The sequence below is a fragment of the Salmo trutta genome, chromosome 10 (genome assembly GCF_901001165.1).
Source record: "Salmo trutta chromosome 10, fSalTru1.1, whole genome shotgun sequence".
In the NCBI taxonomy this organism is placed as follows: Eukaryota; Metazoa; Chordata; class Actinopteri; order Salmoniformes; family Salmonidae; genus Salmo; species Salmo trutta.
The window spans coordinates 4,583,537-4,651,221 of NC_042966.1; the positions used below are offsets into that span (position 1 = coordinate 4,583,537).

The 67,685-nt window shown below is 43.6% G+C and overlaps 1 protein-coding gene across 1 annotated transcript; it reads right to left on the minus strand.

The window, feature by feature from the left end:
- Positions 1–815: 815 nt before the first annotated feature.
- Positions 816–48,153, minus strand: LOC115200981 (proline-rich protein 12). Its single transcript, XM_029764151.1, has 15 exons — positions 47,214–48,153; positions 35,312–35,466; positions 34,776–34,940; positions 30,180–34,507; positions 29,266–29,496; positions 28,399–29,068; positions 25,681–26,129; positions 25,401–25,517; positions 24,470–24,600; positions 21,807–22,267; positions 19,304–19,423; positions 13,008–13,105; positions 6,825–6,956; positions 3,262–3,357; positions 816–2,340 (listed from the first exon to the last, which is right to left on the minus strand). Exons 1-15 carry the CDS (start codon positions 47,294–47,296, stop codon positions 2,206–2,208), a joined length of 7,371 nt encoding a protein of 2,456 aa, XP_029620011.1. The 5' UTR covers positions 47,297–48,153; the 3' UTR covers positions 816–2,205.
- Positions 48,154–67,685: the final 19,532 nt, after the last annotated feature.

Consider the following 67,685-nt stretch of genomic DNA (forward strand, 5'->3'; position numbering starts at 1 on the left):
GTAGTTATTACAGGGAAAGAATACCATGCTATTGTTTGAGGAGAGTGCACAGTTTTGAACATGAAACGTTATTAATGAACAAATTAGGCACATTTGGACAGTCTTGATACAAAAGTTTGAACAGAAATGCAATGGTTCATTGGATCAGTCCGAAACGTTGCACATATACTGCTGCCATCTAGTGGCCAAAATCTAAATTGCACCTGGGCTGGAATAATACATTGACCTATATCTTGCATTTCAAAGATGGTACAAAACAAATTAGTTTTTTTCATTGTATTATCTTTTACCAGATCTAATGTGTGATATTCTCCTACATGCCTTTCACATTTCCACAAACTTCAAAGTGTTTCCTTTCAAATTCTACCAAGAATATGCATATCCTTGCTTCAGGGCCTGAGCTACAGGCAGTTAGATTTGGGTATGTCATTTTAGGTGAAAATTGGAAAAAAGGGTCCGATCCTTAAAAGGTTTTTAATAACATTGACTTGGACGATAGCACCCAAAGACGCATTACAAAGAACAAAAAAAAAAAACTTGCGACCTAGCCAGAAAAGACTGAAATTTTAATTTACCCACCCCATGACAGATGGGCTTCTTTGTTGGACATGCACAATCAGGACATGCGCAAGCAGATAGCACATGTCATGTTTCGCTTAACAGGTTGTACCAGGAAAGTCGCCGTATGTTATACCTGGTTTAAATGCCCCATGAGCAAAAATGCTGTCTTTAGTTTCTTTTTCCAGCTTCTACGTCACCACTTCCCTTCTGTAATCTAATCTATTTCATATACATTAATTGACTTCAACAACAAATTGTTCTTTGCCGTTTTTATTTGTGTTTCAAATACAGGAGAGTTATTTAAAGGTAGACTCAGCGATATGATGTGGATGCAGAAAGTAAACAGCATAGTGGGTCAATTTCCGCAACAACTAAAAGGATTGAAGCGCGAGGCTCAACTTCTCCACTGTTTTGGTCCCGTGGCTACCAGGCTGCAACAGTGTGAAGCGAACCCGTTCACATGCTCAGATACTGTGTATGACAGAGAGAAGTCTTGCATCTCGCTCATCTCAATATCTGTGGTGCTGCTCATGGCAAAACATTTCGCTGAGTATCTAATGTATAAACAAAGATTTGTCAAGAACTGTACAATATTTACAGACTTTCTTTCCAAGGAAAAAATGAATTTCTTCCCAAAATATGTCATAGCAATATGCAAAACATCAAACATAAAAATGAAAATGACCATTTTCTCTTTAAATATTACTCATTTATAACCATTCCTGTAAGGGAACTTGATAATGTTTCTTTCTCTTTGCAGCTGCATGATTCTGATAAACTAAAGCACTACAATGTCGGTTTCAAATATACCCTTTCTCTACTTTTACAGACAAAGTTGATGCCACGTTTCCGTCTCATCCACCCATCTTTTGTGTCAAAGAAAAAGACAAGACAGCTCGGATATGTGGGTGTACGTACAATTGAACATTTAACCTGTGAAAAAATGTTAATGCTAAGGCGGCATCCCAGCACTTGTGAGAGTTTGTTAAAATCCTCCTCATATAAATAATTTAAATGGGTTTATATATTATCACATAGCTCACCGGTGCCGCTGCTTACTGTCGCATAGAACGAGTGAGAGAATTAACACCGTTATGTTGCATCCTTTCCACAGACAAGCCATATATTCAAACCGCTCACTGCACTCTAATGCAATGTTTAAAAACAAATCATTTATGTAAAAATGGACAGTAATAGATTCTCTGAAACGTTTTTGTATGATGCACAGTTTTATGATGTCTGTGAGACAATCCACGTGACCAGGTGCAATAGATCCTCCTTCTGCCTTCGGTGTATTTTCTCACCTTGGTCTTTGCCTCCTGATTGGTCAGTGTCATCTCTTGACCAATCAGGAACAACACCAGCTCCTGTGGGGTCATCATCCATTCTCAAGGTCAAGTCAATTAATTGCTATATTTTAGTCATTGAACTAAGGAGAGGTCACTCTCCAAGGTCACACCTACCGACCCTCTAGTTCCTAGAGTGGCCTTTCAAGTTGTCCGTCGGACCCACACGACTCCAGGTGGGATGGGACCTCTTACCTCGTTTCCCCTTGTTCGCCCACCTCACCGTTCCTGGGACCTAGTTTCTGTGCCTTTTGTTCTTTCGCTTTTCTTTCTGTCTTCCATCCCCTCTGTCTGTCGCTCAGGCCTTGGCGCTGAGTGTGAGCAGCTCGATGAAGGAGTTGAAGAGGGTGTCCAGCCAGCCCTGGTTGGCCATACACTGCTGCACCACCTCCTCCTGCCCAGGGTCCTCAGCTGCCTGCTCTATAGTGTTGGTCTGCCAGGGAAACACAAATATAAGCACAATATACAGTATATTTAGACTATGGTAATATGTCTATTTGAAAAATAGAAGTACATGTCTCAAGGCTATGGTGTGTCTACACAAGGAATAAACATCATCTATGCTGGGTAAACACAATATTAATATAAACTAGGGCTGTCAAAGTTTATGCGTTAACGCGTTACAGCTTGTGACTAGTTCATGTTGAAGAACATGGATAAGTAGCCCAGGCCTGGCTGATCTGTTGTCTTCTGTGGAACTCACAACATATTTGGACAGGTTGATATGCTCCTTGTTTCAGAAATTGGGAGAACACTCATTTAGAATGCCTGAAGCTTTAACAGTACTTGAGTGTGTGTGTGACTATGTGCAAGTCTTAAACTTCAAGAACATTGATAAGAGGGAGTAAGCCTACTTAAAACATTCAGAAACAAAATGCTCTCATACAGATAATTGTGTGTTTCTGTCCCTTACAATCAAAGCATAGTATGCCTGTAACTCAATGCCCTGCTTTTTAGAGCCAAATTTGAGCAATTTCAAAAATTGCAATTAAATCGTGATTAACTACTGAAAAATCATGCAATTATTTATTTTAATTGTTTGACAGCATTAATATATACACAATATTTAGAATTCCTATCAACCATTGTTGATTAGCAAAAATGAATTTAATTTAATCTATGTCAGCAGGGGATTTCAACCACAATATATCTGGTGTGTTTAAGCAAGGATAAAGGAATAAAACACATTTGGGTAATATCTCTGCTGGGTAAATTGAAACAATATTTAAATAAATCATAGTAGGGAGACACAAATAACTGTTCTTGATACAATATTTCAATATCAACAAGAGAAATATATATGAAATAGGTGTATCTATTACAATAATATAAAATACAGGGCGGATGTCCTTACCTCTTTCTTGCAGTGTAAGAAAGTATGATATTTATAATGATGCAGTGAGTGGTAGAGGCTGTAGATCCGACATGATTCTGTTGACAGTTTAAGGTCCTGGGGGAAAACAGATTAAAAACAATATATGGAGAGAATAAAATCCACCTATATAATCAAGGTTCAACAGTGCGACATGAGAATGCACATGACACACACACAAATACCTACAAACAAACTATCAACTTATGGGAAAGATGGGCAACGCAACCTAGCAACTGTTGAACTGATTGTTGGTAATGCCTTTAACATAAAACACAGTCACTGTAAATACCCACACACTGCAAATACCCACAAACAAACACACCCGCCCCCTCAAAAACACATATACACAAAATACTTTATTTGAATCCACAAATGACATTACAGCCGAAGAATTGAAACAGTTCAACGGACACAGACAGTGCCTTCAGAAATGATCCACACCCCTCACCTTATTCCACATTGTTGCGTTACAGACGGAATTCAAAATTGATTAAATATATTTTTTTCCTCTCACGCATTTACACACAATACCCCATAATGACAAAGTAAAAACATGTTTTTATTATTTTGTGCAAATGTATTGAAAATTAAATACACATCTCAAACACCCCTGACTCCATACATGTTAGAATCACTGTTGGCAGGGATTACAGCTGTGAGTATTTCTGGTTAAGTCTCTAAGAGCATTGCACACCTGGATTGTACAATATTTGCACATTATTCTTTTTAACATTTTTCAAGCTCAGTCAAGCTGGGTGTTGATCATTGCTAGACAGCCATGTTCAAGTCTTGCCATAGATTTTCAAGCCGATTGAAGTCAAAACTGTATCTCGGCCACTCAGGAACATTCAATGTCGTCTTGGTAAGCAACTCCAGTGTATATTTGGCCATGCGTTTAAGGTTATTGTCCTGCTGAAAGGTGAATTTGTCTTCCAGTGTCTGTAGGAAAGCAGACAACCAGGTTTTCCCTCTAGGATTTTGCCTGTGCTTAGCTCTATTCCGTTTCTTTTTATTTAAAAAAAAAAACTCCATAGTCCTTGCCGATGACAAGCATACCCCATAACATGATGAATCCACCACCATGTTTGAAAATATGATGAGAGGTACTCAGTGATGTGTTGGTGTTGGATTTGCCTCAAACATAAGGCCTTGTATCCACATTTTCTGCCTTATTTAGTGCCTTGTTGCAAACAGGATCCATGTTTTGGAATATTTGTATTTTGTACAGGTTTCCTTTTCACTCTGTCATTTAGGTTAGTATTGTGGAGTAACTACAATGTTGTTGATCCATCCTCAGTTCTCCTGTTAGAGCCATTCAACTCTAACTGTTTTAAAAGTCAGCATTGGCATCATGGTGAAATTCCTGAGCGATTTCCTTCAGCTCCGGCAATTGAGTTAGGAAGGACGCCTGTATCTTTGTAGTGACTGGGTGTATTGATACACCATCCAAAGTGTAATTAATAACTTCACCATGCTCAAAGGGATATTCAATATCTGCTTTTTTTTATTTCTATCAATAAGTGCCCATCTTAGCAAGGCATTGGAAAACCTCGCCTGTCTTTGTTTGAAATTCACTGCTCGACTGATGGACTTCATAGATAATTGTATATGTGTGGGGTACAGAGATGAGGTAGTTATTAAAAAAATCATGTTAGACAGTATTATTGCACACAGAATGAGTCCATCCAACTTATGTGATTTGTGCACATTTTTACTCATGAACTTATTTAGGCTTGCCATAACAAAGGGATTGAATACTTATTGACTGAAGACATTTCAGCTTTTTATTTTGAATTAATTTGTAAAACATAACTCCATTTTGACATTATGGGGGTATTGTGTGTAGGCCATGACACAAAATATCAAATGAATCCATTTTAAATTCAGGCTGTAACAACAAAATCTTGAAGTCCAGGGTTGAGAATACTTTCTGAAGTCAATGTATATGGACACTCAGGGATACAAAAAGCACCTTCTCCATACAGCTAAGCTGCCCATGACAGCTGACACAGAGCAGTAACTAGCTAGCTGCTTTGCCTGTCTTATGCAGGCCTGCAATCTGAAGGCCATGTACTGTCAAGCCTATGTACACGGCCGAGGCTCCCAAATATCAGTACCACAACTTTGCACTGGTAACTGGTGTACAAATGACCTCGACTAACTTGTACATTGACTCGGTAGTGGTACCACCTATATATAGCCTCGTTCTTGTGTTACTTTAGTTTATTTGCTAAATATTTTCTTAACTCGTTCTTGAACTGCATTGTCGGTGAAGGGCTTGTAAGTAAGCATTTCATTTACATTACATTTAAGTCATTTAGCAGACGCTCTTATCCAGAGCGACTTACAAATTGGTGCATTCACCTTATGATATCCAGTGGAACAACCACTTTACAATAGTGCATCTAAATCTTTTAGGGGGGGGGGGGGGTTAGAAGGATTACTTTATCCTATCCCAGGTATTCCTTAAAGAGGTGGGATTTCAGGTGTCTCCGGAAGGTGATGATTGACTCCGCTGTCCTGGCGTCGTGAGGGAGCTTGTTCCACCATTGGGGTGCCAGAGCAGCAAACATTTCACGGCGCATGTGACAAATAAAGTTTGATTTGAACGTTTAAACAAAATTGGGATCCTTAACGTTAAGAAGAATCCCTAACCCAATTCTTATTTTTTTAAATGTACGTAGATGCAGAAAGTAAACAGCATAGTGGGTCAATTTTCGCAATTACTAAAAAGGTTGGCGCTCGAGGCTCAACTTCTTCGCTGTTTTGGTCCCGTGGCTACCACGCTGTGAAAAACGTGAAGCGAACCTGCACACATACTGTGTGTGACTGAAATGTTGTATCTCACTCATCTCAATATCCTAGCCTATTCATTGATGATAGGCCCCGCTTTACAGAAGTTGAGAGACATTGTGAGATAGAAACTGTGAGATACAGCTATTGATTGCCAATAGACAGGCCTAGCGCACGGTTCTGAATGTCTGCCTGGTGGCCGACCTGACTCTATCGTGACCCTCCCCTCTCCGTCTCTCGCTAGCTCGCTATGAAAGATGCGAGTGTTTACGTTCTCGAAAGTACAGCATCTAAATTTGTCTCCTCTGTTAAACAAATACTGAATCTTGACACTTGTGAGTAGATGTCGGAAGGCAACGTGCAAGGAGTCGAGGAATCAATTATTTTGGAGACGATTCCACCACTACGTCATCGTCGGTAAGAGTTGGAAAAAGGCAAGCGACAGCATCAAAGTCCTGTGTGGCAATACTTTTATGAATTTCTATCGTTTTAACGGGAAACCGATAAAGCAGTTTAAACATGAAATAAATGTTTTCCATTTGTCACATCCCTACTGGTAACCAAGGCATGATGGGGTGGTAATTCAGCAACTTGGCAGCAAAGGTCTGCTCCATATAGGAATCAAAAGAGCAACCCACCTCCAAAATGAGCATCTCCCTCTGCTGCCCCCCCCCCCCCCCCCCAACAACATCATCTGGCATATTTGGTATGCAAAACCACCCACATCAGAACTACCTACAAACACACACCTGTGGTTTGGGTAGGCTCTTCTTGACTCTGTTAAGGGTCTTGCGGTTGTAGCCCTCCCCACTGAGCCGCATCAACACAGCTCCTGAGTCCAGGGGGTCCGCCGTCATATGAGGATACATGTGCAGGGTCTCCTAAACATGTGGAGAGAAAATGGGAGGAAACCAAACACACACATAGTCAAAAGTTTGGACATAAAGAAAAACTCTTGAATGAGTTGTTTTTTGTACTATTTTCTACACTAGAATAAGTGAAGACATCAAAACGACACATAGAATTATGTAGTAACGAAAAAAGGTGTTAAACAAATCAAAATATATTTTACATTTCAGATTCTTCAAATTAGCCACCATTTGCCTTGACAGCTTTGCACACTCTTGGCATTCTCTCAACCACCTTCTTGAGGAATGCTTTTCCAATAGTCTTAAAGGACTTCCCACATATGCTGAGCACTTGTTGGCTGCTTTTCCTTCACTCTGCGGTCCAACTCATCCCAACCCATCTCAATTGGGTTGAGGTTGGATGATTGATGGCGTGCTACATCAGATGACATGGTCTTCACACTCTCCTTGGTCAAATAGCCCTTACACAGCCTGGAGGTGTGTTTCGGGTCATTGTCCTGCTGAAAAACAAATGATAGTGGGACTAAGCTCAAACCAGATGGGATGGCATACCGCTGCAGAATGCTGTGGTAGCCATGCTGGTTAAGTGTGCCTTGAACTCTAAATAAATCACAAACAGTGTCACCAGCAAAGCACCCCCACACCATCACACCACCTCCATGCTTCACGGTGGGAACAATTGATGCGGATATCATCCGTTCACCTACTCTGCGTCTCACAAAGACACGGCGGTTGGAACCAAAAATCTCAAATTTGGACTCAGACCAAAAAGGACACATTTCCACGGGTCTAATGTCCATTGCTCGTGTTTCTTGGCCCAAGCAAGTATCTTCTTCTTATTGGTGTCCTTTAGTAGTGGTTTCTTTGCAGGAATTCAACCATGAAGGCCTGATTCACACAGAATCCTCTGAACAGTTGATGTTGAGATGTGTCTGTCACTTGAACTTTGTGAAGTATTTATTTGGCCTGCAATTTTTGAGGCTGGTAACTCCAATGAACTTATCCTCTGCAGCAGAGGTAACTCTGGGTCTTCCTTTCCTGTAGCTGTCCTCATGAGAGACAGTTTCATCATAGCGCTTGTTGGCTTTTGCGACTGCACTTGAAGAAACTTTCAAAGTTCTTGAAATGTTCCGTATTGACTGACCTATAAATGTGCTGGTCCATCATTAAAGCGGTCAATCATGTAATGTGTTGGTGCATCATTAAAGTAATGAAGGAAATGAATTCCACAAATTAACTTAACAAGGCGCACCTGTTAATTTAAATGCATTCCAGGTGACTACCTCATTAAGCTGGTTGAGAGAATGGCAAGAGTGTGCAAAGCTGTCATCAAGGCAAAGGGTGGCTACTTTGAATATATATACAGTTGAAGTCGGAAATTTACATACACTTAGGTTGGAGTCATTAAAACTCATTTTTCAACCACTTGTTAACAAACTATAGTTTTGGCAAGACGGTTAGGACATCTACTTTGTCCATGACAAGTAATTTTTCCAACAATTGTTTACAGACAGATTATTTGACTTATAATTCACTGTATCACAATTCCAGTGGGTCAGACGTTTACATGCAATAAATTGACTGTGCCTTTAAACAGCTTGGAAAATTCCAGAAAATTATGTCATGGCTTTAGAAGCTTCTGATAGGCTAATTGACATCATTTGAGTCAATTGGAGGTGTACCTGTGGATGTATTTCAAAGGCTACCTTCAAACTTAGTGCCTTTTTGCTTGACATCATGGGAAAATAAAAATAAAATCAGCCAAGACCTCAGAATAAATATTGTAGACCTCTACAAGTATGGTTCATCCTTGGGAGCAATTTCCAAACGCCTGAAGGTACCACGTTCATCTGTACAAACAATAGTACGCAAGTATAAACACCATGGGACCACGTAGCCGTCATACCACTCAGGAAGGAGACACCTGTCTCCTAGAGATGAACGTACTTTGGTGCGAAAAGTGCAAATCAATCCCAGAACAGCAGCAAAGGACCTTGTGAAGATGCTTGAGGAAACAGGCACAAAAGTATCTATGTCCACAGTAAAACGAGTCCTATAAATCGACATATCCTGAAAGGCCGCTCAGTAAGGAAGAAGCCACTGCTCCAAAACCGCCACAAAAAAGCCAGACTACGGTTTGCAACTGCACATGGGGACAAAGATCGTACTTTTTGGAGAAATGTCCTCTGATCTGATGAAACAAAAATAGAACTGTTTGGCCATAATGGCCATCATTATGTTTGGAGGGAAAAGGGGGAGGCTTGCAAGCCGAAGAACACCATCCCAACCATGAAGCACGGGGGTGGCAGCATCATGTTGTGTGGGTGCTTTGCTGCAGGAGGGACTGGTGCACTTCATAAAATAGATGGCATCATGAGGCAGGACAATGTGTATATATTGAAGCAACATGTCAATACATCAGTCAGGAAGTTAAAGCTTAGTCGCAAATGGGTCTTTCAAATGGACAATGACCCCAAGCATACTTCCAATGTTGTGGCAAAATGGCTTAAGGACAACAATGTCAAGGTATTGGAGTGGCCATCACAAAGCCTCGACCTCAATCCCATAGAAAATGTGTGGGCAGAACTGAAAAAGCGTGTGTGAGCAAGGAGGCCTACAAACCTGACTCAGCTACACCAGCTCTGTCAGGAGGAATGGGCCAAAATTCACCCAACTTATTGTGGGAAGCTTGTGGAAGGCTACCCGAAATGTTTGACCCAAGTTAAACAATTAAAAAGGCAATGCTACCAAATACTAATTGAGTGTATGTAAACTTCTGACCCACTGGGAATGTGATGAAAGAAATAAAAAGGTGAAATAAATCATTCTCTCTACTATTATTCTGACATTTCACATTCTTAAAATAAAGTGGTGATCCTAACTGACCTAAAACAGGGAATGTTTACTAGGATTAAATGTCAGGAATTGTGAAAAACTGAGTTTAAATGTATTTGGCTTAGGTGTATGTAAACTTCCGACTTCAACTGTATATAACAACAATACATTACCAAACAAACTCGTTAATCCCAACCCTCTGCCACGCTTCTGACTTCAACTGTATACAGATATATTTTTAATCACTCACTCGTTCAAGGGTTTTATATTTTTACTGTTTTCTACATTGTAGAATAAATTATGAAGCCATTAAAACTATGAAATAACATACATGGCATCATGTAGTAACTAAAAAAGTGTTAAACAAATCCAAATATATTTTAGATTCTTCAAAGAGTGTGCGTGCGTGTATTCATGCACACTACCGTTCAAAGTTAGGGGTCATTTAGAAATGTCCATGCTGATAATGGGCCTCCGTACGCCTAGATATTCCATTAAAAAAAAAATCAGCCGTTTCCAGCTACAATATTAATTTCAAAATTAACAATGTCTACACCGTATTTCGGATCAATTTCATGTTATTTTAATGGACAAAAAAAGTGCTTTCCTTTCAAAAACAAGGACATTTCTAAGTGACCCCAAACTTTTCAAAACGGTAGTGTGTGTGTGTGAGAGAGAGGAGACACACATACACAAACTGAAATAAAATATAAAACCAACATGTAATGTGCTGATCCCATGTTTCATGAGCTGAAATAAAAGATCCCAGAAATGTTCCATATGCACAAATTTGTTTACATCCCTGTTAGTGAGTATTTCTCCTTTGCCAAGAAAATCCATCCACCTGACAGGTGTGGCATATCAAGAAGCTGATTAAACAGCATGATCATTATACAGGTGCACCTTGTGCTGGGGACAAAAGGCCACTCCAAAACTTGCAGTTTTGTCACACAACACACAACTCCACACTTCTCAAGTGGAGGGAGCGTGCAATTGGGCATTCTGACTGCAGGATTGTCAACCAGAGTTGTTAACAGAAAATGGTTAATTTCTCTACCATAAGCCACCTCTGATTTCGTTTTAGAGAATTTAGCAGTATATCCAACTGGCCTCACAACCACAGGACACGTGTCTGGCTTCGTGTGGGCGAACGGTTTACTGATGTCAACGTTGTGAACAGAGTGCCCTATAGTGGCGGTGGGGTTATGGTACGGGCAGGCATGAGCTACGGACAACAACCACAATTGCATTATATATATATATATATAATGCAATTGTGGTTGTTGTCCGTAGCTTATGCCTGCCCATACCATAACCCCACCATAGGGCACTCTGTTCACACACACACACACACACACACACACACACACACACACGGAAATTTGAATGCAGAGATACTGTGAGATCTGAGGCCCATTTTTTTAAAGGTATCTGTGACAAACAGATGCATATCTGTATTCCCAGACATGTACAGTGCTTTGCAAAAGTATTCATCCCCCTTGTTGTTTTTCCTATTTTGTTGCGTTACAGCCTGTAATTGAAATGGATTTTTATTTGGATTTCATGTTACGGACATACACAAAATAGTCCAAATTGGTGAAGTGAAATGGAAAAAAATTACTTGTTTCAGAAAATTTCCTGAAATAAAAAACAGAAAAGTGGTGCATGCATATGTATTCACCCCCTTTGCTATGAAGCCCCTAAATAAGATCTGGTGCAACCAATAAGCTTCAGAAGTCACACAATTAGTTAAATAAAGTCCACCTGGGTGCAATCTATGTGTCACATGATCTGTCACATGATCTCAGTATATATACACACACACAACTGTTCTGAAAGGCCCCAGAGTCTGCAACACTACTCAGCAAGGGGAACCACCAAGTAAGCGGTACCATGAAGACCAAGGAGCTCTCCAAACAGGTCAGAGACAAAGTTGTGGAAAAGTAGAGATCAGGGTTGGGTTATATAAAAATATCAAAAAGTTTGAACATCCCATCGAGCACCATTAAATCCATGATTAACATTTTTTTAAGAATATGGCACCACAACAAACCTGCCAAGAGGGGGCCGCCCACCAAAACTCACAGATCAGGCAAGAAGGGCATTAATCAGAGAGGCAACAGAGACCAAAAATAACCCTGAACGAACCGCAAAGCTCCACAGCGGAGATTGGAGTATCTGTCCATAGGACCACTTTAAGCCGTACACTCCAGAGCTGGGCTTTACGGAAGAGTGGCCAGAAAAAAGCCATTGCTTAAAGAAAAAAAATAAGAAAACATGTTTGGTGTTTGCCAAAAGTCATGTGGGAGACTCCCCAAACATATAGAAGAAGGTACTCTGGAGATGAGACTAAAATGGAGCTTTTTGGCCAACAAGGAAAACGCTATGTCTGGTGCAAACCCAACACCTCTGGTGTTCTCACCCCGAGAACACCATCCCCACAGTGAAGCGTGGTGGTGGCAGCATCATGCTGTGGGGATGTTTTTCCATCGACAAGGACTGGGAAACTGGTCAGAATTGAAGGAATGATGGATGGCGCTAAATACAGGAAATTCTTTAGGGAATCCTGTTTCAGCCTTCCAGAGATTTGAGACTGGTCGGAGGTTCACATTCCAGCAGGACAATGACCCTAAGCATACTGCTAAAGCAACACTCGAGTGGTTTAAGGGGAAACATTTAAATGTCTTGGAATGGCCAAATCAAAGCCCAGACCTCAATCCAATTGAGAATCTGTGGTATTACTTAAAGATTGTTGTACACCAGCGGAACCCATCCAACTTGAAGGAGCTGGAGCAGTTTTGCCATGAAGAATGGGCAAAAATCCCAGTGGCTAGATGTGCCAAGCTTAGAGACATAACCCAAAAGACTTGTAATTGCAGCAACATGTGACTCTTCAAAGTATTGACTTTGGGAGGTGCACAGTTATGCACGCTCAAGTTCAGTTTTTTTGTCTTATTTCTTGTTTGTTTCACAATAAAAAATGTTTTGCTTCTTCAAAATGGTAGGCATGTTGTGTAAATCAAATTATTTTAATTCCAGGTTGTAAGGCAACAAAATAAGAAAAATGCCAAGCCACTGTAAAAACCATAGATTAGGGCCAATTCTTTTTTTTTTTTTTTTTTTTAATTGACTGATTTTCTTATATGAACTGTAACTCAGTAAAATTTATGTTGCTTTTATATTTTTGTTCAGAATATATACATTGACAGTATATTCAGAGCAGGTTACCTGGTGTTGAGTACTCATGTTAACTCTCCTCATCAGTCTCCTCTTCTGTTCCACAATGATGCCATCAATCTTCCTCATTCCAGGGAGGTACAGCTCATCTGAGGGAACCAATGGAAATGGAGAGGAAAGCCTGATTAAATGGATATGTTTCAAACGACTGTCAATCATTCAAAACCTGGGGAGGCTAACCAGGGGCATATTCAGTTAATGAAATGTTATGCTACATTGCGGAATGGTTTGTACTGAACCAAATGCTTTCCCACAATGCTGTGCACTGTTCAACTTTCCTCAAGGTATGTTTGCTCCTGTTTGGTGTGTGTGGCGGGGTGTGGCCTGATCAATATGGGTGTAGGGTTGCACATTTTGGGGAATATTCAGAGGTGGAAACTTTCCGTGGGAATTAATGGGAATATATCCAAATTAATATTAACACCATTTAAATGTAGATGTTTTTTGCATTGGATATATTACCATATCATATGGAGACAGAAACATAAACCTTTTCCCTTCTCATAAGTAGACAATTGCAAATGATTAAATCCTTCCAATAGAAAAAAAGAAACCCATTTAGCTACGAATTGAACTTTAATTAAATGAGTTGACTCTTCACATGGAATGACTTCACTGAACAACAAAAGGGAATATTGAATGATCCCCAATGATCCATCGCATCTCCCAAAAACATTTTCAACATACATCTGTAAAATGATAGTCTAGAAACGAAAGCTTTGGTTGTCTTCCTCTCAGGCTTCCATGTCTTCTCCCTGGGCCACCTCAATGTCCAACTGCCACTTTCCAACCTTGTTGAGGATGGCTCGTTCTCAGGCTCAAAAAAGACTCAAATTTGCCTGGGTGGCCACCAATATTTCAACCCTTGTATTGGTCAGCCTGTTGCACGCTTTGGTGTGTGTTCCCAAACAAGGACCAGTTGCGATCTGAGGCAGCTGATGTTGGTGGGATTTGGAGGATGATGGATGCAACAGGGGAAAGAGCCTCAGATCCACAAAGTCCCTTCCACCAGGTGGCTGATCAGATATATTGGCACGACTGCCATATTGCATCTCCATCCCAAAGCCCTTGCTTGGAAATGTACTTCGCCAGAGAGCCTTGCCCTCATCCAGGCCAAGGTGGCGAGACACGGTAGTGATGACACCATTAGCCCTGTTGATCTCTGCACCAGACAGGATGCTCTTGCCAGCATAATTGGGGTCCAACATGTATGCATTGTTTATGGGCTTTAGGCAGAATTCACGCTTTTTGATGTATTTCAGAACTGCAGTTTCCTCTGCTTAGACCAACAGTGAAGTGGGCAGGGCAGTACGGATATCTTCTCTTACATCTGCAAGCAGAGTCTGAACATCAGACAGGATGGCATTGTCTCCCTCAATCCGTGCAATGGCTACTGCTATAGGTTTCAGGAGTTTCAGGCTGCTTACCACTCTCTCCCAAAATACATCATCCAGGAGGATCCTCTTGATGGGGCTGTCCATATCGGCAGACTGTGATATGGCCATTTCTTGGAGACTCCTTCCCCTCCAGGAGACTGTCAAACATGATGACAACACCACCCCAATGGGTGTTGCTGGGCAGCTTCAATGTGGTGCTCATATTCTTCCCACTTTGCTTGGTGAGGTAGATTGCTGCTATAACTTGATGACCCTTCACATACCTAACCATTTCATTGGCTCTCTTGTAGAGTGTATCCATTGTTTTCAGTGCCATGACGTCCTTGAGGAGCAGATTCAACGCATGAGCAGCCCAGCCAATGGGTGTGATGTGAGGGTAGGACTCCTCCACTTTAGACCAAGCAGCCTTCATGTTCACTGCATTGTCTGTCACCAGTGCGAATACCTTCTGTTGTTCAAGGTTATCGATGACTGCCTTTAAATCATCTGCAATGTAGAGACCAGTGTGTCCGTTGTCCCTTGTGTCTGTGCTCTTGTCGAATACTGGTTGAAGGGTTGAGATGATGTAGTTAATTATTCCTTGCCCACGAACATTCAACCACCCATCAGATGATTGCAATGATTGCAAATGAGTAGATAAAGCATGTCTGGTTGGAGGAGTGTATGCTGGGCGAAGAACATTCACAAATCTCTTACAATACACATTGCCTGTGAGCAGAGGTGAACCAGTTGCATACACAGCTCGAGCAAGACATCTATCAGCATTTCTCTGACTACGTTCCTCCATTGAGTCAAAAAAAACATCTGATTCCAGGAGGGCCATGAGCTGTTGCTATCGATAAGGTGTCCGATTCATCATTTTCTCCTCAAATAGAAGTAGAGGAACTTTTGTCAAGGTTGCTTGTTGTGAGCGCTGAGGGAACTTTATGCACTTGGCCAGATGATTCTGCATCTTTGTTGCATTCTTCACATATGATTTGGCACAGTATTTGCACATGTACACAGCATTTCCTTCTACATTAGCTGCAGTGAAATGTCTCCACAGATCAGATTGTGCCCGTGGCATTTTCCTGTGAAGATTAGAAAACAATGTTTAAAAAAACAAATACAATTCCATGTACAGATAAAAAGTTAAAGTTAGATTAAACAACTCCTTTGTAAGATAAATGTTTTAAAATTAAACATGTATGGAAACAGGTGAATTAACACTCAGTTAGCAGGCTCAAGCAAGCTAAAACCCACATGGTAGCAAAAACTAACTAGTAGCAATTGTTAACAAGTTAGAAATGACTTAAACACTTTGCTGTAGGCTACTATTTACTAGTTAACAAATCATATAAAATATAAAATATATTCACCTCACCCAGTATTGTAATCATAACTTACCAGAAAGCATGTAGTCCTTGGCTCAGACAGTGTAGTAGTGTGGGCTCAATAGCATCTCATTAGTGTGCAAGATCTTGAGAATCAGCTGTACATGATGGAAGAATGCACTGCACATGTGATGGAAGAATGCACTGTGCATGCAGGGGGTTGCAATTCCATTGAATTGGGGATAGTTTAACCAAAATATTCCACAAGACCTAGAATTGCCTTATGTGTATCCCACAAAAAAGGTTCTGTTATAATTTAAGCAAAATTCCCAAAATTCCCAGGCTTAACTTCCCATGGAAAATTTCCAACCCTTCGCAACCCTATATGGGTTTGACCATTTCAAATCTCAAAACCAAACACAACATTCAACTGGTCGTTCAAAACAGCACGAAACAATCAAGGGAAAAGGTCAGAAACTATCCCTAACACATACTGTACCTTATTCACACTGTATGGCCAACCCAAATCACACTGTGCTGACTTAGATACTTTCTTTTCGCCTTGTCCTTTATAGAATGGTTCCAGCAGCTACGGTGAATGAGTAACCAGGCTAGCCCAGTTCAGCTCGGCCCTATAGTGTGAATCAGGCTACAGCGTCCCTTTATATCAATTACATCTAACTCATAACAAGAATGACTTAGGGCCAAATCCTCAACTTGGGATACGCATGAGGCAACTTGTACTTGACAAAAATCCTTGACATATTGCAAGATTAATGTCCATTCCTTCAGTGTTGAACCTTTCTCTGCCCCAATGGGCATAGGAAAGTTAGGATTTATTCAAAGGGTGGGGGGTAAGTTAGACTTTCTGCCCCTGTTAGGGACAAATCCTAACTTTAACTCTCTGGATGCCACTGGGATGTAGTCAATGAAGTGAAAAATTCTGAATGTTTTCAGTTAGAAATGTTATGAATAGATCAGACATGACAGATCATCATATCTGAACATTGTCACTTTGAGCGCTCCTGAACAGGGCTGTCCGTGTTCATTAGGACACGCCATGATCAGTTCCAAATAGTCCCTACCCATTTCAGTCCATTTTCTTCCATTTGGAGCCTAATGAACATGACCTAGGCTAGGGCTACACGATATAGGCCCAAATAATCAAATTGCTATTTCTTTTACCAAATCTAGCGGTCTGATTTGCGATATAGATCAAAACACGAGTCTACTGTTGGAATCATAGAAGTAGAATGGCATTTACGAAGCAAAGTGGAAAGCAGCATTGTTCTTGTTTGGAACAATCGGTTATTAACTGCATTTGACCTAACAGAGCAGCATGCAAACTTATTTTGAATCGAACAGTGGGGAGGAGGAACTGCGCTGCTTGAGTGCGCTGCAAGGCTTTGTGTGCGTGGGAAGCAGCTGCAACAGGAGACAGGGAAAGAGACGACAGAGTAAACTATGACGATATTGACAAAAATCCATATCACAATAAAATCATTTTTTTTGCGATACTGATAAATTCTATTTTTGGAAGGTGCACAGTTACTCTCCGCCTTTTTTTACATCATCTCAAAGAAATGTCCATAATATATTAGCCTAAGTCATTTGGTTACCAGGTGGATCCAGCAAAAGGCTGCAAAGGAAAGTAGGGCATAATAAACATTTTCCACAACTCAACTTCATTCAGAAAAGTGTCACTCACATTAAATTGAGATATGGACAATTGACAAGGGCAAAGTTTCCAGTGCTTATGTCAAAATCCTTCTGGGTAACTTTACCTTTCATTGTAAACAAAAAATACATTTTCCAAACACCTGATTACAATCTCAACTTCATTAGTTCTTTAGTTTCAACCATTTGAAATGAGTAGCTAAATAACAAAAATATAAAAGTATTTGAATAATAGGTTGAATGTATCTTAAATAATAAATATCAGCAACAAAAAGTGCTGTTCAGCTTCTCTTCTCTTAAATACACTGAACAAAAATATAAAACACAACTTGTTAAGTGTTTTATGAGCTGAAATAAAAAAGATTGCACATATTTTCCAAACTCACAACAACAAAAATGTGAGCGCAAATTTGTTTACATCCCTGTTAGCGAGCATTTCTCCTTTGCCAAGATAATCCAATCACCTGAAAGGTGTGGCATATCAAGAAGCTGATTAAACACCACGATCATTACACAGGTGCACCTTGTGCTGGGAACAATGAAAGGCCACTAAAATGTGCAGTTTGGTCACACAACACAATGTCACAGATGTCTCAAGTTGAGGGAGTGTGCAATTGGCATGCTGACTGCAGGAATGTCCACCAAAGCCGTTGCCAGATAATTTAATGTTAATTTCACTACCATAAGCCGCCTCGTTTAAGAGAATTGGCAGTACGTCCAACCGGCCTCACAACCGCAGACCACGTGTAACCAAGCCAGCACAGGACCTCCACCCAGACAGCTGATGAAAATGTGGGATTGCAGAACCGAATAATTTCTGCACACACTGTCAGAAATCGTCTCAGGGAAGCGTATCTGCTTGCTCATCGTCCTCACCAGGGTCTTGACATGAGTGCAGTTCGGCGCCATAACCGACTTTAGTGGGCAAATGCTCACCTTTGATGGCCACAGGCACGCCGGAGAAGTGTGCTCTTCATGGATGGGTCCCGGTTTTAACTGTACCGGGGAGATGGCAGACAGCGTGTATGGTGTTGTGTGGGTGAACAGTTTGCTGATGTCAACGTTCTGAACAGAGTGCCCCATGTAGGCGGTGGGGTTATGGTTTGGGCAGGCATAAGCTATGGACAACGAACAAATTGTATTTTATCGATGCCAATTTGAACGCGCAGAGATACCGTGATGAGATCCTGAGGACCATTGTCATGCCATTCATCCACCAGTCATTCATTTTACGAAATTAAAATGAAAGACAGATTATCCTGCAAATTCAGCAGGATATGGTGGGAAATAGGCTAGTAGAAGTGCCATCATTCTTTAATTAATTATATTGTTAATGTTGTCTTTGGTGTGCTTATCAATGAACAAACCCCTTTTCCCCCACTCTTAATTTAAAAAATAATAATATTGAAAGGTCATACAAAAGTTTTACAGCGCATGAAGTTTCAAATGCATGTATTTTAATGACTATTTTTAACAAAAGAACACCTGACTAATAAAATATTTTAAAATCAGTCATCTTCCTCAAATAGAAGAAGAGGATGATGGCCCATTTTTTGCGAGAGTGATGGAATCTAATTTGATTGGTCATCAACTCAAACCTTAAACACTTCATTCAGGATGAAGAGTTAGCAGGTTAAAGCTAAAGCATTCGTTGCCATAGAAATGTACCTGGCTGAAAGGTGAGCCACCTTCGTGTCAACGATTATCCCAAGTTAAACAAGGAATTGACCAAAGTTAGCACGGTAACTTCTCTATTCAGCTTCGTGGTTCACCCCTCAGGGCTGTGTGTGTAGTGTGTGGAGTGTGGGTTCTGCGTTGTGCTCTCACCGTTTGTGTCCTCCAGGGTTTGGATCATGTCGAGGTCCAGGGCCGTGTGTGTGTGTGTGTATTGAGCGCTCACCTTCTGTATCCTCCAGGGCTTGGATCATGTCGGGGTCCAGGGCCGTGCTGACCAGCATCTCCACATAGCTCCTGAACATCTCCCGCATGGCTCGGTTGTTCACCCTGCCTTGCATTGTCACTGCATAGAGGTCACACACACACACACACACACACACACACGGTTGTCACAATACCTGTAGCACAATATTCAGACGTATCATGGCAAGGAAATTGAGGAAAAAAGGCATAATGGTTTCTTATGTTGTAACCCAGAGTCACATGTTTCATCTCCAAGCAATAGCACACAATGTAACATAACACTCCTAAATGACCAAAGAGCTTAGTCTGCGTTGTGTTTTCCTTTTTGCCATGGAAAATGTTGTACCATATTATCGTGACAACCCGACACACACAGCTCTACCTATTTGCCAAATACATTCCTGAAAGCTTTTCTTTTCGTCTTCCCTCCTATTCACTGCCTGGCGCACCAAAACAAAGTGAGCCATTCTATTCCATTTATTATAGGGCAGATACAGACACACTACCCATCACAGAATCCCTCCACCCAGTTGGACTGCACAAATACTGATACATATAGGCTAAACATACAATGCCTTCAGAAAGTATTCACACCCCTTAACCTTTTCCATATTTTGTTGTGTTGCAGCCTGAATTTAAAATTGATTAAATTGAGATTTTGTCACTGGCCTACAGACAATACCCCATGAACTGGAATGATGTGTTTTGAAAAAAAATGTAAAGCTGAAATGTCTTGAGTCAATAAGTATTCGATCCCTTTTGTTATGGCAAGCCTCACCCAGTCACTACAAAGATACAGGCGTCCTTCCTAACTCAGTTGCCGGAGACGAAGGAAACCGCTCAGGGATTTCACCATGAAGCCAATGCAATAGTGTTTAACATAAATGTTGAATGACTAACTCATATCTGAACCCCGCACATACAGATAATTGTAAGGTTTCTTAGTCGAGCAGTGAATTTCAAAACAGACAACCACAAAGACCAGGGAGGTTATCCAATGCCTCACAAAGAAGGGCACCTATTGGTAGATGGGTAAAATTTGTATAAGCAGACAATTAATATCCCTTTGAGCACAGTGAAGTAACTAATTACACTTTGGATGGTGTAACAATACACCCAGTCACTACAAAGACATAGGCGTCCTTCCTATCTCAGTTGCTGAAGAGGAAGGAAACCGCTCCGGGATTTCAGCATGAAGCCAATGGTGACTTTAAAACAGCTACACAGTTGAATGGCTATGATAAGAGAAAACTGAGGATAGATCAACAACATTGTAGTTATTACTCCACAATACTAACCTAAATGACAGAGTGAAAAGAAGGAAGCTTGTACAGAACAAAAATATTCAAAAACACGGATCCTGTTTGCAACAAGGCACTAAAATAATATTGCAAAAAATGTGGCAAAGAAATTCACTTTTTGTCCTGAATACAAATTGTTGTTTGGGGCAAATCCAATACAACGCATTACTGAGTACCTCTCTCCATAATTCCAAGCATAGTGGTGGCTGCATCATGTTATGGGTATGCTTGTAATCGTTAAGGACTGGAGAGTTTTTCAGGATAAAAATAAATAAAACGGAATGTAGGCAAAATCCTAGAGCAAAACCTGGTTCAGTCTGCTTTCCACCAGACACTGGGAGATGAATTCTCCTTTCTGCAGGACAATAACCTAAAACACAAGGCCAAATCTAAACTGGAGCTGCTTAAGGCCAAATTCTCGCTTACCAAGAAACCAGTGAATGTTCCTGAGTGGCCGAGTTACAGTTTTGACTTCAATCTGCTTGAAAATCTACGGCAACACCTGAAAATAGTTGTCCAGCAGGGATCAACAACCAATTTGACAGAGCATGAAGAATTTTGAAAAGAATAATGGTCAAATGTTGCACAATCAAGATGTGGAAAGCTCTAAGAGACTTACCCAGAAAGATTATCAGCTTTAATCACTGCCAAAAGGTGCTAATACAAAGTATTGACTAAAGTGTGTGAATACTTATGTAAATCAGATATTTCTGCATTTCATTTTCAATGAAATTTGCAAACATTTCTAAAAATATATGTTTTCACTTTTTCATAATGAGGTATTGTGAGGAGATAGATGGGTGAGAAAAATATAAATGTAATCCATTTTGAATTCAGGCTTTAAAAACAAAATGTGGAATAAGTCAAAGGGTATGAATACTTTGAAGGCACTGCGTTCCAATTGGCACCGTAATCCCTTTATAGTGCTATACTTTTATACGAGAGCTCCAAAGGGCTCTGTTCAAAAGTAGTGCACTATATAGTGTAACTAGCAATAATCAGTACAAAACTGCTTCACAAAATAACAAAGTATTACAGGCTACATTCCCGGACAGTTTATGACTAGTCTCAATGGAAATAGCTTTTTAATCTGAGAATCTCTATTGAGAATGCGTTTTAGTCCTGGACTAGGCTTAATCTGTGTCTAAGAAACTGTCCCTACAGGCAAAAAACGCTTCTTACTCTCATCCTCGCTGGCTGCCTCCTCAGATGAGTCGGAATCAGACGACGAGGGGACCCCCTTCAGCCACTTCCTCTTTTTCGGAAGAGGTTCCGCCTTGACCTTGGCTGGCTTCGACTTGGGAGGGCGCTCTACCTTCTTCGCTTTCTCCACTCCCCCTTTCTTCTCCTTCTCCTTCCCTCGTTCTGTCGTTGCCACTGTGGCGGTCCGTTTCTCGGGCTTCTGAGACGGCAGCACCCTCTTCTCTTTCTCTCTCTGCTTCTCTTTCTCCCACTCCTCTTTCACTACTGCAGCCGCCTTCTCCTTTTCTCGCTGTTCGTTCTTTGCCCTTGTTCTCTCCCTTGGCTCACGCTGCACCGGCGCTCGCGCCGGCGCCACTCGCTGCTCCCTCTCCTCCTTCTCAGCTCGAGGCGGGGTCTGGGTGGTGAGAGGCGGGGACGCCATTTTGGGGAGGGCCAGTTGCCTGGTGAAGAAGAGTAGAGATTTGAATAAAGAGAAAGCAACCATATTTCAGATGCCCAGTTCTATAACCACCCACTTCCAACCAAATAGATGACTACTAACCCTAATTTTGTGGGGGTCATGCCCTCTCACCCCCCTAGCTGGCAACTTTTTTCAGTATGCTGGCTACTTCAGATTTTTGGGAACACACTGGATGGCTAGATGGAAGTACAAACACCATGTTAGCTCTTTAGGCTAGTATTTTCCTCTTAAGCCTTGTCCTTGGACATTCAACAGGACAGCACGCTCTGAATCATATATTAAAAAAAGGTACAAGTAATATGTCTGGAAGGTTTATCTTTCGCTGTCCTATGAACTGTTCAATGGCAAGGTAGAAGAAAACCTTTGAGAAGTGAAGGCATATACAATGTACAGCTGAAGTCGGAAGTTTACATATACTTCGGTTGGAGACATTAAAACTCGTTTTTCAACCACTCCACAAATGTCTTGTTAAACTATAGTTTTGGCAAGTTGGTTAGGACATCTACTTTGTGCATGACACAAGTAATTTTTCCAACAGTTGTTTACAGGCAGATTATGTCACTGTATCACACTTCCAGTGGGTCAGCACTTTACATACACTTGACTGTGCCTTTAAACAGCTTGGTAAATTCCTGAAAATGATGTCATGGCTTTAGAAGCTTCTGATAGGCTAATTGACATCATTTGAGTCAATTGGAGGTACACCTGTGGATGCATTTCTAGGTCTACCTTCAAACTCAGTGCCTCTTTGCTTGATACCATGGGAAAATCAACAGAAATCAGCCAAGACCTCAGAAAAAAAAGTTGTAGGCCTCTACAAGTCTGGTTCAGCAATTTCCAAACACCTGAAGGTACCACGTTCATTTGTACAAACAATAATACATAAGTATAAACACCATGGGACCACGCAGCCGTCATACCACTCAGGAAGGAGACACGTTCTGTCTACTAGAGATGAACATACTTTGGTGCAAAAAGTGCAAATCAATCCCAGAACAACAGCAAAGGCCCTTGTGAAGATGCTGGAGGAAACAGGTACAAAATTATCTATATCCACAGTAAAACGAGTCCTTTATCGCATAACCTGAAAGACCGCTCAGCAAGGAAGAAGCCACTGCTCCAAAACCGCCATAAAAAAGCCAGACTACGGTTTGCAACTGCACATGGGGACAAAGATCGTACTTTTTGTAGAAATGTCCTCTGGTCTGGTGAAACAAAAATAGAACTGTTTGGTCATAATGACCATCGTTATATGTTTGGAGGAAAAAGGGGGAGGCTTGCAAGCCGAAGAACACCATCCCAACCGTGAAGAATGCGGGTGGCAGCATCATGTTGTGTGGGTGCTTTGCTGCAGGAGGGACTGGTGCACTTCACAAAATATGTGTATATATTGAAGCAACATCTCAAGACATCAGTCAGGAAGTTAAAGCTTAGTCGCAAATGGGTCTTCCAAATGGACAATGACCCCAGCATAGTTCCTAAGTTGTGGCAAAATGGCTTAAGGACAACAAAGTCAAGGTATTGGAGTGGCCATCACAAAGCCCTGACCTCAATCCTATCGAAAATGTCTTGCCATAACTGAAAAAGCATTTGCGAGCAAGAAGGCGTACAAACCTGACTCAGTTACACCAGCTCTGTCAGGAGGAATGGGCTAATTGAGTTTGTACACTTCTGACCCACTGGGAATGTGATGAAAGAAATAAAAGCTGAAATAAATCATTCTCTCTACTATTATTCTGACATTTCACATTCTTAAAATAAAGTGATGATCCTAACTGACCTAAAACAGGGAATTTTTACTAGAATTAAATGTCAGGAGTTGTGAAAAACTGAGTTTAAATGTATTTGGCTAAGGTGTATGTAAACCTCCGACTTCAACTGTACATGTCTAAAATAAAGCCATTTTCACACAAGACCGATGGCTATAGGCATGTATATTATTGTTTTGGCTTCATCTAGCCCTATTTGTGACTTTACCTTGCCTCACTGGCTTGCTAGGTAATCAATTCTCTGACAATAACCATCTGATTACGTGTTAAATTGCACGAGGTGCATTTGAAGTTGCACGTGATCGTATCCACTGCTTGGTTTCTGATGAAGACCTACGCATGCATCTTTTCATGACGCGGTCGGGAAATGGGTGTATAGATGGGTACCTCGAAATGGGTGTATAGATGGGTACCTCAGTCCGGATGGTCTGTGCCAGGGTCGTCGAGAACACACTCTCACATAGTCCTTCTTGTTGATGTTCTCCAGGAACTTGACGTACAGGCGCTGGTACCGCCTCTTGGCGTCTCCAAAGTAGCCCAGATACTAAGAAAAAGAAAGAGCAGCCATTTTGTTTATTGGGATGCCTAATAGCTACTTACTTAACAGATAGTCATCCTGGTGTCCACACAAATCAGTGGGTCTGTTCCAGGTCATCTTTATTGCAGTCGTGCTGCACAGTTTATTTGGTTCTATATTCATAGTGTCTCAGAGTAGGAATGTTGACCAACGACCAGATTCCCACTGTCCATTTCTTATCATCTAAAACGAAAAATAGTCAGCGTGCTGATCTAGGAACAGTTTTAGATCTCAGGAATCACATTAATATGATATAGCACTCGTAAGATGCTCAGCGACTGCAATTAAGAAGACCTGAAACCAACAATCACACAGTCGGACAAAGCAGTGATCTTCAAGTGGAACCTTAGGCACCTAATTGTGAAAAAGGTACTGGGAGAGACTATCCGGACTTGTCCTATGCAACGCTCATTTTCATTTACGAAATGTTTAAGACATTTTCTGATGCGTGCCCTGCTGATAGACAGAAACATGCATTCTGTGTTGACATTGAACAGTGATCTTCATGTGTTGGGTCAGTGGAACACAAAATTAAGAGTACAGATTATTGTATGGGAAAATATACAAAAGTTTCTGAGAAAGATCATTTGAAAAATACAAATCGTATTGAGTAAATGTAGTTATTGAGATAAAAATGCAATGAATTGAAGGTTCTTTGTTGATGTAAAAATCAAAATTTACAGATTAAGGTTGTGAGGTCCGGTAACAAGAAATTCTTTGAGGGGTATGAATAACACTGTGCCGGGTGGACAGACCGACTGACTCACATTGCTGGTGGCACAGAACTGCCTCTGTCCGTTCTTAATCTCGGGGCTGAACTTCTGCAGCAGGGCTTTCTGCACCCTCCAGATGGGGGGAGGTTCTCGACCGGTCTTCAGGGCCAGCTGGTGAAAGAGGGGTGAGGGATTTAATACAGTACATACTAGACACACACACAATCAACTTATGGAACAGATAGATTGTTTCTCAATATAGTCTAACTGTTGATCTGGTGGTTAGTGATGCCTTTCTTTTTTTTTTTTTTACACAAAAACGCAAAACACATACCTTCATAGTTCCGATGTCTTCTACTCGCACCACAAACTCGTCCCTCTCTCGGAAAATGCCTTCCCCTCCACTCTCACTCTTGTCATCCTCGCTCTCTCCAGCAATGGCGGCGTCCTCCTGCTTCTGGGCCACGTGCAGCGAGGTGACCTGAGGCGCGGGGGCGTCTTCCGGGGACGTGGGGGGCTCCAGTGCTGGCTCAGGGGAATCTGAGGCCGGGGGAGTCTGGGAGGAGGGAGGGAGGGTGGCAGGAGCAGGAGGAAGAGAAGGAATGGAAGGAGGGAGGGGGCTCGGAGGTTGGGACTGCTTCTGTTGTGCCGCCTCTTGTGGGGGCAGGGGTGATGAAGGGAGAGAGAGGGGAAGTAAGGGGGAAGGCGGGGGAGAGGGAGAGAAGGACTGAGCGGGGGAGGCGGAGAGAGGTGAGGGGCCGACTGGTGCCACTGGTGCGGAGGCTGGAATAAAAGGAGATAAGTGGTGATTTTTCTTCAAGAATCAAAATGCGATCCCACACCATAACAGCCCAAAAATATTTTTCAGATCATAGAATATTCTGTCAATTCTCACATAGACACTACATGGGGAGGAAGGATGTTTAAAGGTACCATGCATACCTATATATGACGTAATGACACCACGTAAAATGTTGCACTACACGTGCAACACAGCATTCCTAACCTAGCCCACAATGTCTGCTGTGTGGATCCAGAAGTCAACAAGTCGAGCAGTCATTTGAAAGAGAAAGAAAATTTCAGCGAGGCAACTCAAAGGCGAAATCCAATTAAGCCAAGATAATGGAATTCATTCCCCCGTTCTCTGTCGTGGGTGATGTTGGCTTTCGCCGACTGGTCGAGCACCGGTACACACTACCAAGCGCGCCATTTTTCAGATGTTGCCCTACTGGAGTTACACAGTAATAGCGTCACTGCAATTAACTTCACAACATACATATTATGGAATCCCGTTTCTTTGCGTGTCAAAAAAGATACAGTAGCACTGTCAAATCAGTACAAAAAAGTCTGCAAACAAGCAAACACCGGCCACGAACGATGTGTTTACAATACCGTGTTGGTAATAATGCATAATTTGTTCGACCGCAACTTCTGGGGTAGCTAGCTTTAGCTTGGTACCTAGCTATCACCAATACAACCAGCCTGAAAACAATGACCAGTAGAAACTACAGTCATTTTCATTATTCTTAGCAATGATTTAGGAATCCTTGTGAGTAGGTATTAGCTAGGTTGCCACTATTTGTACGCCTACGAAAATTGAACTTCAGTTCATGAAAATAAATAGCTACTTAACCCTGTTGCCCAAAGATAGCTTCATCTGGCTAGTGACGCTCAACCGGACCAGGTTGTGGGTTGTGAAGCTAGCCACAATAATGATTAGGCACAATAGTGGAATTTGCGGTTTGCCTTCAAAATAAAAGTGTCATTGACAGTGATGCAAATGAACACAAATAGTAGAATTTTGTCATGCTTTTATTTTGAAGGCTAACCGCAAAGTCCATTATTGTGACTAATCCTTATTGTGGCTAGCTTCACATAGATGGGTCCGACCACCGTTAATCAAGTAAGAACTGTCTTATAAATTAGGATTATTTTAGATGACACCTAGCTAACTATAGCTACTGAAACAGATTGTCGTTTTGCTATGTTTTTGGGGAAGAACATTGTTTGCATCCATGAGCTAGCTAGCGAGACAACTTTACCAGCATCAAAGCATACGTATCGATGAATCGTTGTGACATATGAAATACGAGTGAGTGTAATCGATGTGTAATAACTACGTAAAAAATGAATGAACGCTTTAAATTATTGTGTGACGTGCAGTCATCTTCAGGCCCTGATTGTTCAACAAGCTTATTTGACAGGTCAAATAGTGTAATTTGACGTGTAGCTTCTTTGACACGCGAAGACCCAAACGGCGTTCCAAAGAAATCCTGGTTGAGAATGAAACGACTGAACAATGAAATAGCAAGTAAGTGAAAGAAATAGGTGTTGATTATGTTTTACTGGTAATGGGGGCACACATAAATGCCAACAAAATAACTTGTTGGTCAGTGTGTGTGTGTGTGTGTAACCTTTATTTAACAAGACAAGTCAGTTAAGAACAAATTCTTATTTACAATTGGCCCGGACGACGCTGGGCCAATTGTGCACCGCCCTATGGGACTCCCAATCACGGCCGGATGTGATACAGCCTGGATTTTAACCAGGGACTATAGTGACGCCTCTTGCACTGAAAAGCAGTGCCTTAGACCGCTGCGTCCATGTGTGCGTTAACTATTTAACTGTACTAGAATGCTTAAAAAGCCCGCTAAAATTGTAAATATCGGTATCGATTTTTTAGGCAAGGAAAATATTGGATATCGGCCAAAAATGTCAGATCAGTGCATCACTAGTCTGAACAATTATGTAAATATGATATTTCAACTTTGCACAGTTTTCTAAAAACTCGTTTTTTCTGTCATTATGGGGTAGTGTGTAGATTGATGATGAAAAAAACAATTTAATCCATTTTAGAATAAGGCTGTAACGTAACAAAATGTGGAAAAAGTCAAGGGGTCTGAATATTTTCCAAATGCACTGTATAATAATGTATTTTCTGCTGCAATAACTTTCATTAAAAAGTTTATACTCCTTTTGCAATACCGGTATTGGCAATCATCGATGACAAGATATCTTCATATGATCTGTATCGCCCCAGTATTTCCCTTACCTTCCAATCTGGGTGCACCAAGTATCTCCAACTCTGGCTCCTCCTCTTTCATATCATTCACTTCACTTTCATTATCAGCCCCTCCTCGCATCTTCCTCTCTTCCTCCTCATCATCATCATTCTCCTCCATCTCCTGGTCCTCTCGCTGTAGTACTGCCGGCTCGGCCGCCTGGGGCTGGGTGTGAGGGTTGTGTGAGGGGGGCTGGGGGCTAAGGGCTGGGGGCTGCAGGGTGGTCGGTGTGAGCGGGGCCTGGCTGGGTTGGTCTTGGGACTGGGGTGGGGGAGAAGGCGGGGGCGGCTGAAGCAAGGCCAGCTGCGGCGTGTCGTAGAGAGCCGAGATGGCAGAGGAGATGCTTTTCTGCAGGTCCTGGTTCTTGCCCACCGAATCCTCCTCGTCTGAGGAGAACGAGGGCAGCGTCTCCAAGTTCCTCTTCAGCTCATCGTCCAGGGTGCGCTTGCAGGGACTGGGGCAGCCCCCTAGGCCGCTGTTGTTCTTGCCCTCACCAAACTGAGGCAGTGTTGGAGGGGCTGCCGGGGACAGGGGACAGAGCCCTTCAGATTTGAGAGGGGAGACGTCACTGTTTCCTGATTGCATTTCCAAGCCCGGAGGTCTCTTTCCCGACTTGAGGAAGTCCATGAAGGAGGCCATGCAGCCTGATTTCTCATTCCCCTGAGAGAGACAGAGAGGGAGAGGTTACGAGGGGAATAGAGAGAGCGAGAGAAAATAGACAGTTCATGAGAGAGGGAAATACTGGTTTCCCTCTTCATTTGACCAGCTACGGCTAATATTTTGTCACATACAACACTCAGGATTAACCATAATAGCTGACTGATTGAATGGCCAAACAGAGTCTAATCGTCCCTTACCCTTCCATCCATCCCCTCGCCATCCACTCCGTCACTCTGTATCTGGTTCTTCTGCTTGCTCTTGTCCTGGGTCCTGTTGGAGTCTACCCCTTCACACAGGGGTCCAGGACTTAGGCCAAGGGAGGGAGCAGAGCCCACTGAGCCGTCTGATAGAGCAGGGTCCGTGCCGGACAGAGAGTCTGTCCTCAGCAGGGCTTCGGAAGAGGACATGGAGCCGATGGGCAGTTTGATCTAAGACAGGAAAAATAGGGGAAATGTTTGATTAAAACACCAATAGAGTAAAGTACAATACAGTAAACTTTGCTATTCCCACCACCTTAAAGGAACATTACACTAAAAATAAAAGCTGTCAGAAGTATTTGGAATTCAAAAGAAGTCTGATGTCCTGATGCATTCGCATCACATGTCATCAGTTATGTAGATCCATGTTTACGAGATGTGGTTTAATCTTGACAGACTACTTTAAAGATCTGAAACCATTTGACAAACTTTGATTTAAAAGTGTAATGTCCCTTTAAGTAGAAGCCTGCAATGACATGGGACAGCAGGAAGCCTAGTGGTTAGAGCATTGGACTAGTAACCGAAAGCTGACAAGGTAAAAATCTGTCGTTCTGCCCCTGAACAAGGCAGTTAAACCCACTGTTCCTAGGACGTCATTGAAAATAAGAACTTGTTCTTAACTGACTTGCCTAGTTAAATAAAGGTAAAATTAAAAAATAAACTTTCTGGAAACAGAAGATACTCTACAGGAATGATGGAGTCCATCCAAATCACCTTGGCTCCTGGACTCTGTCCATGCATTTCAAGTTTAAATAAACTAAATAGCTAAATAAAGGTAAAATGTAAAAAATGACATCTACATTTCCCCCTGGGAATTAACAAAGTTCAGTTCCATTCAATTTATCCACGCTCACCTTGAGATGCGGTATGGGCTCCTGATGCTGTGGGGGTGGAGCCTGGTGGTGGAGTTGATGCTGTTGCCGATTAAGGTGGTGTTGCTGCATCTGCTCCTTCCCAGTTATCTCCATAAACATGTCGTCTCTCCTCCCTCTCCCTCGGCCTCCGCCACCACCACGGCCCCTGCTCCGTTTAACCTCAATTCCTCCTCCATACCCACTTCCTGCTTCGGTTCCTCCTCCCATTTCACCTCCCATCATTCCGCGGGGTGCTTGCTGCTCGGGCTGCGGGCGAATGCGAGGCCTACCCCTGGGCCTTGGAGGCCCTGCTCTCTTCGGCTTGGTGGGCTTACGGCCCCTCTTCTTGGGCCCGTCCTGCGGCAGGAGCTGGGGAGGGGGGCAGAGGGAGGGGTAGCCGGAGGAGTGGTAGAAGTCAAGGTCGCCCATGAGGGGGCTGAGCGTGCCTCCTCCTCCGGCCCCACCTCCACCTCCTGTCTTACGGCAGCTGGAGACCAGGTCAGGGAGGTGGTCAGGGAGCCGGCGGCTGTTCAGACGGATGTCCGCCGGCTGGTTGTCCTTGTCCTCGTCATCCTCAAACTCGTACTCCTGCGCGTAGCTCTTCTTGGGCAGTGTGTTGGGGTCTCGGCGCTCCTTGAGCAGGTGGAACGAGCTCGACTTGAGGAGCTTCTTGGGGCGCGACGAGCAGAAGATGGGCGAGGTGAGGCCTCCAGGGCCGGCACCAGTTCCGCCGGTGCACCCGCCTGGACTAGAGGACTGGATCAGGCCCAGCTGCGCTGTGTTAACAGTGGAGGGCAGTTCATGGGTCTTGAGAGAGTCCAGGTCCAGGGTGCGGTTGCCGGACTCGGAAAGCCTGTGGCAGTACTGCCCATAGCCCTGGTCGCCCAGCATTTCATACCCGGCTCCTCCGCTTCCCCCTCCTGAATTATCCTTCATGGGCTCCTCATGGCCCCCTCCTGATCCCTCCTGGTTCATCTCCTCCTGCACTGGGCCAGCGCCTCCAGCACAGCTTGACTTGGAGAAGTCGTCTGAGCAGAACATGTCCTCCATGCCGGGGAAGAAGGAGCGGTCCTCGTCCTGCAGGAGCGAGTCCGGGAAGCAGATAGAGGTGAGTGTGACAAAGCGGTTCTGGCTCTGGCCACAGCTTTTCTCCACAGGGCTGACCGTGTCGAATGGGTGCTGCTCGGTGCGCTGATGCTGGTCTATTTGGACCTGCTGGCCTGGGGTGAGCTGGGACGGGTGGGACTGGGACTCCTGTTGCTGGGAGTGGGTGGAGGGAAGGGGCTGGGGGTGAGTGTGAGCGTGGCCATGGGAGTGGGGGTGGTGACCCGAGTGGCTTTGCTGGAGGTGGGAGTTGGGGTGTTGATGGTGTTGGGGGAGGTGGTGCACGTGCAAGGGGGCGGATAAACCCATGTCGGGCTCAGAGAGGAACGAGTGGAGCTCCGAGGCGGAGTGTTGAGGGTGATGGGACGAGAGCCTCTGCTGCTCTTGCTGCTGCTGCCTGTGGCGCTCTCCAGTCCCTCCACCTCTTCCTCCTGCACCACCACCACCTCCTCCTCTCCTCTCCTCCACTCCCCCTCCGTCCGCACTGGAGGTCTGGGAGAGCGAGCGCTCAAGCATGTCCAGTGAGGACACCACCGAGCCCTGCTGTCGCTGCTTGGACTGGCTCTGGTCTTGCCGAGGAGGTCCGTGGTTGTAGTGAGCCGCTGCCGCTGCGACCTCCAAAGCCTGGGACTGGAGTTGTAGCTGAAGCTGGGAGGCCTGCTGCGTCTGGTGTTTGCCCGCGCCCATTCTCCCTCCGGCTCCATCCATCATAGCTTGTTGCTGGCTCACTGAATGCTGCTGCTGATGGGGCTCCATCTTGTTGCGAGTGGTGTGGGACAGCACAGACTGGAGCAGGTGGGGTGGCTGGTGGGACTGGTCCGTGGGGGAATCCATGACAGAGGCCGAGGATTGAGAGTGCTGTTGCACCTCGGGGTTCTTGCGAGGGTACACCAGCTCGGAGCGCTCTTGTGGATTCTTCTGCAGCTCCATGTGAGCGTGGGACTGAAGGTGGGTGTGGGAGGCGGCGTGCTGCTGCTGTGCGTGAGAGGAGTGTTGGGGGCCCAGGGAGTGCTGGGAGTACGGGTCGCTCCGGCCGTAGTGCACCACCGACCCCAGGGAGTCGTGGTGGTGTAGATGGGGGTGGCTTTGCTCGGCACCTCCTCCTCCGCCACTCCTGCCACCGCCTTCACTGTCATTCCTCTGTTGTTGATGTTTCTTGAGAGACATCTCCAGCTGGCTGTCTAGGCCCGTGACCGCCCCTCCAGACCCAGCACTGGAGGTGGCGCTGTGTGTGCGGATGACGCTCTGGAGGTGGTACCTCTCCTCAGAGCTCTTTCCCAGCTCGTAGGACGACAGCCCCTTTCCGCCGTCCGTGGTAGAGGGGACAGGCTGCAGAGGTGCCTGTTGTTGGGCCGTCTGTGGAGGTTGTTGCTGCTGGGAGTGGTGATGGGACGCCTGGGTTGTGGGACTGGCCTGGGCTTGGAGAAGGTGCTGGATCAAAAAGTCGTCATCATCGTCTACCTCCTCTTGAGACCGCTGGGAGCCCACACCGAGCATGCGGCTGGAGTCAGACTTGGTCTTGTTGGCGGTGGGGTGGTAGGACTGGGACTGGGGACCTCTGGTGTCGGGGTAGCCCTGAGGGGAGGAGATGAAGGTGGGAGAGAGGACAGAGGAGATGTATTTGTTGGAGCCCGTTCCTCCCGGGGACTGGGTGGGGCAGGCAGGGGTGGGGGAGTGCAACCCTGGACGGATGATCCCCGAGTTAGCCGACGGAGAGGGGCTAGACTCAGGGATATGGTAAGACCCTACTCTGGCGCCACCTCTCTCATTGGCCATACTGCTCCCAGCTCCTCCTGAACCGGAGTTCCCGCTTCCTGCGGTGCTGCTACCACCACCTCCTGAGGTTCCGCTCACCGACGACCCACTCGACTGTAAAAGAGCAGGGGAGTGGCCTGGGCCGTAACCAAGCGATGGACATCCCGCTCCGCCCAGAGAGGAAGGGACGGACCCATAGGCAGAGTCAGCCCCGTAGACCCCATCAGCTGAGTACGACTGGCTTCGCCCTCCCAGGCTGCCGTAGCCTTTTCTTCCCCCAGCTGAGCTCAGGTCCTGGGCCTGAGGGGAGCTAAAGCCGCCATAGGACTGGGGTAGGTGGGAGGGAGGGGGCTGGCTGGGAGAGTATGACTGGTTCTGCTGTTGTGGCGGGGTTTGGCCTGTGAGGGTGGTGGCGGGGGGTTTCACTGGGGGCACGGGTGAGCCGTAGCCTGAGAGGCTGTGTTTGGGTAAGGGCTGCTGGACAGATGTGGAAGAGGTAGGAGGGGGTTGCTGCTGGGGAGCTGGAGCACTCTGAGGGGGAGGCTGCTGTCTAGACGGGGCCGAGCTGGAGCTGGAGGGGGGGAGTGAGTTGGAGGGGTGGGCTCCCGAGGCAGAGGAGGAAGAGGAGGTCGTCGAAGAGCTGGAGGACGCAGATGGGGGTGTGTGAGGGGTACGGGAGGAGGATGCCGAGCTGGTCGAGGAGTAGCCGTTGCTGGAGTTGCTCTTGGCGCCCTTTCCTGCTGCTGAAGATGAGGTGGAGATCGAGTAGGGGGGCTGGATGATGGGCCGGTAAACCTGTTCCGTCCGGGAAGAGGCCTTGTGGTCCGAGGAGGGGCTCTGGTCGCCCAGGGGGCTGCAAGAGAGTCCGGCCTGCCTGTGGTGGGCTATCTGCTGGTACCCAGCCCCACCGCAGCTGAGGTAGTGCTGCAGGGAGTGGGCCGCTGAGGAGGAGAGCTGGGACTGGGACGGCGTGGGCCGCTGGTAGTGCTTGATCACGCTGTCCTGCCGGGGCACAGCCCTCTCCTGGATCGAGTTAGACTGGGCCTGAGCCTGGGCTGAGGAGAACACCGAGGCGTTGTACAACTGGGAGGACTGGTCCTGCAGCTGAGAGGACAGCAGGTTGAACTGGTGGGACTGTAGGTGCCGTGCTGATGAGGCCTGGGCCGACGAGGCGCCTGTGGGGTCCTGGCCGCCTCGGTAGGCTGTGGCGGCGCCCTGGGAGGACAGGAGGCGGTCAAAGCCCAGGCTGGACTGAGAGGGACCCTTGATGTGCAACAGAGGGTCATGGGGGGAGAGGAGTCCGTTGGAGGTGGAGTTGAACGCGGGCGTGTCCTGGAGGGTGGGGAAGGAGCGGCTGGAGAAGGAGGCCGGGTGCTGATAGGCGGACAGGGCAGAGGAAGAGGTGAAGGAGCCCGAGCCAGGGAGGGGCCCGGAGATGAAGAGCTCAGCAGGGGCCGGGGTGTGTATCGCTGTCAGGGCCAGATGGAGACAAGACGAGAATTATTCAAAAACCATCAACAGAAAAAAAACTGACAAGCATGACTAAATAATTGTACCCCCACCCCACACATAAAAAGCTCAAATAATCCAATATGCAAATGAAACCAACATAATCTCACCAATAATGCGGACACGCAACAGGAATGATAATTTGATAGAACCTGTGAGGCGTTGGAAATGTCAAAGACTTCTGTCACCCCGTTTCGAATGTCAACACAGGTCTGGTCACATGCTCACCTGTCTGCCAGGACGGCGTGCGGAACTGGGAGAGGAGGGAGGAAGCGGAGGGGGGAGCCTGGGGACCTCGCTGGGATTCCAGTGCGGAGATCAGATTCATGACCGAAGCGTCTGGACCAGAGGGGCTGGCATGGTGCAGGCCTGTTTCAAATAGTCCAGAGAGACCTGATGGGACAACAAATACAACCATGAGTAAACCGTGACGACCATGTCCCTTTTGACAGATTATGCAAACTCAACAGGTCATTTAGAGAGATGGCTATATCTATGTGATTAAATTGCATGACTGGGATGAATAGGTCAAGGAGTGTCCATTACACCATAATAAAATGATGTAGTCCTAACAGATGTTATAAATCTGATTTGGCTCTATATGTTACCAGGTAAAATACAGGTTTTTCCACACAAACAAAAGGGGTTTCCATAGAAACTGAATGCATTTTTCAGTGGCTGCAACCTTAGTGCCAGCAGCATGGCCAGTCAGAACACCTGTACTGTGGCGACACAATTATAAAGGTGTGTGACATATCCCTCACCCAAACTCCGTCCTGCTCCCCAAGCCCCGCCTTGGCCAGAGCTGCCTGGGTGGTGATTGGTGGAATAGCCCTGCAGCGGATGGGGAGTGCCGTAGGTTTGTCGATGGAGAAGTTCCGACTCAGGGTGTGATGATCTGGAACTTCCATAGACGAGACTAGGGAGGAGAAGAGGTCATTTATTCAACTGTTCAAGTCCAATTGCCTTCATTTTCATAAACCTTTGTCCAAAAGGTGACCTCTGGGAGACGCCATGAAATTGAAACAGATGCAAATCCTATGTAAGTAGGCCTACTATGTAAATACACTAAGAACATTGTTTAGCTTGAAGGTCATGACTAACTACAGCACACGCTTCAGAAAACTGCAAGATCTTAGTTATTCAGATGCATTGGTCAACTTAGAGGTCATCTCCATCCTAATAAAATGATTACTGTAGCTCATCATTCTTCAAACTGTAACAATATTAGACTATGATTACTCAAAATCAACTCAGAATGAATACTAAAATATGATTGCCATCTTAAAGCCTGTTGTAGACTTCATTTACAATTCCTGTCCATGATATTTTACCAACACATGACTTTATGCATGAACCTACAATATGGAAGCCCATTAACACCACCCAAATTACTTGATAGTATCTCGAAAATGTTATACAATCTCAATTTTGAGATAAATCATAGGCCTACATATAAGATATGTTTCTTCCTTAGTAGCATTGTGTGGTGTATTCCAACTATCCACATTGCTAGGATCAGCACAGCAATCAGACAACAAAAACGGACAGAACTTGCTTTATGCAGGGTTGCATAGTGTAGGTCTACAGCGCATTCGGAAAGACCCCTTCCCCTTTTCCAAATGTTGTTACGTTACAGACTTATTCTAAAAAATAACTTAATACAATTTTTCCTCATCAATCTACACACAACACCCCATAATGACAAAGAAAAAACAGGTTTAGAAATGTTGGCAGAAATACCATATTTCCATAAGTATTCAGACCCTTTGCTATGACTCGAAATTGAGCTCAGGTACATCCTGTTTCCATTTATCATCCTTGAGATGTTTCTACAACTTGCTAAAAATAAAAAAACAATATCACCTTCATTAAACTAGGCAAGTAAGTTTAAGATTAAATTCTTACATTTTTTACATTTTAGTCATTTAGCAGACGCTCTTATCCAGAGCGACTTACAGTAGTGAATGCATACATTTCATTTCATGCATTTTTTTTTTTAATACTGGCCCCCCCGTGGGAATCGAACCCACAACCCTGGGGTTGCACACACCATGCTGGCGTTGCAAACACCATGCTCTACCAACTGAGCCACTTACAATGACAGCCTACCGGGAAACTGTGGGTTAACTGCCTTCAGGGGCAGAACAACAGATTTCTACCATGTCAGCTTGGGGATTCAATCCAGCAACCTTTTGGTTACTGGCCTAACGCTCCAACCACTAGGCTACCTTGGAGTCCACCTGTGGTAAATTCAATTGATTGGACGGCAAACACCTTTCTATATAAAAAGGTCCCACAGTTGACAGTGCATGTCAGAGCAAAAACCAAGCCATGAGGTTGAAGGAATTGTCCGTAGAGCTCCGGGACAGGATTGTGTCGAGGCACAGATCTGGGGAAGGGTACCAAAAAATGTCTGCAGCATTGAAGGTCCCTAAGAACACAGTGGCCTCCATCAATCTTAAATGGAAGAAGTTAGGAACCGCCAAGACTCTTCCAGTTCTATTGGCCAATGTGCAACCACTAGAAAACAAACTCGCTGAGCTACGCTCGAGACTATCCTTCCAACGGGACATTAAAAACTGTAATATTTTATGTTTCACAGAGTCATCGCAGAACAACGACACGGATAGATGGCTGGTTTTTCTGTGTATCGCCAGGACAGAGTAGCTACGTCTGGTTTGAGTCTTCTACTGTGAAAACTGACCGAACAAGAGACTTGGAACGTTGGTCATAAGCGGATGGCCTATACTACTCTGGTGCGCGAGTGCATGTTTGGGTACTCTCGTTCCAATACGTTTTAAAAGAGAATGCAATCGTCCGCCTTGAATATTATTGAAGTTCTGATTGAAAAAGGCCCTAATGATTTATGCTATACAACGTTTGACATGTTTCAACGAACGCAAATATTTTTTTCCCCCTCTTTGGTGAAGACAAGTCCGGTGGGCGACGTTCATGTTTTTGAGTAGCCTACAGGACGCGCTAACAACACAGAGCTTTTTGGACATAAATTATGAGCTTTTTCGAACAAAACTACATTTGTTATGGACCTGGGATTCCTGGAAGTGCCTTCTGATGAAGATAATCAAAGGTAAGGGAATATTTACATAGTATTTTTGATTTTAGATCTCTCCAACATGGCGCCTAGTCTGTATCGCCAAGCCTATTTTTCTGAGCACAGGACCTCGTTTATTGCAAAGTGTGATTTCCCAGTAAAGTTATTTTTAAATCTGGCAATGCGGTTGCGTTCACAAGATGTTAATCTATAATTCTTTGAATGACAATATAATATTTTACCAATGGTTTCGAATAGTAATTATTTAATTTCTTGTGCTGATTGACTGGCGGTATTGGAGGGAAAATATTTTCTCAACATCAACGCCATTGTAAAATGCTGTTTTTGGATATAAAATATGAACTTGATAGAACAAAAAATGCATGTATTGTCTAACATAATGTCCTAGGAGTGTCATCTGATGAAGATTGTCAAAGGTTAGTGCATAATTTTAGCTGGTTTTCTGCTTTTGGTGACGCCCGTCTTTGCATTGACAAAACATTACACACAGCTATTTTCAATGTACTGTCCTAACATAATCTAACTTTATGCTTTCGCCGTAAAGCCTTTTTGAAATCGGACAACGTGGATAGATTAAGGAGATGTTTATCTTTCAAAGAGTGTAAGATAGTTGTATGTTTGAGAAATTTGAATTATGACATTTAATTGTTTTCAAATTTGGCGCCCTTGATATTTCACCTGCTTTGATAGGGTGTACCAGGGGTGGGACGCTTGGATTATGGGTCTTTTTGGGTGAATTCTTGTAGAAGACCTCTACACTGAAGCAGCCATCAGGTGGGTTAAATCACATTTTACGACTTAAAAAAAAACCTACAGAATCACATGGCCAGTTGTTTACAATAGGCTATTTGGGCACATCTCGCTTTCAGTGTGTCAAATCGGAGGGCCTATTGTCCGGACCTCTGGCAGTCTCTATGGGGGTGCCACAGGGTTCAATTCTTGGGCCAACTCTTTTCTCTGTATACATCAATGATGTCGCTCTTGCTGCTGGTGAGTCTCTGATCCACCTCTACGCAGACGACACCATTCTGTATACTTCTGGCCCTTCTTTGGACACTGTGTTAACTAGGCAAGTCAGTTAAGAACACATTCTTATTTTCAATGATGGCCTAGGAACGGTGCGTTAACTGCCTTGTTTCACATTTGCGAAAAAGGACTGTCATTGCTCCAACGTGTACCTAACCATAAACATCAATGTCTTTCTTAAAATCAATACACAAGTATATATTTTTAAACCTGCATATTCACCTAAAAGAAATCCAGGTTAGCAGGCAATATTAACCAGGTGAAATTGTGTCACTTCTCTTCTGTTCATTGCACGCAGTCTGGGTATATGCAACAGTTTGGGCCGCCTGGCTCGTTGCGAACTAATTTGCCAGAATTGTACGTAATTATGACATAACATTGAAGGTTGTGCAATGTAACAAGAATATTTAGACTTAGGGATGCCACCCGTTAGATAAAATACGGAACGGTTCCGTATTTCACTGAAAGAAAAAACGTTTTGTTTTCGAGATGATAGTTTCCGGATTCGACCATATTAATGACCTAAGGCTCGTATTTCTGTGTGTTATTATGTTATAATTAAGTCTATGATTTGATAGAGCAGTCTGAGCGGTGGTAGGCACCAGCAGGCTCGTAAGCATTCATTCAAAGAGCACTTTCGTGCGTTTTGCCAACAGCTCTTCGCAATGCTTCAAGCATTGCGCTGTTTATGACTTCAAGCTTATCAACTCCCAAGATTAGGCTGGTGTAACCCATGTGAAATGGCTAGCTAGTTAGCAGGGTGCGCGCTCATAGCGTTTCAAACATCACTGGCTCTGAGACTTGGAGTAGTTGTTCCCCTTGCTCTGCATGGGTAATGTTGCTTCGAGGGTGGCTGTTGTCGATGTGTTCCTGGTTCGAGCGAGGAGAGGGACGGAAGCTATACTGTTACACTGGCAATACTAAAGTGCCTATAAGAACATCCAATAGTCAAAAGGTATATGAAATTCAAATCATATAGAGAGAAATAGTCCTATAATAACTACAACCTAAAACTTATTACCTGGGAATATTGAAGACTCATATTAAAAGGAACCACCAGCTTTCATATGTTCTCATGTTCTGAGCAAGGCACTTAAACGTTAGCTTTCTTACATGGCACATATTGCACTTTTACTTTCTTCTCCAACACTTTGTTTTTGCATTACTTAAACCAAATTGAACATGTTTCATTATTTATTTGAGGCTAAATTGATTTTATACATGTATTATATTAAGTTAAAATAAGTGTTCATTCAGTATTGTTGTAATTGTCATTATTACAAATAAAAAAAAAATATATAAAAATTTTCATTTTTCTTTAAAAAAAAATAAATAAATACAAAGTATAAAAAAAAAAGTTTTTTTTCTTTTTTAAATAATGATAAATTAAAAAAACTCGGCCGATTAATCGGTATCGGCTTTTTTTGGGGGCCCTCCAATAAATCGGTATCGGCGTTGAAAACTCATAATCGGTCGACCTCTAGGTTCTTCACAGTCCCCAAGTCCAGAAGAATATGGGAGACACACAGTACTACATAGAGCCATGACTACATGGAACTCCATACCACATCAAGTAACTGACACAAGCTGTAAAATTAGATTAAAAAAAAACAGAAAAAAAATGCCTTATGGAACAGCGGGGACTGTGAAGCAACACAAACATTGCCACACACACACACACAGATTTAGTAATGTAGATATGTGGTAGTGGTGGAATAGGGCCTGAGAGCACACAGTGTTGTGAAATCTGTGAATGTATTGTAATGTTTTAAAATTGTATAAAGTGCCTTCATTTTGCTGGACCCCAGGAAGAGTAGATGCTGCTTTGGCAGCAGCTAATAGGGATCCATAATAACTACAATACGACTGCACGTCACATAATAATTTAATGCATTCATACATTTTTTACGTAGTTATTAGACAGTCACTCGTATTTTATATCACAACGATACGTATGCTGGGATGCTGGTAAAGTGGTCACGCGCACCTACAGTGCTGGTCATAAAAAAAAAAAGCTGGCTCATGGATGCAAACAATGTTCTTCCCCAAAAACATAGCAAAACGACTAGTTGGCTAGTTCTTATTTGATCAACAAGATGAAGCTAGCTGGCTGATTATAACGTTAGCATTGGGCAACAGGGTTAAGGGAGCTATATATTTTCATGACCTGAAGTTCAATTTCAATAGGCGAACAACAAGTGGTAACCTAGCTATTACTTACTCACAAGGATTCCTAAATCATTGCTAAGATTAATGAAAATGACTGCAGTTTCTACTGATCATTGTTTTCAGGCTGGTTGTATTGGTGCTTGCTAGGTACCAAGCTAAAGCTAGCTACCCCAGAAGTTACAGTCGAACAAATTATGCTTTATTACCAACACTGTATTGTAAATACATCGTTCGTGGCCGGTGTTTGCATACTTTTTTGTATAGCTCTAAAAGTGCGACTATCTTTTTTGACATGCAGTAAATGACATTCCATAGTATGTCGTGAAGCTAATTGCAGTGACGCTATTACTGTGTAACGCCGGTAGGGCAACATCTGAAAAATGGCGCGCTTGGTTGTGTGTACCAGTGCTCAACCAGTCGGCGAAAGCCAACATCACCCACGACAGAGAACAGTTGATAGTCAAGGGAAATGAATTCAAAATTGTGTGGCGTCATTACGTCCTGTACCAACGTTACATACAGTGCTTTGCAAAAGAAATCATCCCCCTTGGCATTTTTCCTAATTTTGTTGCATTACAACCTGTAATTTAAATTGATTTCTTTGGGGATTTCATGTAACGGACATACAAATTGTAAACTTCCAACTATAGAGATATATTTATACAGTGGAAGTCGGATGTTTACATATACTTTAGCTTGGAGTCATTAAAACTCGTTTTTCAACCACTCCGCAAATTTCTTGTTAACAAAACATCGTTTTGGCAAGTCGATTAGGACATCTACTTTGTGCATGACAAGTCATTTTTGCAACAATTGTTGTTTACAGAGATTATTTCACTGTATCACAATTCCAGTGGGTCAGAAGTTTACATACACTAAGTTGACTGTGCCTTTAACAGCTTGGAAAATTCCAGAAAATGATGTCATGGCTTTAGAAGCTTCTGATAAATGATGTCAATTAGCCTAAGTCAATTGAAGGTGTACCTGTGGATGTATTTCAAGGCCTACCTTCAAACTCAGTGCCTCTTTGCTTGACAACATGGGAAAATCATAAGAAATCAGCCAAGACCTCAGAAAAAAATATTGTAGACCTCCAGAAGTCGGGTTCATCCTTGGGAGCAAGTATAAACACCATGGGGCCACGCAGCCATCATACCGCTCAGGAAGGAGACGCGTTCTGTGTCCTAGAGATGAACGTACTTTGGTGTGAAAAGTGCAAATCAATCCCAGAACAGCAGCAAAGGACCTTGTGAAGATGCTGGAGGAAAAAGGTACAAAATGATCTATTTCCACAGTAAAATGAGTCCTATATCGACATAACCTGAAAGGCCACTCAGCAAGGAAGAAGCCACTGCTCCAAAATGCCATAAAAAAAGCCAGACTACGGTTTGCAACTGCACATGATGACAAAGATCGTACTTTTTGGAGAAAAGTCCTCTGGTCTGATGAAAGAAAAATAGAACCGTTTGGCCATAATGATCATTGTTATGTTTGGAGGAAAAACGGGGAGGCTTGCAAGCCGAAGAACACCATCCCAACCGTGAAGCACGGGGTGGCAGCATCATGTTGTGGGGGTGCTTTGCTGCAGGAGTGACTGGTGCACTTCACAAATTAGATGGCATAATGAGGCAGGAAAATTACGTGGATATATTGAAGCAACATCTCAAGACATCAGTCAGGAAGTTAAAGCTTGGGCGCAAATGGGTCTTCCAAATGGAATATGACCCCAAACATACTTCCAAAAGTTGTGGCAAAATGGCTTAAAGACAACAAAGTCAAGGTATTGGAGTGGTCATCGCAAAGCCCTGACCTCTACCCTATAGAAAATTTGTGGGCAGAACTGAAAAAGCGTGTGCGAGCAAGGAGGCCTACAAACCTGACTCAGCTACACCAGCTCTGTCAGGAGGAATAGGCCAAAATTCACCCAACTTATTGTGGGAAGCTTGTAGAAGGCTACCTGAAACATTTGTCCCAAGTTAAACAATTTAAAGGCAATGCTACCAAATATGAATTGAGTGTATGTAAACTTCTGACCCACTGGAAATGTGATGAAAGAAATAAAAGCTGAAATAAATAATTCTCTATTATTCTGACATTTCACATTCTTAAAATAAAGTGGTGATCCTAACTGACCTAAAACAGGGAATGTTTACTAGGATTAATTTCTTACCGAGCCGTGATGCCCGAAGATTACAGATTGCCTTGCCGATCGCTCATCATCTTCATTCATCAGTGAGTCAATGGCTTGAATTGTCATTGACACACTCACGAGTTGAAAATGAACGAGATGGCGTCACAATCCATGTCAGGCACACCTGTGAGCTCTGGAACTCCACCTCCGACAGGCAGAGTCAGCAAACAGTACGTGGCGGGTTCGTCGGTTTTCGGTTCACCCTGACATTTCCATTCCTCTTCTGACAACAGAACGTGACCAACTGCTCACCAGGCACAGCAAGGGACGCCCGGACCGTTACGCTATTCCAAGGATGTGTAACTGAAGAGACATACCACGAGTGGGCACAGAATACATAGCATTCCCGCTGTGGGCGTCTATTTCAGCACAGTTTCGCGCTGCTCCGAGACAAGCATGCAGAAACAAAAATGTTAAAATATTCCATTATATGTGTTGACTGAATATAAGCAAGTAATGTCTGCTAAATAATCAAGTTAGATTTCTCCAGAAATAAATAGTTCTAAATAACAAACTGTCTTTATTTACAAATTAGTGAGAATGCCTCACCCCATGTTCAAGAATTGCCTTTTTCCTCACACACTCACTCTAGGTTAAATGAAAACAAAATCTCCAAAATGTTGTTATGTTTTAAACAAAGCGATTATTATTCATTAATTTAGAATTATATAAAAAGCCCCTTCTATATTCAGATATTCTCACAGATCCTAATGAAAAATGCCCCTTCGATATTAATAGACTCCTCCAATCCAATCCTGTTGGTGGAGTCACATCATTGAAAAAAAATATTTTTTAGATATACTGTTAAAAATGGTGTAGGTCATTTATTTAAAGAGCATATTTAAGTTAGAAGCAAGCGCCTACAACTATTTTACCACTGGTTCGCGTTGCTCTGAGACTAGCACGACACAGGGATTCTTTAGCTAAATAGCCCAGTACTGTACCGCCGGACATCCCGGTGTACAGCGCCATATTTTCCGTTCCATCCTATCAGAAACCCAGAGGGTTTTTAGTTTTTCATGGAATAGAAACACCATAATATTAATCAAATTAATTAAGCAAGTACCAGTCTAAAGTCTGGACACACCTACTCATTCCAGGATTTTTCTTTATTTTTTACTATTTTCTACATTGTAGAATAATAGTGACGACATCACAACTATGAAATAACACATATGGAATCAGTTAAGAACAAATTCCTATTTACAAGGACAGCCTACTCCTTCCTCCCCAACGGGAAACCCCGGGCTCCCGCGTGCCCCGCATTCTGTAGTACAGACATGGCCTGCTCTCCCTTATGTAAGGAATTAGGCACGTTCCCATTTAAACTACAGTGTGTATTGTAGACTGCACAGTAGCCTAATAAACAATTAAACACATTTCGTTATTAAAATGCTACAATAGTAAAATAATCAGTTGGTGACCGGTTAAACTGATTCTACATTCAATTTAGTCTTTGAGATGCTCAAACAAGTGTGTTTATCTGTAGTTGTTCTTCAACAAAAACACAACAGGCAAATGCATACGCTGTCCCAATGTCTAAACAGTGACGGTAGGGATAGTTCAAACTGCAGTAGGATGGTTCTCACAGGTGAGATATCAGCCCATGCTTGGTGAATAGCACTTGGTTGGCACCTTAGATACCGATAACGTGATAGGCAGACGTGATCAGCAGAGAAAGTACACAAGTTTTCATTGGTTTACAGTTTATACTCAGCTGCATTTGCCTGCCCAGCAAGCGAAAATAAAAGTATTTTGAAAAAAAATTGCAAGAATTGACATTGCCAAAAAACAGAAATGGGTTCAGAAGGAATAAATATAAACAATATGTAAAAACCAGCTTTTCGAGACCGATTGATCATCTCAAAAACTAAAGTAGATAGCTAGCTTAAGGGTTGGGCGGTATCCAGATTTTCATAGTCACACCATCCTTCTCTCATCCCGGGATTTATGGTATTACCGGCATAGTACATAAGAGGGTGCAAAAAAATTAATTAAAAAAAAACATTGGGTGTCTATTACCAGAATGCTAACAAAATCTGCACAAGTAATAGCAAATATCAATGGAAGCTGCTCGCTAAATATGCTAATGAGCACACACAAAAAAAACTAATTGCAAAGACAGGCAATCCAGCTCAAAGTTATACATATGTCGGTAGAAGCTACCGAATGTCACTGTTGGTGAGTTTGGATATCTACAAGCGAATGTGAATGAGAGACATTGTGCAAATGAACAAAGTTGACACACGCTTGTCTGAAGGAAAAATTGTAGTGGCGCTAAAGCAGCATGTGTCTGTGTGGAGTCTGGAGTCGCTAGGGCAACGGGCCTGCCTGCTGGCCAAGAACACAGAGGAGAAAATGCACGGAAATCAAGCAGCGGCAGCTGTTCACATGTCAAAGCACTTTGGATGACTTCTCAAACACTATATGATGCCCCGTCACCTTATTCATTCAGCCACTTGCTTAGATATGACGGGTCGCGTCAACACAGAACTCTACATTTTTCCACGCAATAAATAATTATCAAATGCATTAGAAATATCATGCTCCATTTTGTAAACGGAGATTGAAAATCCTTCTTTTAATTTCTTCTCAGCATCAGACTAATGTTGTGCTTCAGTTGTAATTCTCCACTCGGATGAGAATTCACAAATGCCATTATATCAGCAGACAGCGCTCTGACTGAAGTGTAGCTACTTTTCTTGGTGTAGCCAGCCTTCTTTTCTCCAGTAGTATTAAAAAGATTAACCTTAAGCAAATCAGTAGGAAATGTATAAACATTGGAAACATGATGGACATGCATAGTTTTTGCAAAAGTGACATTTTTCATTGTAAGCTAATTTACTGGTGTGGCTGCCAGCCAAATAGCGTTGCACTTCTGATGCGATGATGAGAATGACATTTTCTGCCTAATGTGTTGCACTAATGTATTTTCTGTGAAGTAAAACTGCAGTGCACGTCCCTAATCATTCTATTTAAGCAACAAAAAAAACTATTGACTTTCAATATAAAACTCGACCCCTGTCAATACACAGCTGGACTCCGGCTTTCTCTCGTCGCGTCATTTACAAATACACACGTGACTGGCTCTGTAGAACTACCGTAAGCTTCATACTGTAAAATAATGTGACATGAAGAACTCGATCTGCTTTATCTCCTAACGTATTGCACAAGTTGGCGACAAGTATTTAAATGCATTTTAAAAATGCAATTAAATAGTTAACGGTATTGACAGTATTGAAAAACCATGCCGTGTCTATTTCTAAATAACCCAGTATATGGTATATACGGTATACCGCCCAAGCCTACTAAATAGCCATGATCCGACCATGTACCATGCTAGCTTTTGTCATTAGCTAGGTAGCCCACTAGCTAGCAAACCAAATCATATGGTAGATATGGCATGATGGCAATATGTTGAAAACACTGATAAGATAAATCTGAATAAAACTTAGCTACCTAATGTATTTGATCTGCTATCAGGACTGGGTGTAATGCATTTTAACGTAATTATGCACAACAACCTAGAGTTGTGGTGTTATTTTAGGAGCCAATGTGTTGACTACAAATCATTATCGTTCTTCAGAGCACGAGAGCTGGCAACATTCCACCACTGCCACCTCGCGCTAAATCACTTGCAAGCAAACTATTTACATTGTAACAACTTTGCTACATCACAGGCCGAGGCATCTCAGTTAATATGTGAAACTAACGCATCATGCAATGTCACAGGAGGAAAAACTAGAAAGATACAATGCCCAGTTTGTAATGACAGTTTTTTGCAAATGCAATAGTCTCGTGTGCATTTACCTATGAATAAAATATGGGCTGTTTTCACAGTCAATGTGTCAAACTATTCTAAAATGATATACTACTATAATTATTCTAATGGTCCAGCCAAATGCTCCAACCCACCCCCATCTTTACTCTCGTTCCCTCCCCCTCTGTCTACCTAAAACCATGCTTTTAGTCTGTCAATCGCATTCTATACATTTTCAAGAGCCCTTACAAGCTAGTCCCACCACCCCCACACGGCTTGCTCCATTCCATTTATAATACTGGTAACAACGCGATGCTGCCTGTAGGCAGGTTACAGATCGATGTCAATGTACCAAATGAACGACCAATCGATTACATACACGCAAAGAGAATGCAATATATTAGCTAGTGTGCAAACATTATCTGGACTGGATCAAATGCTTACCTTGCTTTCGCTGATCTGTCATAACTCCATCCGGCTCCTGCGCCCAAATCACCGAACCCTGTTCCCGGGTAATTTCTATCCATTTTTCATTTATGAGAAATGTGTGACAAGGACGAAAACTCTGAGTATTAGGAATTTTCACAGAATTGGGGTATCAGTCTTCCCCGTGATCAATTTTAGACTATTTTCCCCGTTTCATTAGAAAATCCTCGGGATTGGAAAACAGTATATTGAAAGAGAAATGGAGGGGAGGAGAAAACTGGACCAAAAAGGGGGGTTAGGGGATGTACTCCAACCACCTCCAAAAATCAGTCTCTCCTTTCCAACACTTTTCTCGAAATATAATTTCCACAACTGCCAAATTGCAACGACGCTATGCACGATCATGATAAATTATCGATAAATTGCAGAGAAACATTCATGCCGTATACCATCCCCTTTATTGCTAGAGCAAATGCATTGATCCGCGACTGCAAATATTAACATCGATCTCTCACAACTATTCCAAATAGTATCAAACGATAAATGATCATATAAAAGTAATCGTGATTTATTTAGCATGCAAAATGCCTTCCCATCCTGAAATCGTTGTGGGCTAGCAGATGCTACTAGTTAATAGCTAGCTAGCCCTGTCGACGCATCAAAATAAAACTGGGTTGCTATTTATATAGCCTTCTACCGTTCCTTCTCTTCTTTTACATTACAAAATAATGATTACGACGATATCGAGACATCTGGAAACCATAATCTAAATTCCGAAAATCGATGAAGACGGAAAGTAGGCCTCGTTTTTAATATTTTTAGTCTTTTTCCTCGGAAGACGCCATTTTTGAAGGCGGCTGGCTCTCTGTCCTTTCTCCCTCCCCTCGCTCACGTCACTCAAACACACGCGCACTGGGTCTGCTGTGTCCTCCATTCACCGGTTCTCACGCTAGTTACCACAGCGACAAAGTCATTACCCCCGCCTATTTCTAACTTTCCTCTTCTTAAAATATGATTTTAAACCTAACCTCACCCACACTGCTAACCTTATGCCAAACCTTAAATTAAGGCCAAAAAGCACGTTTTTGTTTTCATGAATTTTTAGGATATATCCAATTTTGACTTTGTAGCTGTAAGAACTAGTGGAAACCGTTGTCATGAGAAGGGGAGGATCCTCTGATGTTACATCCAGTATAGCGTCCAGCTCAGAGTTACAACATCCTGCATAGCGTCCGGCTGACTTTTACATACTGTGAGTTTCGTCCTATATTGTCATTTTATTTTTCATCCCAGCCCCGTCCCCGCAGGAAGCCTTTTGTTAAACCGTCATTGTAAATACGAATCTACTTTTAACTGATAAGAATCCCCCTATATGTCATGCTAAAATTAACAGTCCCTCAACTTCTCATGCCAAAATAAATCCTGCGATTTCGATTTCAAAAAAAGAGTCCCTCGATTTGTCATGCCAAAATAAGTCGTGCTGTTTCCAATTTCAAAATTAAACTCCCTCGATTTGTCACGCTAAAATAAATCCTGAAACTCCCATTTCAAACTAAAAGTCTCGCAATTTGTCACTCCAATATAAAAGTTCTGCGATTTCCAATTTCAAAATAAGAGTCAAATTCTATTTGTCACATGTGCCGAATACAGTAGACCTTACAGGGAAATGCTTGCTTATAAGCCCTTAACACACAATGCAGTTAAGAAAAATACTTTTAAAAAAAAAACAAGAAATAAAAGTAACATAATTAAAGAGCAGCAGTAAAATAACAATAGTGAGGCTATATACAGGGGGTACCGGTACAGAGTCAATGTGCAGGGGCACCGGTGTCAAGGTAATATGTACATGTAGGTAGAGTTATTAAAGTGACTATGCATAGATAATAACAGAGAGTAGCAGGAGCGTAAAGGGGGGGGGGGAGCAATGCAAATAGTCTGGGTAGCCATTTGATTAGATGTTCAGGAGTCTTATGGCTTGGGGGTAGAAGCTGTTTAGAAGCCTCTTGAACCTAGACTGGCACTCCGGTACCACTCGCCATGCGGTAGCAGAAAGAACAGTCTATGAATAGGGTGGCTGGAGTCTGAATATTTTTAGGGCCTTCCTCTGACACCGCCTGGTATAGAGGTCCTGGATGGCAGGAAGCTTGGCCCCGGTGATGTACTGGGCCGTACGCTCTACCCTCTGTAATGCCTTGCGGTCAGAGGCCGAGCAGTTGCCATACCAGGCAGTGATGCAACCCGTAAGAATGCTCTCGATTGTGCAGCTGTAGAACCTTTTGAGGAGCTGAGGATCCATGCCAAATCTTTTCAGTCTCCTGAGGGGGAATAGGTTTTGTCGTGCCCTCTTCATGACTGTCTTGGTGTGCTTGGACCATGTTAGTTTGTTGGTGATGTGGACGCCAAGGAACTTGAAGCTCTCAACTTGCTCCACCATAGCCCCGTCAATGAGAATGGGGAGGTGCTCGGTCCTCCTTTTCCTGTAATCCACAATCATCTCCTTTGTCTTGATCACGTTGAGGGGGAGGATGTTGTCCTGGCACCACACGGTCAGGTCTCTGACTTCCTCCCTATAGGCTGTCTTGTCGTTGTCGGTGATCAAACCTAACACTGTTGTGTCATCGGCAAACTTAATGATGGTGTTGCAGTCGTGCAGTCATGAGTATACAGGGAGTACAGGAGGGGACTGAGCACGCACCCCCGAGGGGCCCCCGTTTTGAGGATCAGCATGGCAGTGTGGAGTGCAATAGAGATTGCATCATCTGTGGATCTGTTGGGGGCAGTTATAGAAATTGGAGTGGGTCTAGGGCTACAGACGTGAGTGCTACGGGTCGGTAGTCATTCAGGTAGGTTACCTTAGCGTTCTTGGCCACAGGGACTATGGTGGTCTGCTTGAAACATGTTGGTATTACAGACTCAGACAGGGAGATGTTGAAAATGTCAGTGAAGACACTTGACAGTTGGTCAGCACATTCCCGGAGTACACGTCCTAGTAATCCATCTGGCCCTGCGGCCTTGTGAATGTTGACCTGTTTAAAGGTCTTACTCACATCGGCTGTGGAGAGCGTGATCACACAGTCATCTGTAACAGCCGATAGCTCTCATGCATGTTTCAGTGTTACTTGCCTCGAAGCGAGCATAGAAGTAATTTAGCTTGTCTGGTAGGCTCATGTCACTGGGCAACTCTCAGCTGTGCTTCCCTTTGTAGTCTGTAATAGTTTGCAAACTCTGCCACATAAGACGAGCGTCGGAGCCGGTGTAGTACGATTCGATCTTAGTCCTGTATTGATGCTTTGCCTGTTTGATGGTTCGTTGGAGGGCATAGCGGGATTTCTTATAATCTTCCGGGTTAGAGTCCCGCTCCTTGAAAGCGGCAGCACTACCCTTTAGCTCAGTACGGATGTTGCCTGTAATTCATGGGGTATGTACATACATTCACTGTGGTGACGACGTCATCGATGCACTTATTGATGAAGCCAGTGACTGATGTTGTGTACTCCTCAATGCAATCAGAAGAATTCCGGAACATATTCCAGTCTGTGCTCGCAAAACAGTCCTGTAGCTTAGCATCTGCTTCACCTGACCACTTTTTTAGACGAGTCACTTGTGCTTCCTGCTTGAATTTTTTGCTTGTACGCAGGAATCAGGAAGATAGAATTATGGTCAGATTTGCCAAATGGACTGCGAGGGAGAGCTTTGTACGTGTCTCTATGTGTGGAGTAAAGGTGGTCTAGAGTTTTTTCCCTCTGGTTGCACATTTAACATGCTGATAGAAATTAGGTAAAATGGATTTAAGTTTCCCTGCATTAAAGTCCCCAGCTACTAGGAGCGTCGCCTCTGGATGAACGTTTTCCTGTTTGTTTATGGCGGTATACAGCTCATTGAGTGCTGTCTTAGTGCCAGCATCGGACTGTGGTGGAGTCCCTCGATTTGTCATACATTTTTGTTAATGTATATTTTATTTCATTTCAATAGTAATATAAAACCCCAGGGGGAATATCATACAATTAATTATCAAGGCACAGCTATACATTAAACACAAGGTCATGCTGTTAACCCACCCCTTTTTGTTAGCTCAACTCATGTTAAGTGGCATCTGAACTGAACGGACACATCTACGCCTCCATCTATTCCATATCACTGACTCTACCTTTAAAAGCGACACTGTCTGAAAATAAATTCCACAAAGTTATTCTAGTCTCAGCCTCTTCCCTGGGTGAAACATTGTGAGCTCCCACCAGATTTACAAACCTGTATTGTACTAATAGGCAGCGCTCCCCATGCACTTGTTTTAATCTGGGGTGTAATATGTCCACACTTATCCCTCTACAGCTACATACAGTATGTGTGGGTGGGTGGGTGGGTGGGTGGGTGGGTGGGTGGTTGGGTGGGTGGTTGGGTGGATATATATCTATTACATCATATGATTTCCTTTTCATCAATAAGTAACATTATACAGAGAAAACCCTCCAGAGTACACAACCTGTGGGAATTGGTACCTAGACCAAAAGTAAATAAGTAAAATGTATTTGCAATGCTTGTTATTTTGACCATTGCAACTATCAAACTACCATTGCAACTTTTTAGAAAAGCTAGCTTGTACCTTTTACATAAAGTCAATGAGATTATGAACTTAATACTGGATCTGAATATAATCATGTCACTTGATCATTTTGTTTATAAAAGAGGAGTTTCATATTTTGCCTCATACTGAGCTTGGATGGTCAATATGAAACTGTAGGTAAAGTCCATATCTCTTGCCAAAAGCAGTGTCTGGCAGGGGGCTACCAGAGAATGATAGAGGCCTCTAGTGGCCAAACAACTGTATTAGCATGGGTAGCACCTTGGAGGAGTTTCTTCATTTTAATGTAGTCAACTGGGTGGGACTTCCAACTTCATTGCCTGATCCCTCCTGTTGACCATGTTGGACTCATGTCCCACTGGGTCATCAATAGGGATCAGCCAATGGTGAAAAAGAAAACTGACAACATTAAAATGGATAGCCTCAATGGCGCTGCCCATGCTTTAAGAGATGCTATAATGGCACAGATGAGTCCTTTATCTACCTCTATGGAGGCTACCTAAGGATTGGAGTGGGTAAGTGTCTGGCAGAAGGCCACCTAAGGATAGGAGTAGGTGAGAGTCTGGCAGCGCCACCATCTTCTCTTGGCCCTCTCGTGCAGCCTCCATGAGTGGAGTGTATCCCTCATTGACCTCATCCATGTTGGCGCCCCTCTCGATTGGCATGGCAGCCAGCTATACAGTACGTGTCTCCCACAGGCCGCCAGCGTCAGCAGAGACACAAAAGAGTAAGCAGGCATGTTGACCTGTGCCCCGCTCTCCAACAGCAGCCAGTGTGTGTCTGTACTCACCATACAATCCTCCATGAGGGCTGTGTGCATCTCATCAGCCCTAGCCTCTAACAGGAAGCATACCATGTCCAGGTGCCCTGTGTATGTGGACAAGAGGAACAATGAAAAAGCAATCCTCTGGGTCCTTCTTCCCTACAATTACATTTCCTGTTTAACATTCACTCTTTGCCAACAGAAGTGACAACATTAAATCACTAATGCAATGTGTCAGATGTCTTGTGTGGTTTTTGGTGTTATCAGTGGAGGCTGCTGAGGGGAGGACAACTCATAATAATGGCCAGAATAGAGTTAATGGAATGGTATCAAACACATGATATGTTTGATACCATTCCATTCACTCCATTCCAGCCATTACACTCCAATCCAGCCATTATTATGAGCCGTCCTCCCCTCAGCAGCCTCCACTAGATGTTATACAGGGAGGGAGCAGATGCACACCATTCCTGATTAGGAACTGTACAGTACACAGGTGTCCCGCTCTGGCTGCTTTCATCAGAGGAGTTCTGCCCCCTCTGATTTATGATCCTGCAAGACAAACAGAAAGGCAGGAGTGAGTAAAGTGGATACACGGAAACACATGAGCAGCAATGTATCCAGAGAGACAGAAGACAGCATGACTGAATAGGTTAAATTACACATGGTGGTTTATGAAAGTAGACACTTAGCTAGCTATCATCATCATCTGCTAACTAGCTATGTCAGCTAACGTTAGCTTACTCTTGAGGTCAGACTAGGGTAGCTAATGTTAGCTAGCTAGCTAGCTAGCTATGGATAAGGGAAATGTTCAAAACAACTAAGAATGACTATGGTTAAATGAATGTAAATGACTGTCCAAGCTAGCTATGTTCACTATATTTATGTCTAATATACACGATCAACCAGCTAACCTTAATATAAGGCTTGCTAGCTTTAGTTCCACTGTCATCCAGCTAATGTTGGACTTAACTAGATTTATGTTTTGTATCCATTCATCAAAACTAGCTTGCTGAACAAATTCTGTGAACACCCAACACCCTGTCAGGTGTGCCCAACCTTCTTTGACGTGAGATCTACTTTTTCATTTGCCAGCCTGATGAGATCTACCAGTCTCTAAATCTAAACCAACCAACAAAATGTATTAAACGCAACACACCACTGAGTATGGACCTGCTGCTATCATACCTATTTGATACCCAAATATAATGTGGACCAATAACATGTTTTCCACAAATAAGTGCAACTCATTTCATTTCCTACCTTAGTGTGACTTGGCATAGGGTGGAGGCAAGTCATTTTTCATAGTCAGGGCTGTAGCAGCTTGTTGCAAGTCTCATGCAGGCCACAAGGTGGTCATCAGTCATAACAGATCTGTACTTGGACTTTATTATCTCCATGTGAGAAAATGCAGACTCAGAGGTAGGTTGATCCAAAAATGGCTGATAAGTTGAGAGCACATCTTATGTTGGGATACTTCTCCTCTAGCAGTAGCTCCCAGAACTCTTCCTTCATCTCAGTGGTTGCCCTGGATTTCAGCTGAATGTCATTTTAAAGGGTGACAATTTCAGTTTCTGCTATAGTTGTGTCCAACTGAAAAAGTGATCCCATTTTGGAGGCAATGACTTCCACATTTATGTCTGTGCCAAGCGGAAAGCACATATAAGTGGCAACAGGCTCAAGTGATGCAAAGTCAGTGAAACGACTGTCAAACTCAGATAAGACGCTCTGGACGTGCTCCACGTAAGGTGCACTGTCAAGCTGTGCTGTTTCCTTGCCCTGACGTTCAGGTTCTGAATGCAGGTGTTGACAGAAGTGCAGGTCCTTACGTTGAAGCTTTCTTGTGAGCAGTTGTAGTTTGCATTTAATAGTGTTCACAGAGCTGATCATATCGATTACATGTTTGCCTTCTCCTTGCAGCTCTACATTCAATTCATTAAGCATATAAGTTAGGTCAGTGAGAAAAGCTAAATCCAGGAGCCACTGTGTGTCCTCTAGCAGTGCATATTCTGCATGTTTGGAGACCTTGAGAAACTCCTTGATTTCACTGAATCTCCCTAAAAATGTCCTTCAGCTCAGCCACTGCACATCCGTGTGCAGCAGCAGCAGGTCTGTGTGCTCCGCTTCAGTCTCTTCTAAGTGAGCATGAAATAGCCTCCGCTGTAGGCTTCTTGCTCAAACAGAACACACAATCTTCATCGCAACATCCATCACATCTTTCATGTTTAACATCTTCCCGCACAAAGCTTGCTGATGAATTACGCAGTGATAATTAAGAAAGTCCAGGAAAGAATCATCTCATTTGCACAATACAACGAACCCAATAATGCAGCCTACCATAGTGGGTGCCCCATCGGTAGTAATGGAGAAAAGCTTACAAAAGGGCAGTTGGAATTTGTTAGCAAACTCCATAAAAGCTTGAAAATATCTTTGCCCTATGTATGTCCTTTCAGTGGCAAAATGGTGAGTAGTTCCTCCTTTGTACTCATGTTGTCAAATACCTTTCTGATGAAAATGCATAACTGTGCCACATCTACCATATCTGTAGTCTCCTCAAACTGGAGGGAATAACACTCGCAGTTGCCGATATCATTCTTCAGTTGATCCTCAAGGTTCTCCGCTATTCCCTCACATCTTCTTGTCACGGTATTTCTGGACAACTGAATGTCATTGATGGCAGCCATCATTTCAGTCTTATTCTTATTAAAATCCCCAAACAGCGAGTCTGCAGCCTCAGTAAATGCTTCCTTGATCATCTCCCCATCTTTGAATAACTTTTTATGCTTAGCAAGAACGCGACTCACACGATAAGATGCTATGGTTGCCGCCTTCCCTTTGGTCACAGGCCTTGTGAAAATTGACTGCTGCTCTGCCAGTGGATTTTTTAGTTCTTGTACCTTTCTTTTTCTTATTCAGTCTTTGCTGGAAAATCTCTTTCCTGGGTTTTGTGTGTGGTTTTAAAATGTCATTCTATGTTACCTTTCTTTGGGATAGCAATGCTATTATGGCAGATGAGGCACACACATTTTGAGTTTGACATGACAAAAAAATAATCCTCCTCCCATTCCTTGTGGAAATGATACGTTTTCAGTTTTTTGTATCCTTCCCTTCACTCGTTATTGCTGCTGTCGACAACACAACTTAAGAACGAATCTGGCTACAAAGTTAGCTAGCTAGCTACCTGCCTGGCATCAGCGTGACCTCGACCTGGAGTTGGCGGGCGGTATCTGACCGCGCTAACTAGGCATACGTCAAGAAATCGGCAGGGACTGGTCATATTTTATGTGAATCACGTGACTTTTCAGACATTGCTGTGAATGGAGGACTGTCGATTATACGCATTGATTTGTGTGCTGAATTTTAGTAGATGTATAATCCTAATTGTATTTTTAATTTTTTTATATATTGATCGACTGGCAAGCACTCCGCGATCGACCAGTAGATCGCGATCAATTGGTTGGGCACCACGGTCTATGTTATAAAATAATATTTGGTCTAAACTAAGTTTGTCTATCGGGCGATTTAGCTTACCTGAAATATCTGAGTGAAGAAAAACCATTGAAACAGTGTAGCATCTTGTTCTTCTTTGAGATTGGGTTGGCGGATCGCATCCAACTTATAAGGTGCATACTCTGCCACCTACTATACTGGAGTGTGAGGCCAGTTACAGCCTGCCTACATTAAATTCTCTTAATCAGTCTTGTTACTCTAAGAAAGTGAAAGAGCCCTAGACACCACTTCCCTCCCCCCACTACACCACCCAAACCCCAACCCCGTCCAGCCTCTCTAACCTTTCACACAATCTACGTCATACAGTTCACAAAATATCAACACATGCTCCACCGTTTTCACCACTAAACCCTCATCACACAGATCTGTTTCATGTCTCCCTATCATTCACAACGTGGCATTCAAACCTGTGTGCCCAAACTTTAGTCTACTCCACACAACTTCCTCTCTTATATCCCATACTCCCCACCTCTTCCTTTACTGACCGATGCACGTGATGCAATTGCCTCCCCTTACTACTAGCATCCCACACAGATCAAGCACTTTTGCCCGGATCAAGGACTTGACTTCCCTGCGGCCCAGCGGGACCTGAATATTTACCCCCTCTCTCCTCACCACACTCTAAGCCACCACGCCCACATGGGCAGGAACCCAGCAAAAGCTTACCACCACTCTCCTCCTCTCCAATCCCATTAACAACACCATCTCCACAAACAAGTCTTCCCTATCCAACCTGCCCATCTTCACACTACTCAAAACTGCAGCCGAATCAGAGCAGATCACCACTCTGAGTGGTTTGACCCCCTCCACCCATCTCAAAAGTATTATCATGGCCATGAACTCGGCCACAAACACTGACACATAATCAGTTAACTGCTTACATACTCTAACATTAAAATGTGGGATATACACCCCTGCCCCCACCCTACTAGTGACTGAATCAATGGACCTGGAACAATCTGTATATATCTATAAAAACCGATTATCATCATCTCACGTCATCACCACATTCTCTCCTACCCTCAATCATATCCACATCTACACTTGGTTTCGGAAACAGCCAAGGAGGAACGTTCCCCAATGCAATTGCCGGCCCTATCTCTTTATCCCCAGACCCTATTCTACCGCTTTCTACCCAATTGTCCAACCGTAAGCCCTCTGCACACCCACTCCTCACTCCCAACATTTCCCAGTTGCCGTAACCCAAGGATGTCCTTCTGAACTCCCTTTCAACCTCACCCAGTACGTTAATGCAAGTTTGTCCTGCCTTATCCGCAGTGGCAGTTCCCCACTATCCACCTGCAATGCCACAACAGGTGTTGTCCTGAAGGCACCCACACACAATCTCAGGGCTCTTGACTGTATCCTATCCAGGCGCTGTAGTACCATTTTGGCTGCCGATCCATATACAAAATACCCATAATCCAAATATGACCTGATCAATGCCTGATACATTTACAACAGTGTTTGTCTATCCCACCCCCAATCATATCCTGCCACTGCCCTCATTACACTTTATTTCAATATACTCAACATGTCTCTTCCACGTAAGCCTCTTGTCAAACCTCATTTAAAAAATATATATATATTTCACCTTTATTTAACCAGGTAGGCTAGTTGAGAACAAGTTCTCATTTGCAACTGCGACCTGGCCAAGATAAAGCATAGCAATTCGACACATACAACAACACAGAGTTGCACATGGAATAAACAAAACATACAGTAGAACAAAAGTCTATATACAGTGAGTGCAAATGAGGTAAGTTAAGGCAATAAATAGGCCATGGCGGCAAAGTAATTACAATATAGCAATTGAACACTGGAATGGTAGATGTGCAGAAGATGAATGTGCAAGTAGAGATACTGGGGAGCAAAGGAGCAAGATAAATAAATACAGTATGGGGATGAGATAGGTAGATAGATGGGCTGTTTACAGATGGGCTATGTTCAGGTGCAGTGATCTGAGAGCTGCTCTGACAGCTGGTGCTTAAAGCTAGTGAGGGAGATAAGTGTTTCCAGTTTCAGAGATTTTTGCAGTTCGTTCCAGTCATTGGCAGCAGAGAACTGGAAGGAAAGACGACCAAAGGAGGAATTGGCTTTGGGGGTGACCAGTGAGATTGCTTAAATACTTAAACTCAGACACCCTACCTACAGTGCCTTGCAAAAGTGCCTTTCAAAAGTATTCATCCCCCTTGGCGTTTTTTCCTATTTTGTTGCATTACAACCTGTAATTTAAATTGATTTTTATTTGGATTTCATGTAATGGACAAACACAAAATAGTCCAAATTGATGAAGGGAAATTGAAAAAATTACTTGTTTCAAAAAATTCTAAAAAATTTGAAACGGAAAAGGGGTGCGTGCGTATGTTTGCTATGAAGACCCTAAATAAGATCTGGTGCAACCAATTACCTTCAGAAGTCACATAATTAGTTAAATAAAGTCCACCTGTGTGTAATCTAAGTGTCACATGATCTCAGTGTATATACACACCTGTTCTGAAAGGCCCCAGAGTCTGCAACACCACTAAGCAAGGGGCACCACCAAGCAAGCACCACCATGAAAACCAAGGAGCTCTCCAAACAGGTCAGGGACAAAGTTGTGGAGAAGTACAGATCAGGATTGGGTTATAAAAAAATATCTGAAACTTTGAACATCCCACGGAGCACCATTAAATCCATTATTAAAAAATTGAAAGAATATGGCACCACAACAAACCTGCCAAGCGAGGGCCGCCCACCAAAACTCACAGACCAGGCAAGGAGGGAATTAATCAGAGAGGCAACAAAGAGACCAAAGATAACCCTGAAGGAGCTGCAAAGCGCCACAGCGGAGATTGGAGTATCTGTCCATAAGACCACTTTAAGCCGTACACTCCACAGAGCTGGGCTTTACGGAAGAGTGGCCATAAAAAATATAAAAAATAAGCAAACATGTTTGGTGTTTGCCAAAAGGCATGTGGGAGACTCTCCAAACATATGGAAGAAGGTACTCTGGTGAGATGAGACCAAAATTGCAAAAGGTGGCTCTACAAAGTATTGACTTTGCGGGGGTGAATAGTTATGCTCGCTAAAGTTTTCTGTTTTTTTTGTCTTATTTCTTGTTTGTTTCACAATAAAAAATATTTTGCATCTTCAAAGTGGTAGGCATGTTGTGTAAATAAAATGATACAAGTCCCCAAAAAATCTATTTTAATTCCAGGTTGTAAGGCAACAAAATTGGAAAAATACCAAGGTGTGTGAATACTTTCGCAAGCCACTGTATATCCTGTCCGTATATTTGCAGCCTAACATCTTTAACCTTCCTCCATGAAAACACCATAATGCAGGACTTGGCCACAGACATCCTAAACCCTCACCTATTTCACATTCCAACCTCTCTTCCATACAGCCCCATCATCAGCATACAAGGCCACACACACTCCTTGTTCCAACGTCTTAAATATGTAATCTATCATGACAGTGAACAAATACCAGACTAACCACACTTCAAATCAATTCAAACTTTATTTGCCACATGCGCCGAATACAACAAGTGTAGACTTTACCGTGAAATGCTTACTTACAAGCCCTTAACCAACAGTGCAGTTCAAGAAGAAAATATTTACCAAGTAGGCTAAAATAAAAAGTAATAATAAAAAGTAACACAATAAGAATAACAATAACGAGGCTATATACAGCGGGCACCGGTACGGAGTCAGTGTGCAGCAGTAACGGCTAGTTGAGGTAATTTGTACATGTAGGTGGGGGCGAAGTGACTATGCATAGGGAACAAACAAACAGCTAGTAGCAGCAGTGTACAGGGGGTGTCAATGTAAATTGTCCAGTGGCGATTTTTATGAATTGTTCAGCAGTCTAATGGCTTTGGGGTTGAAGCTGTTGAGGAGCCTTTTGGTCCTAGACTTGGCACTTGCCGGGCGGTAGCACAGATAACAGTCTATAACTTGGGTGACTGGAGTCTCACAAACTTTTCTAATAGTAAATCGGAGTTTGGTCAGGGCTAAACTTGGTCGGTGTCTAAATGGCTAGCCGTGATGGCTGGGCTATCTACTGAGAATATTGCAAAATGTGCTTTCACCGAAAAGCTATTTTAAAATCGGACATATCGAGTGCATAGAGGAGTTCTGTATCTATAATTCTTAAAATAATTGTTATGTTTTTTGTGAACGTTTATCGTGAGTCATTTAGTAAATTCACCGGATGTTTGCGGGGGGTATGCTAGTTCTGAACGTCACATGCTAATGTAAAAAAGCTGGTTTTTGATATAAATATGAACTTGATTGAACAAAACATGCATGCATTGTATAACATAATGTCCTAGGGTTGTCATCTGATGAAGATCATCAAAGGTTAGTGCTGCATTTAGCTGTGGTTTTGTTTTTTGTGACATTATATGCTAGCTTGAAAAATGGGTGTCTGATTATTTCTGGCTGGGTACTCTGCTGACATAATCTAATGTTTTGCTTTCGGATGCGATCCGAAATCGGACAGTGTGGTTAGATTAACAAGAGTCTTGTCTTTAAAATGGTGTAAAATAGTCATATGCTTGAAAAATTGAAGTTTTCGGATTTTAGAGGAGTTTGTATTTCGCGCCACGCCCATCATTGGATATTGGAGCAGTTGTTCCGCTAGCGGAGCGTCTAGATGTAAGAGGTTATACTCACAGACACCATTCAAACAGTTTTAGAAACTTGAGGGTGTTTTCTATCCAAAGCCAATAATTATATGCATATTCTAGTTACTGGGCAGGAGTAGTAACCAGATTAAATCGGGTACGTTTTTTATCCGCCCGTGCAAATACTGCCCCCATCCCCAACAGGTTAACCTCCCCACGTCTACCTTTGACTCATTCCTCTCTGCCTCCTTCTTTCCACTCCTCTCCTCTTTTGACCTCACCCTCTTACCTTCCCCCCCTACTCACAAGGCAGGCAATACGCTTGACCTCATCTTTACTAGATGCTGTTCTTCCACTAATCTCATTGCAACTCCCCTCCAAGTCTCCGACCACTACCTTGTATCCTTTTCCCTCTCGCTCTCATCCAACACTTCTCACTCTGCCCCTACTCGGATGGTATTGCGCCGTCCCAACCTTCGCTCTCTCTCCCCCGCTACTCTCTCCTCTTCCATCCTATCATCGCTTCCCTCTGCTCAAACCTTCTCCAACCAATCTCCTGATTCTGCCTCCTCAACCCTCCTCTCCTCCCTTTCTGCATCCTTTGACTCTCTATGTTCCCTATCCTCCAGGCCGGCTCGGTCCTCCCCTCCTGCTCCGTGGCTCGACGACTCATTACGAGCTCACAGAACAGGGCTCCGGGCAGCCGAGCGGAAATGGAGGAAAACTCGCCTCCCTGCGGACCTGGCATCCTTTCACTCCCTCCTCTCTACATTTTCCTCTTCTGTCTCTGCTGCTAAAGCCACTTTCTACCACTCTAAATTCCAAGCATCTGCCTCTAACCCTAGGAAGCTCTTTGCCACCTTTGCCACCTCCCTCCTGAATCCTCCTCCCCTTCCCCCCCTCCTCCCTCTCTGCGGATGACTTTGTCAAACATTTTGAAAAGAAGGTCGACGACATCCGATCCTCGTTTGCTAAGTCAAACGACACCGCTGGTCCTGCTCACACTGCCCTACCCTGTGCTTTGACCTCTTTCTCCCCTCTCTCTCCAGATGAAATCTCGCGTCTTGTGATGGCTGGCCACCCAACAACCTGCCCGCTTGACCCTATCCCCTCCTCTCTTCTCCAGACCATTTCCGGAGACCTTCTCCCTTACCTCACCTCGCTCATCGACTCATCCTTGACCGCTGGCTACGTCCCTTCCGTCTTCAAGAGAGCGAGAGTTGCACCCCTTCTGAAAAAACCTACACTCGATCCCTCCGATGTCAACAACTACAGACCAGTATCTCTTCTTTCTTTTCTCTCCAAAACTCTTGAACGTGCCGTCCTTGGCCACCTCTCCTGCTATCTCTCTCAGAATGACCTTCTTGATCCAAATCAGTCAGGTTTCAAGACTGGTCATTCAACTGAGACTGCTCTTCTCTGTGTCACGGAGGCGCTCCGCACTGCTAAAGCTAACTCTCTCTCCTCTGCTCTCATCCTTCTAGACCTATCGGCTGCCTTTGATACTGTGAACCATCAGATCCTCCTCTCCACTCTCTCCGAGTTGGGCATCTGTGGCGCGGCCCACGCTTGGATTTCGTCCTACCTGACAGGTCGCTCCTACCAGGTGCCGTGGCGAGAATCTGTCTCCGCACCACGTGCTCTCACCACTGGTGTCCCCCAGGGCTCTGTTCTAGGCCCTCTCCTATTCTCGCTACACACCAAGTCACTTGGCTCTGTCATATCCTCACATGGTCTCTCCTATCATTGCTATGCAGACGACACACAATTAATCTTCTCCTTTCCCCATTCTGATAACCAGGTGGCGAATCGCATCTCTGCATGTCTGGCAGACATATCAGTGTGGATGACGGATCACCACCTCAAGCTGAACCTCGGCAAGACGGAGCTGCTCTTCCTCCCGGGGAAGGACTGCCCGTTCCATGATCTCGCCATCACGGTTGACAACTCCATTGTGTCCTCCTCCCAGAGTGCTAAGAACCTTGGCGTGACCCTGGACAACACCCTGTCGTTCTCCACTAACATCAAGGCGGTGACCCGATCCTGTAGGTTCATGCTCTACAACATTCGCAGAGTACGACCCTGCCTCACACAGGAAGCGGCGCAGGTCCTTATCCAGGCATTTGTCATCTCCTGTCTGGATTACTGCAACTCGCTGTTGGCTGGGCTCCCTGCCTGTGCCATTAAACCCCTACAACTAATCCAGAACGCCGCAGCCCGTCTGGTGTTCAACCTTCCCAAGTTCTCTCACGTCACCCCGCTCCTCCGCTCTCTCCACTGGCTTCCAGTTGAAGCTCGCATCCGCTACAAGACCATGGTGCTTGCCTACGGAGCTGTGAGGGGAACGGCACCTCCGTACCTTCAGGCTCTGATCAGGCCCTACACCCAAACAAGGGCACTGCGTTCATCCACCTCTGGCCTGCTCGCCTCCCTACCTCTGAGGAAGCACAGTTCCCGCTCAGCCCAGTCAAAACTGTTCTCTGCTCTGGCACCCCAATGGTGGAACAAGCTCCCTCACGACGCCAGGACAGCGGAGTCAATCACCACCTTCCGGAGACACCTGAAATCCCACCTCTTTAAGGAATACCTAGGATAGGATAAAGTAATCCTTCTAACCCCCCCCCCCCTTAAAAGATTTAGATGCACTATTGTAAAGTGGTTGTTCCACTGGATATCATAAGATGAATGCACCAATTTGTAAGTCGCTCTGGATAAGAGCGTCTGCTAAATGACTTAAATGTCCTGGCACCACACTGCCAGTTCTCTGACCTCCTCCCTATAGCCTGTCTCATCGGAGTCGGTGATCAGGCCCACTGTTGTGTCGTCAGCAAACTTAATGATGGTGTTGGAGTCCTGTTTGGCCACGCAGTCGTGGGTGAACAGGCAATACAGGAGGGGAATAAGTACACACCACTGAGGGGCCCCAGTGTTGAGGATCAGTGTGGCAGACATGTTGTTGTCTACCCTTACGACCTGGGGGGCGGCCCGTCAGGAAGTCCAGGATCGTTGCAGAGGGAGGTGTTTAGTCCCAGAGTCCTTAGTGCCCACGAAGCTCATCACTAAGCTATGGTGTTGAACGCTGAGCTGTAGTCGATGAACAGCATTCTCACATAGGTATTCCTTTTGTCCAGGTGAGAAAGGGCAGTGCGGAGTGCGATTAAGATTGTGTCATCTGTGGATCTGTTGGGGCAGTATGCGAATTGGAGTGGGTCTAGGGTGTCCAGGAGGATGCTGTTGATGTGAGCCATGACCAGCCTTTCAAAGCCCTTCATGGCTATCGACGTGAATGCCACGGGGCGGTAATCATTTAGGCAGGTTACCTTCGCTTCCTTGAGCACAGGGACTATGGTGGTCTGCTTGAAACATGTTGGTATTACAGACTCGGTCAGGGAGAGGTTGAAAATGTCAGTGAAGACACTTGCCAGTTGGTCCGCGCATGCTTTGTGTGCACGTCCTGGTAATCCGTCTGGCCCAGCGGCTTTGTGAATGTTGACCTGTTTAAAGGTTTTGTTCACATTGGCTACCGAGAGCGCTATCACACAGTCATCCAGAACAGCTGGTGCTCTCGTGCATGCTTTAGTGTTGCTTGCCTCGAAGCAAGCATAAAAGGCATTTAGCTCGTCTGGTAGACCAGATTTTTTTGAGAGAGAGGCCATGTTCTTCCAATGGAACGTATATGGAAATTATTAAATCTATTTCGCAGTCTGCAATTCCTATGGCTTCCACTGGGTGTCAGTAGTCTTTGTTCAAGGTTTCAGGCTTGTTTCTTCCAAAACGAGTAAGAAATATGCGTGTATGCATGTATGCACGCGATGTTGATGAGGACACGCACCTGCTAATATCGTTTTCCTATTGAACATACTTCTTTCCGTATGAAATATTACAGTATAATTACATTTTAGGGTATCTGAGGATTAAATAGAAACGTATTTTGACTTGTTGAAACAAAGTTTAGGGGTAGATTTTCGGATTCCTATCTTGGCATGTTGAATGAGTGGATTACTCAAATCGATGGCGCCAACTAAACAGACTTTCTGGGATATAAAGATGGATTTTATCTAACAAAACGACACAACATGTTATATCTGGGACCCTTTGGATGACAAATCAGAGGAGGATTTTCAAAAAGTAAGTGAATATTTAATCACTATTTGTGAATTTATGAAACCTGTGCCGGTTGGAAAAATATTTTGACTTGGGGCGCCGTCCTCAAACAATCGCATGGCATGCTTTCACTGTAAACCTTACTAAATCGTACAGTGCAGTTAGATTAACAAGAATGTAAGCTTTTAACCGATATAAGACACTTGTATGTATCTAAATGTTTAATATCCATAATTTTTATGATTATTTATTTTAAATTGTGCGCCCTCCAGTTTCACAGGAAGTTGTCCCACTAGCAGGACAGCTAGCCTTAAGGTAAAGTGAGACATAGTAGGGTAAACCTTTTTATTACAATCATTGGGAAAATACACTTCAATGTAGAATAACTGTTGTTACAGCACCTATAACTGCAATTACAATGTACTTTCAATGCAATTACATATTTCACAGGATATATCAAATGTCAGTTATTACAATGTTGTAGAAAAGTATCGTAACTACAATGTTTCTACTCAGGAAAAAGTAACTTAATGTAAAGTGAAATACATCAAATCCCTCATGTAATTTCTATGTAGTTATTATTTTACAACGATGGCAGACACCCAATACAGTACTTGTGATCGATAGGAATCCATTTCAATCGCCTGTTGATCAGACAGTGATATGTTTGGAAGCAATGGAATCCAGAGTCTCCCGTTTCATATGATATCAAATACATTTTAGTGGAGTGACCCAAAAAAACACTGATAGCAACAAAACATGCTTATAACCCTGTCAAAAGAATGAAACATTAATTTGCTATAAGATCGTAGTTCCAAAGACATTGTAATGGTTGATATAAGAGAAAAATGTATTCTCTGTTTTTCGGCAAAATAGAGCTTGTAGGGGTCGCGTGCATTTAAAGGGCCGGTATTGACCGCTATTTCAACCCGGCGTCAAAGTACCCGTCACGGCTCCATTTCCTCTAGGGGGAGCATGCTAAGAGTGAAAATCTTACAGCTGATATGCTAATCGGATGTCTTTGAAGAGTTGAGACAGTACTCCTTATTTTCTTTAACCAACCAGTACATCCACTCAATAAACTTTTTTGGTCCGATTTCCCCTTAGCATCCAGACCTGTCTCTTTATTGTCTGCCACGCTCTTTCAATGTGTTGCGTGTGACATCCTGTGTGAGGATCTACAAAGTTTTTTATGTGGTTGACTGTCTGGTGATTGTAACCCAGCCTATTCAGAGACTTGACATACACTCTCCAGCAATCACTCAGAATGAACCTCTTCGCACATGTCGTCTGATGATAGGGATTAAGGTTTCCTGTGAATGGTTTTCCACCATTTTAAGAACTGGGCACCATCTGTTGTGTTTGACCTCCATCATCCCAAACACCCAACCCTTCTCAACGTTGGCCCAATCCTTCCACGATTGTACTGAAAGATAGGAACAAGTGCATATCGTTATTTTGTGACAGGGAGTTGGCCAGTGGTTAGTTACCTTGGAATGGCGTGGCATCAGTAAATCCATGGGAACTAGCATAATGCCACTATGATAAGCTAAGGTATGATGGGTGACGTTATATAATGTTGAAAGACCCAAAACTTGTGTCTAGGAAACGTCACTGATGTGTCCAAGAGCACACAAAATGTATTTATAAAATAATTCCGTATATGAAATGGGGAAGCCCTCTATTTTTGTTATCCATATCAGTATATCTACTGAGGAGTACTTTAAAAGGGCAACTGATTACCATTAGTGAAATATCAACAAATTCTCTCTCAGCTCCCAAGCCCAGATAATGAATGTTACTACATAAAAATAGAGAATGCTATACATTTCTCTTGTGCGAGAACTTGTATTAATCTATCACCACCAATCTCTGTATAGAACTTGACCCAATTTGGAAACCCTTCCTGCTCTTGAACCTCCTCAGGGCTATATTGCAGACCTTCAATAATGAGAGGTAAGACAAATGTTAGTGATATGAGAAGACTTGAGTGGCCCAGGGAAGCAACCCTCAACTTCTATAGGAGGGGCACCAAATTCAAATCTCACTTAGGGTCCCAAATCGTCTTGAGCTGAGACCCAGATGCAGACATGGGAGGCAGATGGTTTGAGTCTTTGATATTTATTAATCAATCCAAAAGGGGTAGGCAAGAGAATGGTTGTGGACAGGCAAAAGGTCAAAACTAGTTCAGAGTCCAGGAGGTACAGAGTGGCTGGCAGGCTCGAGGTAAGGGCAGGCGGGTACGGAGTCCAGAAAACACCACCTGGCGTACTACCTGGGCACATACCTGGTTGACCGGGGTGTTGGCGGTGGAAGTCGGCGATGAGGGCTTGATCCAGGATGTCTCCAGCGGGAACCCAGCACCTCTCCTCCGGGCCGAAAACCTCCCAGTCAACCAGGTACTGGAAACCCCTGCCCAGTAGTTGAACACATAGGAGACGTTTTACCGTGTATGCCGGATGGCCACCAATGACACGGGGGGGGGGGGGGGGGGGGGACAGAAGACAAAGGACTGAGACACAGGCTTAATCCTAGATACATGGAATGAAGGGTGAATATGCAGGGTACGGGGTAACAAGAGATGGACAGCAGTGAAACTAAAGACTCTGGAGATGGGAAAAGGACCAATGAAACAGGGGGACAGTTTGTGGGGCTCTACATGAAGGGGCAGATCCCGTGTGGACAGCCATACCCTCTGCGGTAGCGGGGAGCTGGAGTCCGGCGGCGGTCTGCTTGTTGACGATACCTGGAGTTGGTCTTGAGAAGTGCTACCCGAGCTCTTCTCCAGGTACCTCAACAGCGGTGGACGAACAACTGGGCCAAGGGTACGTTGACTTCTGGTTCTTGTTCTGGGAAGAGTGGAGGTTGATTCCCTCATGGAGCCCTCAAAAGGGGATAGTCCCGTGGCTGAACAGGGAAGGG

Excerpts from the sequence above, each read along its gene's own strand:
- LOC115200981 (XM_029764151.1), bottom strand. The coding sequence starts at position 47,296 with ATGGATAGAAATTACCCGGGAACAGGGTTCGGTGATTTGGGCGCAGGA. Across the intron at positions 6,957-13,007 it reads ACATGAGTACTCAACACCAG|GAGACCCTGCACATGTATCC; the intron begins GTAACCTGCTCT and ends CCACATGTTTAG. Across the intron at positions 3,358-6,824 it reads AGAGCCTACCCAAACCACAG|GACCTTAAACTGTCAACAGA; the intron begins GTGTGTGTTTGT and ends GTTTTCCCCCAG.